Consider the following 72,089-nt stretch of genomic DNA (forward strand, 5'->3'; position numbering starts at 1 on the left):
ATGAAACTCAGAGAAGGATCAAGCCACACCCCCAAGTTTTTTATCTCTGCCGCTGGGAGGGGAGTCACACCCAACTTCGAAGGCCACCATTTGTCATCCCACAAAGCCACCTGTTTACCAACCACCATAATCTCCGTCTTCTTGGTGTTTAACTGGAGACAGTTGGAATTCATCCAGTTAGCCACTTCCCGCAGACCATCACAGAACCTGGGAGCCTCCAGGTCTGAGTCCCCACTCAGTGTGACCGCCAGCTGCGTGTCATCTGCTTAAGAGACCATGGTCAGGCCCCACCGCTTGACGACCGCAGCCAGCGGTCTCACATACAGATTGAAAAGGGTGGGACTCAGTGAAGACCCCTGTGGGACTCCCTGGTCTAGCGGGTAGGATGACGACTTACCGGGCGGGATCGCCACCTGGAATGACCTATCCGTAAGGAAGCAACGAAACCAGTGCAAGGCGGAGCCAGAAACGCCCACCTCCTCAAGACGCCGAATCAGAATCCCGTGCGAGACCGTGTCGAAGGCGGCACTAAGATCTAATAACAGTAGTGCCGCTGTCCGACCGGAATGTATAAATGTATAAAAAGGTTATAAAAAGAATACAAAATACCATAATGCCAACCGTTAAATGAATCAAATCGAGCACAGTTCAGGATACCAGGGCCCTAGATGCTCAACATATCAGTTAAAAGTTTGATTGTCATACAGTGGAGGTTCCTGTCTGAGACCACCATTATATGGCAGTCAAGTGCAGGGATATCATATAATTAACTCCATCATGCTGGGAGTAAAATCCCTGCACATAAGGGCTTTTGCTTGTGTTTTAGAAAACAAATAGACATGTTGGGAGTTTGTTTTTTTAAAGCAAAAAAAGTTTGCTGATGTTGGCTAAAACAACATGGTGCTTACAAATAGGGGGACGGCTGGAGTAGGTGTATAAGAGGCCACGCCGGAGCTAAACTCACATGAAGGTGTGTACGCTTGTCCCCTAGTCTATGGAGCATCATTCTCCCCATTTTTAGGCCTTTATCCAGGAGCGACCTTTACTCTGACACAGAGAGCAGGGCCATTTTTACCTGCACGCCCGGATACAGACTGTGGGTAGTACCCCCCAGTTCACATTCACAGTTCACAACCTTTAGTCGGTCCTGAGGAAGCGCCACGGATCCGTTTTGGACCAGTGGGGCGCGAAACATGTCGACCACATTTTGCCTTCTTGCACAAAAATAATCCTGCTAAAAATGCAGTCATCCTTGCACCATGTTGCACCGTGTTGCAAGAATCCTAGTGTTGGCGCTAGGCAGCACGCTGTGCCCCAGTGCTGGGAAAAGGCAGAAATGCACAGTAACAATATTAGTTATGGTACATTCCTGCCCTTTCCCTATCACGCAGCACAACAAACTGACTTGCTGTGCTGCATGATATTGTGATAAATATGGCCATTAATGTCATCTGGGGTATGTCTGGAGGGAGCATTTGACCTGGTGGGGGTGCATTTACTCCTCCTTGTTTCCTGAATTATGATACACTGAGGGCCTCAGGTGGCTCAGGTAATTAGCATAGCCCCATATCTGTACCCCTCCTTTTTACCCAATGGCTCATTAGATTTAAAGCGTTACTGAATGATGTCCCCCAATCCCTGCTTTTAATGCATTGCATGCATGCTTTTAATCTGAAGAGATTGTATTTAGAGGTCTGACTGTGAGAGGATTACTTCTTTAGAAGAGAAAGACTTTGGGCAAGGTGACTAATGCCTGTCGCGGCCGGCATGATTTGCGGGTGTGAGGTGGGGAGTTGAATGGGAGGTGAGGGTTAACTTTTTTAAAAAAAAGTAAAACTTACCTTTGCCTCCGGTCCCGTATTGCGCCTCCCTCGCTCTCTGCTCTGCATCCCAGGAAGCAGGCAGCCTCCCTCTCCTCCCCTAAGCCAATCACAATGCTGCTATGACAGTGTTGTGATTGGCTGGGACGCGGACCGCACAGGCGTCTATGGGGGGAGAGTGCGAATGACTTGTTTGGCTGACCAAACAGTCAGCGCCCACAACAGTGGGCAAGCCACTCCTCCCCTGCCCAGCAGCATGACCGCCCCCAACCAAACCCTTATTTCTGCTTTCTCACAGTGCGAGAAGCAGAAACATAAAATGGTATTCATAATACCATTTTATGTTTCTGCTTCTCGCACTGCAAGAAAGCAGTGGGGCGACGCTCCTCCGCCCACATGGAGGAGCCGCCCCTGGCTACTGGATGAGATGTGTTTGTATACTGGGTTTAATGCCTTGAGAGGTTCTCCTGATTATTGGCTGCATTAGTTTCCGCCTCAGCACTGGGTTTAGTGGCTCATACTCAGGTAAAATCATATTATATGTTTATTAGTCTATATGTTAGAGCTCCCTTTTTAGAGATTTAGTCAGACTTTGTAGCATTTTACCTAGTATTCTTTTTATTTCAGCCCATCTTGGTTCGATTGTGTTTCCCTTCAAGAGTGGGATGTCACGTGCCAGGTTTGAATTCCCTATCTTTAGGTCAGGGCTTAGGGATTTTATTCATTATTCTGGCCTTAAATGCTCTAAACAGACACATGTACAATTAGCTACCAACGACGGTGGAGTGTGCATATAATTTAAATAAGGTGTAGTTTTTATTTTGCATCATTTTAATGTGAGTGCCTTGGATAGTTCACTCAGCTATCGACAGCCAGAACCACACCATTCAAACCACAGAGCACTCAGCACTACTCATTACATTTAAACTCTTATCTCATCCTAATTTATTCTCCTTCTGTATGCCACAAATGATCCAATTATAGAAGGCATTTTAGATTTCTTTGAACCCTGTGGAGTTCCCCAACCTCTAATATCCTAGATCAGGTTATCTTCCCCAGATAATACATATTTTTTTGCAGATTTATGTAGTGCGAGCTTGACCCGAAGATATTGGAGCGCTTTACAAAAGCACCAGTTATGGTAGGCGCGGGGAGAGTAAGTGATTTTCACAAAATCACAGGATGCTGAGTCCACACAGAGGCTCGAACCTGGTTCCCCAGCTCCAAAGTTGGCATCTCTGGCCCTGAGGCCAGAGGTGCCAACTCACCGGTGAGCGTTATCATGCCCGGTGACTTTGAGGACGCCTTATAATAGTTAATGATATGGATGCATCATTATCGTGTTGTATACCTTTTTGACCCTATTTTTGGTCACGTAATAGTTCGACGTGGAATATTACCCTGACTTTAGCCATTTACATGGTGTGGACTTTCAACTTTATATGTACTTAGTTTTCTAAACTTGTCATTGGACTCCATCATTAATACTTTTAATCGATAGCCTTGAGAAAGTCTATAGTACTGACAAGTACTGACGAAACACGTGTTGGCTGTGCTCTAGCTTGGATATTGATTTCGCTAAGAAATAAAAAGAACATCTTCTACTGACATCTCGTGGACTCTTCATCACATTTTGTTGGATCTTGGACTGCAATATAGGACTTTTTGATGTGTGAAAATGCTTATTTGACTTTGAATGACGAAAGGTCCCCCTTACTGGTCATTCAGCTGGACCTTCTTACATGATTTGTGGATGTGCTGCATTAGCTTGTGTTTTTTATTTCTAATTGGCAGGTTGTTTTCTATATCTGCCCAATAAGTACTCTTGGGTGGTGGGTGCTTTCAGCTAGCCAAGCACCCCGCTATATACATAACAACTTTCTAGTTTATTGTTTCACGCCGTTGACTTTTCCTGTTGTACTTATTCTTATATTGATATGCAGGTGCTTTCCCATTTGGGAACACTACCACCCTCTCTTATAAATTCTCCATTTGTTTCACCACTGGAAACCAGTGCAGAATCTCTAAGTGAGGGGAGATGGACTGCATCATGGGAGATTCAGAACCATCCTTGCAACTGTGTTTTGAACCAATTGCAGTCTGCAGATAAGGTTCACTGGTAATCCAAGATAAAGTGCATTCAAATAATCAAATGTAATTGTTCCCAGCAAATGCAGTATTGTTTATTGAGTGTGGGAGTAATTTGTGAACTTTTTAAAGCATTTTAATAAAGCACCGTAAGAAACTGAGATTGATCGGATCTGAGATCTAAAAGATAGCTTCCTATGAAATATGATATGATACCCAGGTTTCTTATTGTAGAGACTAAAGTGCATGGTTCACCCAATTCCTTGGACCACCAATGAAATACCTCCGTTGATCTATGATATCCTAGGAACAGAAAATCATGATTCTCTCAGTTCAATTTTAAGCAGCTATGATGTATACAAATTGCCACTGCTTTGAGACATCCTTGAACACTTTCTAAGATGTTATGTGTAGCCTGCTGAAAGGAGAGCATTAATTGGGTGTCATTACTATATAGCACCACTTTTAGGCTCCAAGATTTCACAATTTCCGCCAGGAAAGCCATATGGATATGTTGAACAGTGTTAGCCAAACCCAGAGGAACAGCGTGTCTCAAAGCCTTGTAGGGGGATCTCAATAGAGGGAGATGTACCGCCTGTGATAAATTCAATAGAAAGGATTGCAGCCTATGTTTAGCTGGTCCTTGGATGCCTACTTGTTCCAAGTGTATCATCTTACATGGTATCAAAAGCTGTGAACCAGAGGATCTCTTGAAATCAAACAATGTACAAAAATAGAACTGTTAGATATTGTTGCAGAAATGTCCTCTACCCCTTCTTCATCTCCATTCATAACTTTCTTCTCTAGTAATGTGTTTTGCTGTTGTGTTTGCCAGCTGATTGTTGTAGTTCTTAACCATATTAAGTAAGTAGTGATTTTGGTGTTCTCTCTGAGTCCTTCCATGATGCTTGACATGCAATGTGGTAGCTAGTCTTTTCTAGGTTGATGCTTTGGAATGTGCTGTGCAATACCTTGCTTGCACTATGGTCAATTTGTCTTTAGTCTGTGATGGTTTGTTACTTCATTGTTAGCTGCAGAAAGCATGCAATACACAATGGCTAGAGAGGTTTTCTCTTTTTTTAGTGCTTGTATGCTGAGGTGTAACTTGTGTGTTTCTATTCAGTTAGTTCTGAGCACTTGATTTCTGCAGCACCTCTAACGTGTGTCTTTCCTTTGCAGGGCTGCTGTTCCTGGAGTACTAATCCTGCTGGTAGACATCAGGACCATTCTGGAGATCTCAAATGAGAAGGACTACTTGGCTGGACAGATTCTCGTGTATGCTGGGCAAAAAGCTCAACTGTGGGAAACAACCAGAGTGTTTTTCTTTTAGCTCAATCATCCCTGAAACGACCAAGAGTCTCTGGTGAGCCAGAATTTTGCCACAATACCTTCCTTCTGCCAGTCAGTCTCTTGGCCAACCACATCACTAACAATAGCACAACTGAATCCTGACAGGAGTGGAGATGGGGGAATGTATGTACATGCATGGGAAGTTTTTGTATGAGAAATAGCGAGGGGGTGTATGGGACAATAAGGGCTGATGTATTTGGTTTGAGAATAGTCAATTACTGGACCTTTACCTTGGCTTACAGGGAATATCTTGTACGGGAGGAGAAGATCTGTGACAGAGGAATATATGGTAATCATGAAACTCGAGATACACATTATGTAATTGAGGGACATACCCTATTCATGAACATGGGATTGATTCTGTTCATGAGAGACATGCACTGTGCATGAAACAGTTCGATATCACTATTCTGGAACCAGTGAGGAGCCATGTTCATTAAACTAAGGACATATTTGTATTAAGAAACTGATAAGCATGCCACGAGTCAGGAATCTGGAGGAATGCAATGATCACCTGTTTGGGGCATGTTCATTGACTCAACAATTTGGTGATGTCACAAATAAAAAATGTAATTATTCTGAAAATTGCAAGTATCACCTGTTTACTTAAAAGATTATGAAACACGTCATCATTAATGAAGAGGATGACATGGCATTTGAAATTTAGAAGCAGGACATGATTCTGAAATTGGTGGCATGGTTCTGAACATTTGGGACATGACACTCAGAAACTGTGGAGCACATCATGATGCTGACACTAGTGGACAAGAACTGATTTTTGAAAATTGGGAATATTAAATGAATCTGAGAGCTGGTGACATGCCTAGTTCTGGAACTGTTAGTGATCTTGATGCCAAGGCTTACAAAGGTGATGTTACACTGACATTGCCTCAATTAAGATATACATTGGTGGTATTGGTGCAGATTGTAACTGAGTTACTGAGGTTTGAGCTGCACTACTGGTATCAATAGTGACAAGGTTTTAAATTTGGCGGTATTATGACTTTGTGCTGATTGAGGTACTTAGTCGCTTACTTTTGTTTCTGAGCATTGACCGCAGGGCTTGCTTTGAATTGTTTCACAAGTTAAGACCTACTCGATGGTTTGGATTGCAGAAGGCAAAGAGTTTTAGTATAGTGCTAAGTCAAGAAGGATCTGCAATGAACAATATATATTTCATTTGTAGAGGTTAAAAGAACAACCATTGTATTTGCTCTGAGGAACACTGTATATTCATTTCAATCAAACAGAAAAAAATATGTCTATTTTAATAATTTTTGCTGTAATCTTTAATGTCTAACAACATTGAACAATACAAATCACAATTAAAGCAAAAGTAAGTTTTGCTTCTCCCACATGTCAATGACATAATCCTGATGATTACCCTCTACAAGTCACCCTTTGGGTTGAAACACTGTAATTGTTCTTGAGTTTGACTTCCTTTTGTCTCCTTAACGTTGACCCATAAGACACAGCATTAGGATTATCCCATGTCTCTTGATCTATTATAATATTCATTCTATTTGTTATTCATGCTTTTAGTTTTTGACACCTTCACTGAAGGTTTTCAATGCACGTTTGATACACGTCACCACACCTTTTGTTGATGTAGCACCTGCCATGTACAGTGCAATATTCCTATAAGTGTCATATTTAGATAATGTAAACATTTACTCATAGGATTCCTGAAATTACCTCTGACATGTTGTCCATTAAAGTGAGAATTGATTTGCCTGAACTAACCCGTAAGGATCCACTGCTTCCTTTGCATATCCATCAGCGTGAGGTCATGGGAGCCTTGGGCAGCCAGGAACATCTAGGTGAGGAGGTAGCAGTGGCAGCAATTTTGCTGCCGGGATGCCGCTAGCGTCAGTACCGTTACAGGGGCAGAAATATAGCCAGTGTGTCATGGACAAGGCAAGGAGGGAAATGGGACCTCTGTCATTTGCTTGAATTAAAACATAAGCAATAATTGAATTAGTGTTCAGTGGGTCCCTCGGGTCTCACGGGCCAGAACCACTGCACCAGTGCTGTAACAAAAGCCCTATCAGCCCCCGCGGTGTTGAGGGCCCCCATCCGGCACAGCAGGTCGCTGGCCTGAGAGCACCGGGCTGGGTCTGGAGCGTTGGGGGCCCCTGCATGTACATTGCATGAGGCCGACCCTCTAGTTTCATTACGCCACTGTACTGCACTTGCTGCAGCAATAGTAGAAGTGGCCCCATTCAGGGGCTGGAGTACTGCAGGAAAACTTGTTGCAGCTTTAATAGTAGTATCAGACCCTGTTTGGGGCTCATAACAGATGCCATGAAACTGCATAGGCAGCTAGACTAACTAAGAGAGGTGGGGCAGTTATGGACAATGCACGGATGTGGTCAGCAGCATGTGACGGAAGACTTCCTTCGTGCAGTGCCAAGTCCAGCTAGGGACCTTTGCATCTCTTTGTTGCAGCAGAAAACATTTCCTGCTGGAGCAACAGGTCACTAAAGCTGCACTTTTCTTAGCTTTTCAAGTTTCACTTTTTCGTACATCATGCTGGTTAAGCTTACAACCCAAAGACAAAGTTGTCAGGTGCCATACTTTGCAGCTTCACACAACTGTAAACTTAAAACAAAATCTTTCAGACCTAAAAATTGTATTTGTATCTTGATCGGTGTTCACTTTGTGATGAGCAAATAGCTCTGGGTACCGCCATTTTTTCTAAAAAAAAATTCTGTCGTGATGGTTTACCATGGCATCCCATCTTGCTATTGGAGCCAAAAAGCGACTGAAGCACAGAATTACTAAAATGTCTTACAAAGCAGCAAGACAACTTGCTGTGCTGCAGTGCGTGAGAGGGGAATATCTACTAAGATATGGTGCATTCCTGTTTTCTCCCTGTACTGGCACACTGAGCCATATTTACCATTATTTCATGTAACGCAACACAGCAAAACACCTTGCTACACTGCTCTGTGTGAATTTAAGAGGGCAGAAACGGACAACATCTATCAAGATATGGTTCATTATGTCTCTCTGGCTGCTCTGGTGCACAAACTGCTGCCTTGCGCCAACAAAGGCACCCTTGTACCCTGATGCAAGATGCCTGTGTTACAAGCAGGCCTGTTTTGTGCAGGAAGGGGCGCCTTCCTGCTAAAAAAAAATCCTTTGAGGTGTTTTCCTCTTTCTACATGTGGTGCATTCTGCAGCACACTTAGGGGAAAAGAAAGAAGAGAAAAAAAATATTTCTCCCCGCTACGCCTACCCTGGGAAGGCGTGGCATTCTGACGCTTTCCCAGGTCCACTAGTATTGGTAAATCAGGGTATGCTTCAACAATCCCTAGTTGAATGCGTGGGGACACCCTCTCTCCAACCATAGAATGTCTCCCTGGGGCAGAGTAACCGGGGTACGCAAGGTGGCCTTGCATCGCTTGATAAAGCACAGTATAGGTTTGTGCCACCCTACACCCCCTTGAGTGGTGCAAAGGCGACGCATAACTCTTGATAAATATGCACCTGTGGGCTGCCTAGCGCCAATGCAGGCATCCCTGCATCAGGGTGCAAGGGTGCCTGCATTACAGGTAGGGTTGTTTTTGTGCAGGAATGCATTCCTTCTTCACAAAAACAATCCTTAGAGTGATATTCCTCTTTGTATCTGTGCTGCAGAATGCAACACGCAAACAAAGAGGACGTAACAAGGAGAAATAAAGATATTTCTCCTTGTTACTCCTCTGTTGGGAAGACGCACCATTTAGACACATTCCCAGGTTTACAAGACTTTGTAAATCTGGGAATGCGCCAAAATCCATTTGTGGATGCATGGGAACACCCATTCTCTGCCCATGGAACTCCTTCCATAGTAAAGCAAGGCAACGATGTGTACTGCCTTGTATTTCTCTGGCTTACTAAACCAGGCAAGGTTGGCTTTGTGTTGCCTAGTAAATCCCACTAAAGGGCTTGTGCTGCTATGTGTCACCTTGAGTGACGCAAGGGCAATGCTTTTTGTAAATCTGGTCTTACATTTGTTGGCGTGATTCTCCAAACTGGATTATCCCATATACCTTCGCTGCGGAGCTGGAGAAATCCAGGCAAATGTTCATTCTAATGAACTTTTCGATCTGTGTCAGGAAACTGTCATTATTGAGATCCAGAAATATTACTATCCTGGCCCCACCAGAATATGAATGGCAGACTCCCTTTCACAAATGACGCCTGTTTCACTCTGATTCCTGATTATTTTTCTGTCAGTGCGACGTCTGGCGATTTTCGCGTAGGATGATCCACTCATGTCCCTGTCACAGCAATTTAGGAGGAGGTGATCCATTTGCGGGATATTGTGATGTGTTGCCTGCTGTTTGTGGGTATCTTGATGAATATTTATGTTCCATGTCCTCGGTCATCGCCTTGCTGCCGACAGCTTGCAATGCCGGGTTTCAAGTGATAGGAAAAATGTCACAACCGCGCACAGGGACAACACTTCTTGCGGCGCTGTAAGCGCTGTAAAATATCAGGAGCCGATTTGACCCAATTTTATGGTATTTTAATGTAACCTTGCTGGCTTTAGAATTAATGTAATGCTCACCATAAACACGAAAGACAATGCAAACTGAATTGTTTATTGTTGCAGAAATTGTGTTTATTAAAATTGTTCAAATCAGTGAAAGAAGTATTGGTTCTGGTAAGTTTCTTTGGAGGAGATGTAGTCCTGCGACCAGAGCTGGTGCCCTTTAACTTAGGGAACCAGGATCGAATCCCCTCCGTGACTTAACATCCTGTGACTACGAAAAATCACTAAACCTCCCTGTGCCTAATATAACAAGCATTGTCAAAGCCAGTAGGTCTGGCGTTTAGAGCCGGACCGGCCATAGCGGCCACCGGGCGTTTTCTCAGCGGGCCGCCAGGGTGGGGGTCAGTTTTGGGCCCCTGGGGGGACGTTTTTGTTACCAGGGGCCGGTAGTATTGGCCCCTGTAACAAAATTGGCCAACACCGGCCCCAGCAAATAGCTCAACTGCACCCCTCCTGCCCCACAAGGGGGCCGGCCGAGCAGCTTGCCAGGGCCGGTTCCGGTTCCCAGACCAGCCCTGCTGGCATTGTCTGCCATGCTCTTGGCAATTCTTGTTTTGTTTTGGCATGGTTTTTACAAAACTTTATTGGTTGGGAAACTGCATGGCACTGGTCAATCTAAAAAAAAAAACGTTGACTAAACGAAAAATGTTTTTGGTCTCAACAAAGTACACATTACATTGGAATCCCTTGCACTGAAGGTAACTTATTTGTGTTTAAATGTGTTCATTTTTAAAGGGCAGCATGCCATAACTCATATTGTAATTTGGTCAGTCTACAAGCATGTATACTTTAGACCTTAGGTCCTGATTTAGACTTCGACTGACGGGTTACTCCATCACAAGGGTGACAGATAGCCCAACTGCCAAAACATGAATCCCATAATATCCTGTGGGAATTCTATTTCGCCGAAATATAAATCTCATGTGGCCGGGCACACACTTGACCACATTTTTACTTCAACTTCCCTCAATGCTGACCCGCCTTTTCCTCGGGTCTGGTCTGACCATTACATGCTCAGGTTTATATGGCCTAATCTTTGTAGCATCCCCCTCAAGGAGAGCATCTTTCCCCGCACAGTTAGGGCCCTTAGTAAAATCAAATCCAATGCACTTAATGACATGCTTAATGCCTCTAGAACCTGTTTAACTGGCACAATTAGCGAGGATGTGGACCGAATTGAAGGTTGGATTGAGTCCACCTGTCTGGCGATGGCCCCGGAATATAGTATTCAACAGCAGCGATCCAAAGTGCCTAGCCCATGGTTCACATTGTCACTGAAAGCATCTAAATTAGCATGCAAACAGAAAGAGAGAGTATGGAGGATGAACTACTGTCCAGTGGCCAAAATTGACCATAAATCTTTGGTTAGATGCTACCACAAAGAGATTAAGCTAGCTAAAAAATCCTACTTTGAGGACAAAATTTTAAAGGCAGGTAATCATTCAAAAGAATTTTTTTAAATTGTAAAATCTTTCTCTGTGCCAGAAGCGGTCTCCATCGAGATATTGCCTTCTGAGGAACAACGCAGCAGTGACAAATCTGGGGTTCTTAATGGACAGTCAACTGCTTTTCTGCACCCAAGTCAATGCGGTGGTGAGCACCTGTTTTACCAGTTATGTCTCTCACGGAAATTTTTATTTTTTCTATCAAGAGTGGCTAGACAACAGGTGACCCAAGCTCTGATCATATCCTGGTTGGACTACGGGAACGGTCTTTATCTGGGCATGCCTAGCTATTTGCTGGACAGACTTCCGCTTGTCCAGAATGTAGCTGCCCGCACCATCTTTGAGCTTCCCCTGAATGCACATGTGTCCCACCTTCTGAAGAGCCTTCATTAGCTCCCAGTAAGGAAAAGAGTAATTTTTAAGACTTTACTCATTACCCAGAAAGCCCTGTATGGGACCGGACAAGAGTACCTCAAACAGAAAATCGCATTCTATACCCCACGTAGGACTCTCCGTTCATCTGACCTGCTGCTAGCAAACATGCCCCAAGTTAGAAAGTCGAGGACTCGGGGCAGGGCTCTCTCTTACCTTGGTGTTGTCCTCTGGAACAAAATGCCCTTCCACTTAAGAAACATTGAATCAACTCCTCTGTTTCGAAAGAAATTGAAAACCTGGCTTTATTCTTGTTAATAATTTCCTCCTCCCCACTGCTCTCTTTTCAACCTTTAGCGCCAGGACACTCTTGGGACTAACAGCGCTCTCTACAAATAACCATACCTAGACATAGACATATAAATCAGGCCCATAGTCTTTAGAAGCTTCCAATTTACATGCAAAGATAAATAAACATTAAGATTGAACAGTATCACATTATCTAAAAAATTATTATCTCCCTATTACACATTATTGGACCTGGAACTTTTTGCAAGGTTATCCCCATTGAGTCATTGAGTTAATAGCTTAGAGGACCAGTCAATTGAAGCAGTTTAAAAATTAGATATCTCTTTAGAGCGCATATTACATCTAGGTACCTCATATCTTGTAAGAACACAGACCATTGTCTATGATCTAAAATTTCTTATTTCATTACTTGCCTTAGTAATGCTTTACAAGCTGCTAAAAACCATAAACAATCTAATCAAAATTCAAACCACAGCCTATATTATATATCAGATGTATATATATGTTCATGTTTGTGTCACAGTGCACCTTTAAACAGGTTCACCAGTAGGAAAAACGAACAGTGTGCTGGATTACAATGAATATGCTGTCTTAATGGTAGTCATGAACTCGAGGCTGTCCTGGGGGCAGTGCATTCGGTGAACTGAGTGTCTGCTTTGATCATCTGCTCTGTATGTCACCATGCAGGTGGCCCTCGCCTGCACTTTAGAGAGGGGACACATATCCCCTTGCAGGTGAGTGCAGTGAGGGACTGAACCCCCTTGCAGGGGGATAGCAGGGGATTTATTGGACCCCATTTGTCCTTTCCAGAGGGCTACCCTAATGGGAAACACTGACAGTGCGCCACCTTTTTGTAGCACAGTCAGTGCAACTGCTGACAGCTTCTTTGCCTTTGCGCTCACGTCCTTAATATGGTGCAGGAACAAAGAAAACTAAATTTCCTATTTGCATGAAGCCACACCCCAATGCAAATGAGGAGATGCCCTCTTGAGAGAGCACTGGCTCTACATGTGCACCAAAGCTATCAGTATTATAGAAAGGGTCGCACAAGCGTCTGCGGCCCCTTCTGTAAACCGAAGTGCCTTGGGGGCATACAAAGCGGGCTCACACACCCGTTGCGCTCCCAGGGCACTTCTGTAATATAGCCCATGAAGTGCAATCCCCATTACTGTCTTTAAATACAACTCTCCGAGGTCTAAGTGGTTAAAACCATTATGCCAACAACTGGGCACGCATGATCTTCGGGTTGCCCTGCGCATCCTCAGGTCGGATTCTGGACCGCTTTTTGCGTGTGGGGTGGCCAAATTTATCACTAATGCATAATTAGACAAAAGGCTTTGCCAAGAGAGGCCTAACACCGCACCGCCTGAAGCTGAGACGAATGTGTTGCAGCGAACGAAGGCCATTTAGCTATCCACTGAGATCGCAGCTTATGCACATGCACTTTACATTTGATTCTCCCTGTTATCACTCTAATATGGGCTCAATCTACTTTTATAGGTGTGCATTGGGGCTCCATTTTGGGCCCATTACCAGGCCCATTTTAGGAAGGATTGCTATGCTGCTATCTTTTTATCACTTTTATTGCAACCTATTTATGTTTCCAGCAAAAACATTACCCATTGAGGGTGCAATAGTGTACTCTTATGGATTGCCTGTGTATACCACTTTTATCATGTTGCTGTATCACACGTTTATTCTGTATTCTTTTTTTTTTACAATATTTTCTATAACTTTTATGACACTAGTTTTCGAAATAAAGCATATACAACAACAACAACAATTACACTTCTTGCAGCAGAACACATTAAAACTGGGATGACAAATTTAAACATTGAAAACGTATAGCTCATGTTGGAATGGCATCTATATATGGGAATGCCTCACTATTTTGCCAGGATTTCCTTTAAAGAGTCAGTATTTTACAATTCAGATACCTCTTTTTTTAACAGATTTGTATTGTCATAGACATTCAATAGAACAACCTTTGCATTGGCAATTAAATAAAATCAGTAGTTCAGGTCTGACCATCCAGTGCAAAAAAATGCAATCCAGATTATCCACTATAGCAAAACAAGGAAAATCAATGCTCAAAATAACATGTCATGGGATCTCTAAATACAATCACTCAAGGTAAAGCTAGTCCGCTAGTTAGCAGGTCGACTGTAAAGGCGCATGAGACAGAACTGGGGCTTGGGGTTCAGGGCATAGCCTCTCACCTCCCCAAGGAGGTGCATGACCTCAGTGCAATAAGGGGTGAAGCGAGGACAACCCCAGAACACGTGGAGAAGATCTCAAGTGGCAACATGACAGTGCAGACAATCAGATGGAGCCAGTGGAAAATAGACGCTAAGTTTCAGGGGTGTAAGGTATGCTTGATGTAAAATGTGCACATGTATGAACAAGAAATTCTTGGCGCAACATCCCACACCTTAGTTCAGTCCCCATCCATCATGGGGGCCCTAGGTCTGCTTCCCAGCAGCCACATAGTACCGTGAGGGAGGAGGAGGCATCTTCTATCAGCACATTGTACAATCCTGAGACCAGTTGGGGGGTATTAGTGGCGTTGCACAAGAAATTACAGCTATGGAGTGGCTGGGGCTCTGTACTTCACCACCCCCCCAGACCGTATGCAATGCCACAGCAAGGGTACCATATAGCAGGAATTGCCTTGCCAGGAGGTCAAAGTCCACACATAAATCTGAAAAATGACTGCAGCACACTACTGCGTATAGGGTGCCCACCGTCTCCAGAGCTGCCGCCTCTCAAACCTGCAGGTGTCCCTCTTCTACTCCAGCACAAGGGCCCACAGCTGTGTCAAGCCAGGGGGCTCTGACAATCTCATAATTCCTAGTGTATTCCTCCCCAAGGACCAGCCCGTACACCACTGTAGTTGCGCTGCCAAATAGTAATAGTAAGAATACAAATCAAGGGGCATTCATCCTACCATCAGTGGTCACGCGCTGCAGTTTAGTCAGAGCAACCCGCTGCTGTCCCGTATTCAATATGAGATCAATTAGGATGGAGTTTAGCTCCTGAAACGTAGCATGCAGTATCACCAGCAGGAGTACCATGAAATAATGCAACAGGCAAGGCAGAGCCATCACAGCTCTATGGTCCACCACTAAGAGGGGCAAGGTCTTCCAAATCCCAACACCCATCTGCAAAGCGTTCACTGCTGCCTCTTGGTTGACCTCTAAGAGGTCAGACAGAGTTTGGTAAATCTGGATCCCAAGATATTGTGCCATGGTCGACTCTCACCACTTCCACCCAAGTCCAGGGGGTCCTCCCTGTCTCCACAAATCTTGTATAGGGTGGCCTTAAGCCAATTTACGCGGAGGACAGAGGCCACCCCAAAGTCCATGAGGAAACGTGCCACCTTCTCAGTCTCCATGTGCATGTTACACAGGCAAAGCACCATGTCATCCACAAAGAGGGAAATACAATAGGAAACCCCATGGATCTGAATGCCGGCACACTACTGGCTCTACAACAAGGGTAAAAAGCAGTGGGGACAACGGGCATCCCTGAGGAGTGCCTTACCTCACAATCCATTGCCCCAATTTTGTGAGTCCAGTACAGATCCTTGCCACATGGCCTGCATAATACAAAAATGTCCAGTTTACAAGGCGGCGGCCCAATCCCACCCAGAGCATGACGGTACGGAGAAAGCCTAAGCCCAGACTATAGAATGCTTTCTCGATATCCACAAACATGCATCCAGCCTATTCTGTTAGCTGTGGACCATCATCCAAGATCGCTAGTAGGCGCCTGATATTGAGAGCCATACAATAGGCTGGGATAGACGCCAACTGGTGGGTATGAATTATACCAGTTATATGGAGGAGCAAACATTGCGGCAGCACCCACCTGAAGAGTTTATAGTCAACGTTCAACAATGACAGAGGCCTGTACACAGCAAAATCAGTAGCCGTTTTCCCTGGCTTGAGCACAGTGGGATAATAAGAGCTTCCAGCAAAGTGGAGGACAACACCTTAGCTGGGAGTGCCAGTTGGTATAAGGCCGTCAAGTTGGGGACAAGGAGGTCAAGCAGCATAAAAACAGCTAGGAGGCCATCTGTCCTGGAACTTTCCCACTGGCCGTTCGTTGAACCTCAGTCTGGATTTCCTCTTCTGAAACACCTTCCCCTAGCACTTCCATCACCTCTGGTGTCAACCCACCAGGTGGTAGATCAGTTAACCATTCATGAATGTTGTAGTCATGTGGTGTATCCCTGACCACATACAATCTGGAGTAAAAGTCAACAAAGGATTGGTTTATCTCCCCCTGTGTGCACATGTGGGCACCGTCTGGTGTCACCACCTCCAGAGTCTGTGAACCGCATCAAGAGGGGTTAGTCAACTAAGCGAACAAGGGACCAGACCTGTCGCCTTCAGCATGCACCCTAAACATGTAGGGGCAGATTTACAAGGACTGGCGCATCCCTGCATTTCAGCAGGGATACACAAGTAATGATGCGACACGCAATTCTGCCCTTGAGCCAACACAGATGCGTCGCATTTACAATGTGGTGCACCGTGGCGCAGGGATAGACAGATGCATGTTGCATCTGATGGCGTAAGGGCGGCGCATTGTTGGAGTCGTGTCGTAAGCGCAACACAACTCCAGCAATTCTCAGGGGCACCCTATGCCTAACATGCTGCATCACTCCTTACGCCTGCTTCAAGCAGGCGCAGGGTTTTGGCTCAGCATGGACGTAAAAGTGACTCAGAGACATCTTGTAGATTTCACTGCGTCACTTTTACGGGGCTTCCTTGCGATGGAACGCCCACCCTGCATACATTAAACCTGACGCAGGTTTAATGTGGCGCAGCGCTTTACAACGTGACGCATCTCCCTAGATGCGTCACGTTCTAAATAGGTCGCAACGTGGCGCATGGCTTACGCCGCCGCTGCATCACAGAAGTGAAGCAACGGCAGCATAAATGTGTCGCAAGGGGCTTGTAAATCTGCCCCACGGGCTTTAAGGTAGAAGCAGCGGAGATGCTCCACATGTTCTAATACCATCTCTTTTGTCTCCAGCACTGTCTGTTGTAAGTCCCGTCTCTCTGGTCGCAGGCGCTGAAGATCCCTAAGGGTCCATTCATGCGTGACAGTGTCCCTCAGTAGGGTCCTCCATACACTCACAGATTCTGACAGGCATTGTCCTCGAATTACAACTTTGAAGATTTCCCATTCCACAAGTGGAGTAGAAAGAGAGCAGGCGATCTCAACAAAATAATGCTGGATTCCCTCCCTAATTGTCTCATGGAATGCAGGGTCCTCAAGGTTAGCTGCCTTCAGGCGCAAACTAGAAAATGAGATTACAGGTGGACATCCCAACCCATTTTATCAGCAACAACAGGGCATTATGGTTGGACATAGTCCAGGCCAAGTATTCAATAGATGTGACAGCCCCAATTACGTCAGGTGAGCATAAAAAGGTTTTGAGGCGCACATGGAGTGCATGCAGTGGAAGGTGTAAACCCGGTCCTGTGGGTGAGGATGACGCCAATCAGCCACCAGACCCCAGTCTCATTGTCAAGTGGTGAATTTCTTGGCCAAATGGACGGTAGGTGAGTCCTGGAGTGGGGGGTGAGAGCGATCTAAGTCAGTGTTGGCTACACAGCTAAAATTGCCACCAATAATAAGTGCCTGCTGCAACAAAGCGGCCAACTCGTGGGGAAACTTGTCAAAAAAACATAAATTGCTCAACATTGGTGCATAGACATTAACAAAGGTGATATCCTGACCATCTAACCAGCCCACTAGGACAGTGTAACACCCTTTCATGTCTGTCGCGGAACTGGTAAGTTGAAATGGGACATCAGGTTTACACATATTAAAGTCCCCATTGCAAAGGTTGAGTATGTGGTGTAAACCCCCTAGCCCCCCCATCGCTAAGCATTCAAGTGGGCTTCCCGCAATAGCGCCACATGGGCTCCCCTCCGTTTTAAATATGTCAGCACCTTATAATGCTTGACCATGCTATTCAGGCCCGAGCCATTCAAGAAGATGATTTTTTATGCATGTGTAACATCCCCCCTCAATCAACATCACAACCCAAGCCCACCTCCTTGGCATTGGGGCAGCAGAAGAGGGCTGTATACCTATGCACAGGTGAGAGAGCAGTATCAGTTCAACTATCCAGGAATCTTCCCTTTTAAAATATTCTTTGAAATTCCAGTTCGAACTGCCAGTCCACAAATCTACATTTGTTTTAGTTATAATTGCTGGTAGATTGTCAGAACCATCCACTCTCATTAATTTTAAAGCTGTAGATGGCTCCTTTTTAACCACCATGGAAAACCGTGTGCTTATCTCCTCTTTCACTGAAAAGGGTTTAACACGCAGTGTGTCAGAGAACCCATTGAAGTAATTTTCCTGCACTGCTTAATTTGATCCGGTGGTTACTGGTGGGGGTCACCCGCACTTATTTTTGAAGCTCAACGCTAATTTTTCCTCCTCAGATATTTACTGAGTACAAGAGAGGAAAAATGCAGTTGGAAAAACTGAAAAGAGAAAGACTGCAAAACTACACAGGGAGAAAGCAGGAACACAGAAGTGTGAGAAAAAGGGGCGGGGGAATGTGTGGTAGTGGATTAAAGACTATCAGCCTTGGTATTTGGCTTACTGATGTTTAATTGCACCGGCTCCAGAGCAGAGCACTCTTTCTCTCACAAATTAAGTAGTGGTTTCCTCAAGGTATGCAAGCCACGTTTGTTCTTCAACTAAACATTGCAGCTTTCCCAACTCCTTACTCGTCCCATATTGGCAGAGGGTCCAACATTTTTTATCATTTTCAGAGGCATCCACATTAGGCATAGTTTTCCAACATTTAGCATGGAAAACATGTTTCTTTTTGAATATTTAAACTTTTATAGTCTCTTCTTGCTATGCAGGGTTGGGCTATTATCCCACAGTAATACCTTGTACTTCTTTACCTTTCACTTATCTTAAATATCAAGCGTCTGTATTCTTCAACAAACCAAATATTCTTCTACTTTTCTAGCTTTTTTCCATTTTCTCTCCATTTATCCTTTTTTAATTGTTCCTTCAGACAGGAAACGGCCTGTTCATTCAGTTCATTATGCTAATTTAAGAAATCAGCTGGAGCTTCTTTCTTTTGTATTACACTTTGTTGTTGCTAAAAATTCAATAAAAAAAGGACAGATGCTTCTCCGGAATCTTTGTTGTGAAACACTTTGGAAAGGTCATTTGTAGGGTAAAACATTTTTTTCAACATGATAGTACCCTGTGTTGACCACTAAATGTAGGGGACGGTCATTACTCCTTTCCATTTGCAAGATTTCATGATGCTGAACCCAGTTGAAAATACAATCCTGCAATAACACATCATCTATTGGGTAGCATAGCAGGCCACTTATAAAAGTTTTTTTAGAGGGTCTGTCTGAAGCCACCCGACCATTTATACTGACTAAAGCTTTGGAGGCCAAGAAGTTCAATAATATTGAGTTTCTAGCAGCGGTGGCCAGCTCAAGTAAGCGCGGTGGGCCAGGGCAGGGTGCGGCGGGGGTGGAGTCAACAGACTACGGAATAGTATAATTAAAGAAATGAATAATATCTATTCCGTTGTCTGTAGGCTTCCCCCCGCAGCGCCCTGCCCAGCCCAACCGCGCTTACTTGAGCTGGCCGCCGCTGGTTTCTAGTAGTCACTGAGTTACATGAGAAACTTGCGGGGCCAATATAATATACATATAAGATTTCCTCACATAGATTTCCGCTCTTACAGGGACCAACCTAAGGTTAAAATCACCAAGCGATACAATCAAATACAGTGAATATGTATTAAAAATCCTATTAAGATCTTCCATAAATATTTCTAATTCAGCCTCATAATCCTTTATCTTAGCAGTGTATAGATAAACATTTCCAACAATTATAAAATCTGAATTCATAATAGTATTATTCAGTAGTACTTGACAAAGCAAAAATCCATTTATCTTGACCGGGATCACATACACGATGGCAGCAAACTTTGTAGATATCATAGTCAGTATGCCTCCAGACTACCGACCTGAAGTGTTTGTTATTCCACTTTGGTACACCTGTAGGAATCCATGTATCAAAGGGGTTCGTCACACAGCTAACTCTCCTGGAAACATAATATCCTGTACAAATATGTTATATAGTTGGAAACTTCAATATTCCTTAGTTTCCTTAGACCGTGTACGTTCAAGGAGAGCATTGCAAAATCATCTTCCATATCCCCATAGGGTCTCAATCAAGCATGCTGATTTCCATGATGGACATTTTGTCTGTCCCTACTAGAATCGTCTCGAGGAACTGTAGATCTAACAGGATCCTTATTTCCAAAGTCTGCCCACCTTATAGAGTCTCAATCAAGCATGCTGATTTCCATGATGGACATTTTGTCTGTCCCTACTAGAATCATCTCGAGGAACTGTAACTCTAATAGGACCCTTATTTCCAAAGTCTGCCCAACTTTTAAACTGCTATGCTACATATTCCCAGCAAGGCAACTTTACCTGTGTTTTCCTAGCCTGCAGTAACATTGAAAGATAGTTATATCACCTCAGCGGATTCTTTATTCAGGGTCTCAGATTCATATGCAAATTTAACACCTTGCTTTAGTATCTCCCCTTATGCCTGTAGCAGGCCTTGTTTTGCTAACTCTGAGAATAACAAACTCTTTGTAACCTAATTTTCTTCTTTGCTCCCCACAAAGCTTCATAGAAGAAGAAAGAACTTTAAAACTTGGGCATCTCGAAAAGGCGAAAAGTAGCTGGGGCCTATTTAACCATTTAAAGTTTCTCATCCTTTTGTCATTCTTTCCCTTATGAGGGGATCTACAAAGACCCATAACATTTTGTCATCCTGGTCGCCTGTTTCGGTTTTTAATATATTACCAGTAGCCCCTATTCACTGTCCTAGGCTCCCTAGGGTCTACCTTATTTTCTGTGAAGACAGAAGGTATGTCTCTTCTTTGGGGATTATGAGATTTAGAGAGATTTTGTTATCTTTTTTTGGTGTACTCAGAACTTGCGACATACCCACTCCTTTAGCAGCCCCTCTTGGGTAAAATAGGCTTTTCTTCTCCAATTCCCTCTATCTATTTCGCTTTATTACTATATTTGCAGCTATGTGATATAGCTTTTATATGTTGTGCGTAGAGATGAAAACTGAGATGTCTGCATTCCTTTGTGCTTGCTCTACACATTCCCAAACTAACTCTTCCTACTGTATTTTCTCATTTGTTCTTTCAACAGGTCTTACCAATGTAGGTGTACAGTTGTTGATTCATTTCAATTCGGAGGCGATTATCTGTGCATGGGATATTTGAAATTTTAGATTGTCTTTAATATAACTTCAAAAAAAGAAAAAAGGAAGGAGAGAAGGAAGGAAGGAAAGAAAGAAAAATTAATGAAAGAGACACAGAAGGAAAGAAAGAAAACAGAAATGAAAGAATGAAAAAAGAAATGAAAGAAAACAAGAACAAAAGAAAGAAAACAAGAAATAAGGAAAAAATGAAAGCAAGAAAGAAAAATAAAGAAAGAAAGAAAGTAATGAAGGAAGAAAGGAAGGATGGAAAGAAGGAAGAAGATGAAAAGAAGGAAGGGAAGAAGGAGCAAAAGAAGGCAAGAGGGAAAGAAACAAACAAACAAGGAAGAAGGAAAGAAGGAAATACATGTAAAAAAAAAGGTGTTACAAGTGCTGCAGATTAAGCACAATAAAGGGCAGTTTTTTTCCTGGGCAAAGTTTATGAAAGAACCAGTGGGGAAATTGAGTCGTGAATAAACGCATTCTGAAGAACTGTCTGCTTGTGAATTCACATGTGCAATATTTAAGCTTTTGGCTTCTGTACTGCAGGCATAGTAAAACAGGATAACCTAATACAGAACAAATTCAACTGGACACAATCTGCTATGCTGCAAAATGTCAGCAGTCAGATAAAAAACACTCCAAAAGGAATTTGCTAAAGCATTGGAGTGAGTCAGGAACTAGTAAAGCAACTAATGTGGTCTGCGCTAACATCTGGTATAAAGCACCCTGCTTTCACCACAGGCTTTAAACACAAAGAATTGTTGCATGTTACATCATTGTAGATTGTATATTTTTTTAACGTTTATTTAGTTTTATTGTAGTTATTGTTTTTTTTTAAATTGTGGAATTTTTTAGTAATAAATTATGAAGTGGGATTTTTTGGTTTCATAGGGTACTGGATGGAGAGTATTTTCGAATTTGTAATTATTTAACATTGTCATCAATAAAGTTGCTGTTGTAACTTTTCTTTTGCTTTTTTAAGTTTTTATGAAATTATACATAAATGTTTTAATGTATGTAAAAATCTGATTTGTACATGAAATGTTTTTATTATTTAATGGTTAGTTTCAATATTGTAATTGTTGGACTTGGTCCTCTCTGCAGGGACCCCCAAAGAATTTACCTTCACTCCTCCTGTTTTCTGAACCCTTTTATGTTGGCTTTTAGGACTCTGTACACTTTACCAGTACTAAAGAATGTTAAAATGCTTGTGCTAACTCCTTTAAATATGTTGAATTGGCTTACTCCCAATTGGCATGTTCATATACTTGTAGGTCCCTAGTAAAGTGGTACTAAAGATACCCAGTGCTGGATAATGAAATGCTACAAGTCTCAGGCCTGCTTTGCAGCCTTTCTGTGCAGTTGTAAACTGCCATTTAGACCTGACAAAGTAATCCCCTGGCAGGCCTAAAACTTCCTTTTAAATATGTATGTCACCCCTAAGTTAGGCCCTAAAGAGCCCATAGGGCAGGATGCATTTTACTTTTTAGTTTTAACATGTCCTGGTATGAAAAACTCCTACATTCGTTTTTCACTACTGCAAGGCCCACCTCTCCCATAGGATAGCATTGGGGTTCTTATCCCATTTATTAAATGATAACGTTTGTGTGGGAGCAGGTAGGGAATATCATGTTTGGTGTCTGAAGAATTGTGATTTAAAACCCTCTTCTGAAAATTGCACTTTAATAAAGTTAGCATTTTCTTGTCATAATCATTTGATTCCTGAAGCCTGTTCCTGGGTCACATGACTAGGTGTTGTCCTACACAAAGGCAGTTGGCCTTTGTGTATTTCTACCTAACAGCATCACAATAGAGGGTCTGGTAGTTGGCATACTGGTCATCCTGGCTTAATGAGGGGCAGAGCTGACACCTATTATACTTGCAGTTCAAAGGTACTGGCCCTGCTCACACACAAAGGACATCCTGCTAGCCTATTGTGCCCGAAGACAGACTGGAACAAGGGCATGGAGGCAGGAAATTCCAGCTAGTTCTGTAGAGGGAAACTCCATAAAAGCCCTACACTTCAAAGTGGGCACCAGGTATAAAAAGGGGACATACAAACCGACTCTTCGATACACTCTTGGACCTGTGGATACTACAGAAGAAGAACACCCTGCTACCCTGCTGCTTGTGTCCTGCCCTCCTTGCTGAGAATCAAGACTGAACCTTCACCGCTCCAGAAGCCTTCCTGCCTCATCCCAGCTGACCTACTGCCTGTACCTGCATCTGGACCTGGAACTGCCTGAGACCTGCTGGCCTCTGATAAAGTGAGTTCCTCATCTCCAAGAGGTGCCTCAGGCCCTGGACCCTTGTTGTGTCCTCCGTTGAGCTCCTCCTAAAACAAAAGGAGAAATACTCACATTTTGGGCTCTTTGCGACTGCGAGCAAGTCGATTTTTGGCAAGATTCTGCCGCCCGCACTGACCGCCAACACGCAGTTTCGGGGAACCTGACTCTTCGTGCTACAGTGACTGCCAGCAATGACCTTCAATGCGAGATCTACACTTCATGCTAAAGAGTCTGCAGCCCACGGTGACCATCAATGACAACTTTCCATGACACTCAACAGGATCTTTTTCACTACATCCACAACCATGCGCAATGCCCGGCCTGCCCTCAATACTTCAGCGATGATCATTCGTGATGCTCTACCTGTTCCTTTCTGCCTCTTCCACCATAAACTGGACTCTTCATGCTAGACTTCAGAAAATAACTCTTTCAGCAAGACTAACCTGATCCTTGAATCTGGCCCATACTCCATCACAGCCAAACTGAATTTGTAATTTTCACTCGCTCTCGAATTACCCGATAACCGCGAATGACGTTTTGAACTCTAGGGTTGTATAACTAACTTAAACCTTTAAAAACAGAATATTTCCGGTTCTACTGTCATTTTGGTGTCCAATAATTAAAAAGATTTTTACTCTATTTTTCGAAATTGGTGTGGAATTGTTTGTGTTGTGTTTTCACTTCATTACTGTTTGTTGGCTGCATAAATACTTTACACATTGCCTCTAAGTTAAGGCTAACTGCTTTTGTGCCGAGCTACCAGAGGGTCAAGCTCAGGTTTTTCAGTAACTTTAGGGGTGTACTCTGACAAGGATTGTGGCAGTTGCTTGAGAAGAGCTCCCACCTCTTGAACCAACAACCCAATTTCCTCACAGCAATATTTTTAAAATGTTATATATTTTTATAATTTGATTAAAGGTTTTGTTTTACTGATAATTTAACCCCTTCAGTGCCCCGCCCTTTCCCCGCCCTGTGCCGGCCGTTACATTAGCGGGCGGGGTTTATGACGAGCTGGACTCGTCATGGGCACAGCGCAACCGCGGCCCATGACGAGTCCAGCTCGTCATGGGCACTGAAGAGGTTAAAATACATTCTATTAATTTTTCCAATTGAAATTAATTATTTCTATTATTTGTATTGGTTTTACTCTCTTAATGTTTGCATTTGTTTTAGCACGGGGATTTGAAAATGTATGTTATTAGATTTTATATTTGAAAGTTTATTTCATTTTGACACATTTTTGGGGATTTTTTTTTTAAATTAAGTTTAGTTATCCATGTTAAAAAGTAAATATGTGTTTTTTATTTTAAGTCTTTTGGTAGTAATCTCAATGTATGTCGTTTTATGTAGTGTTTTATTTTTTAGAAAGGGGGAAGGGAGCACACACAATTTTCTCCCCTTTTGTGATTTTCTCTTTTGAGTTATTGGGGTGTTGTGGTCATAGGGGTGAGCCTGTACTCTATGAGTGATGTAGAAATCCGAATAAACTGTGGGCAGCATTGTCAGCAACCCCCAAATGTTAAGTGTTACTCTCTGCTGAAGAAGGACAATATCCTGAAACACTTTTCTAGACATACCAGCAATGGCTGCACTGACAATGGCGAATACTAAAGAATTTAACTAAAGTGAGTATTTCTATGCACTGCATTTACCACAATGCATCTGGGTGAATTGTGTGCTGGTATGCAAGGCAATGTGCTCCCTAGCCCTTTTTGTCATTGATTTTATTTTTAGGTATAATTAAAATGTATTGATACATTAGCTGATTTAGAAATGTAACATTACAGCATTTTCCCTAATAACTTTACGTTTGGTTAGGGGAATAGTAAAATTGACCCCTCTCCACCCCAAGTTCAACAGGTTCCAAATGTGATCACCTATGGAGTTTGAATAGTACATTTGTAGCCCTCCACCCTCAACGCCCAATATTTCCGTTATGTGGTTTATCTTTGCAGCTGGAATAGTAAGTCTGATCCCCCTGAAGTCGAACACTTTCTTCAGTGTGTTTTCATTTGGAATTTGAATACCAAATCTGAACTCTTCAAAGTCCAAAACTCTCTTCAATATATTTGAGTCTGGAATTGGGATAGTAAATATGAACTCTTCAAAGTCCAACACTTACCCCAATTGGGTTAAGTTTGGAGTGGGAATAATAAACATAGTCCAACACTTACCGCAAAGTGGTCATGGTTGGAGATGGAGTAGTAAATCTAAACTTTTCAAAGTCCAACACTTTCCCTAGTGTGGTTAAGTTTGGGGAGGAAGTAGTAAACCTGATCACCTCAGTCCGTTACTTTCTTCAAAGTAACTAAGTTTAGAATGGAAATAGTACAACTGAACCACCTCATAGTCCTGCACTTCCCCCAATATTAAGTTTGGAGTTGAATTAGTAAATCTAGACACCTAAAAGTTTAACATTTTCCAAAATTGGTTTAGGTTTTTGTTAGAATAGTAAATCTGAACCCTTCAAAGTCCAACACTTTCACCAATGTTTTTAGATTTGGAGTGGGAATAGTAAATCTGACCCCCTCAAAGCTCAACACTTTACTCAGTGTGGTTAAGCTCAGAATTGAGATAGTAAATCTGAAACCCCCTCCAAAAGTCCAACACTTTCTACAATGTGGTTCAGTTTGAAGTGGCAATAGTGACTAGTGAGCTGGAAATGCTGAAAAAGGCCCCTTCATGTTTGTTGTGTCCCTGCAGCACCAACAAAAGGTCAGCGTTATAAACCTTGGTGTCTACGTCTTTATCCTGGATACACGAGGAAGAGTGGGTTCAGCAATCAAGGCTCTCCTCAGGCCTCAGACAACAGATGCATTCTTCTTCTGTTCTTCCACAGGTCCAGAAGTAATCGGAGGAGGGTACTGTTGGTGCTATATTTGTGCACAGTGCCAGCCCCACTTTTGCAGTATGTCCTGTGTGTTGTAGTGTAATCTATCTGACATTGCCCTTCTCTGACCAAAGCTAAATTTGCAGACAGTTTCAGTGAAATGAAGACCCCTTTCTCTATGGTCTCTCAAAACTGGTTCTGGGGGCAGCTCCTCTCTCACTGGGCCTGGTGCTTGACTGGTTATGTTCAAAATAGGCCAATCGGGCCAAGAGATATTGAATTAATTTTAAATGAACATAATTTCAGTTTCTTATTTCATACGGCAATCTTTTAGCAAATATAGGGCGGGACACATATAAACATTGTAAGTCAAAAGATTTATTTTACAATACTTGAAAAAATTTAGATAGATTCGGTGCTCACAGGTAACTGAAGAACGGGGGTGCTGTGGTGGATAAAAGAGGAAACTGTAAAAGCATACATCGCATTGACAATATAATAACAATTTCTTATATACGATTTATATTGGTTAGGAGTTTTGTTGGAAGGGCATCGACAACATTTCAAACTCAATTATTCAAGATCATCATCAGGACTGATATATGAGCACCTGATATCTAAAAAAGGAAATAGTATAGATTCAGAAAAAGACTGTTGCGAGAAAAATTGCCATTTCGAAGTTAGTGACATAATAATTTATACAATGTTGTATTGACTTGTAGGATGCAAGCTGTAATTTCCAAGGAGTAAAGAAAGAGTTGAGAGATTTTGGAGGTTCGAAATGAACCAATCAACCACATTCTCTCCGTGCCGCTGCTCAGCACCGAGCATGACGGGGCCACATTCAATTCATTCAAACTCCAGATATGGACAGCCTTGAGGGAGATATTCACTGACCCACCAGACGTAGGAGGATTGATGGCAGAGAACATGAAGCCTGGGGAAACTGTGACTGATTTCCTAAATAGAATGACGGAGCGATGTGGACAAGAGACAAGACAGCCCTGTACTGACATGATTCCCCAGGCCCACTGAGATACACACAGGACTAGATGATGTAGTAGGTCTAGACACCAAATGTTAGTGAGAAATACAGGCCCACACACTACACTATTATAGGAAAAGATACAAGAAGGACAGGGAGAAGCAGGAGCAAGCCAACTGGTGAATTGGTCCAACTAAAATATTTAAAGACTGTCCTCGAGGGCGTCCGCATTGGTTGGGAATGTACAAATAGCACCAGTCTTCAAGGGAGCTCCACCTCTTGACCCAACAGGGTATCCACCAAGTCCTAGTGTTAGAGGTCAGGGATGCTGGCTACAGCCAGGCCTCATAGAGCGCAATTATTTTCACACAATGGTCTACATGGCAAACCGATACCACCTAAAAACATTTCACAGGCAAAAAGGAATAGTCCCAGGACATCCCCCACAGAATTCCCATCCCCAAAACCAAGCCCAGAGCAAAACAACTGCATCGTAAAATCAGCCTCAAGGAAATCGTGGAACACCCACTCCACCGTAGCAGGGGCTGGGTGGCTGACCGAGCACATTGCAACTGCTGCAGCAAAGAAGGAGCCCAGCTGAGCAAGGACCGGGGCCATAGTCATGGCAGGGAGGGTTGACTGTTCGTGATGGCAATGCCCTTGCACAGTCACAGAAAACAAACACACAGTAAATCCCAAACCACCCCCAACATGACTTATCACCTTTATTCCACACCCAGATACATTTCCTTACTTGCCTTCAAAACCAATCTTTGGGGCTGCAGTACTTTATTGTTCTGGAATTCATGCAAAAGTTCACCATCCTGGTACCCACAAGTGGCTGGGCCTCCCTCTACTATTATTTCACTGGGCTGGGGTTGGCAGACACCCCCCCCGGGGGAAAGACTGTCTGACAAGGGAGCAAGGTGGCCCCCAACTGGTGCATAAAGACCTGCACCCAGGTCCAGTCATCGAGCTATGTAAGTCTCACCAGCGCCAGGGTTTCCACAAGATAGAGGTCCCCTTAACATTCCAAAAAGAGGCAAACGCTCCAATGTCGGAAGTCAGGTTTCCCACTCACCAAGGACAAGGATGTTCTCAAAACTCCGAAGCAAGCAACTACATGACACCCAGATCGTAAGAAAAAATCCATCAAATCCATTAGCATTTCAAGCATTGTGCCGATCAAGTCCCAACTGCACACCTGACTCTCATTGAAACACAGTAAACAAGCACAATTCCAGTCACTACCTTGCAGAGCGATACTGTGGCCACGAACAAATCCCTGACTACCTCCAGTATGCTATGTTAGAAGCTGCATCGCCCAAACCATAGGTAAATGCCCAACGGAACCCGCAAAAAGAAGCCCAAAAGTAGCCCAAAACTCCAACCTTTCATAAAGAGGGCGTCACCTAATCACCCAACTCACTTATGGAGATGACACGTGCAGAGACCAGAGGGACATGCACGTGACAGCAGAAACATTGCTATTACCCACAAAACCCCTCAAATTATAATACATTCACTTACCCCTCACATTGCACGCAGCACACAGATACATTTCTCGAAAGCAGCCAACAGAGAAAAGTACTCCCCCTGCCATAGTGAGGAGAGGAGGAACCAAAGTATGCACAAAATAATGCTAAAACAACTTAAACTCACCATTCCCTAAAAAGTGCTACCCCCGCCTTCCAATATCACACTAGAAAGTTTCACGCACAGTGAAGCTATAGAGTGTACCCCTAAAATGAATGCATGGGAATTTTCTGAAAACTGTCTAACAATGGGTTTTCTCCAAGCTAACCTACACACCCACGGCTCTTATTCAAGAGGTCTGCAATCGAGCAATATGTGCACCATCGTTACTGCGGGCAGCTGCCCCTTCAACTGAAGCTCCCAAAAGGATTTTAACAAGGCCACCCGCTCAAGAACACAGACTGCAAATTGAATTACAGAAATATTTAGATAGAAAGACTCTTTTTTGCAATGCAGCATAACAAGACACCCCAGGGTGCCCAGATGACAGACATCTCACCTGAAGGCCATCCCAAGACCTACAAATGTTTCCCAAAATACTTATTTATGTATTCTTGTACACTCTCTGATTAGCATGGATGCTTTTGCGCCCCTCCAAAGCCAGAAATCTGGCTAGTTTCATGGAACCTACTTCAATATTCTTGAAACACTTGCATAGGGACCTCTCCCACCTCACTTACACTTATGCTGAACCAAACAATAGCACTCCTTATGCAGGTAACCACGGCTGGAAGGGAATGGGCAACCCCTAATTCTATGAAAGCTTACATGGTGTTCTTTGTGTTTCAGAGGCAAAGGAACCATGCTACTTGGTTCAAATGAGAACTGTGAAGCAATACTGTATTACCCTCTGCAGACCCCTTAATGGTGTCAAACTATAGGCCAATATCACTACTACCTTTTTTCTCCAAAGTCCTTGAGAAGTATGTGAATTTAGTAACCATAGAATACGTGGAAACCAACCATTTGCTCCATCACAACCTGTCTGGTTTCCGAACTAATTTTAGCACAGATATGGCCTTGCTTGAAGTCTCTGAGGTTATTAAAGAGAACTTAGATAAAGGAGGCAAAGCAGTGCTGATTTTCCTGGACCTCTCCGAGACTTTTGACACCGTGACTTCAGGAGTGCGGCCTTGGTGGCACGGTACTCAGGTGGTTCTTCTCCTTTCTGGAGGACAGGCAACAAGTGATTTGGTCTCCGCCTTTTGTGGCCCCCATTCCCCCATGAAGGTGGGTGTCCCTCAGGGCTTGAGTCTGAGCCCAACGCTTTTTAATTTATACATGGCTCCCCTTGCTCCCTCGGCTGAGTCATACGGGTGACAATTATTTCGTACGCTTATGATACTCAACTCCTGTTTACATGCAACAAGGGCGAGGAGTTCAGGGGTGAGGAGATTAACAAGTGCTTATCAGGGATGTTCACCTGGCTAAGGCTGAAACATTTAAAGTGCAATCCTAAAATATCAGAGATAATCTCCGTTGGTTCATCATCCTGGATGTATGGCGTTAATGGAGGCCTGTAGACATGTCATCCCCTGTAACATCAGTAAATACAGTTAAGAATTTGAGGGTCAAGCTGGATGACACTCTGTCCATGAAAACTCAGATTCAGACAGTTGCCAGATCCTGCTTTGGCCTCCTAAGAGTGCTAAAGAATGTTCTACTCTTACTATCGATTACTCACAGGAAGACAGTAGTCCAGGCTCTAATTGTCCCTAGGCTGGATTACGTGAACATCTTGTACCTAGGCCTCCTGGAATACCTATTGAATAGGCTTCAGGTGATCCAGAATGCGGCGGCCAGGGCGATTCTCATGTTGAGACATAGAGCGCGGGTCTCTCCTCACATAAAAGCTTTGCAGTGGCTTTCTGTTCGAAAGAGAATTCGTTTCAAAGCCCTTGTCTTGGCTTTTAAAGCTCTACATGATACTGGCGCCCCCTATATCAGAAAGAGAGTTCAGTACTATATCCCTGGTAGAATATTGAGGTCTTCCTTTCAGCAGCAGGCACATGGCCCCATTTTCTCCCACGTCTGCATAGGCAGACGCTCTTTCCAGGTCCAGGCTGCTTGCCTGTGGAACGGTCTGCCTATGTCACTCAGATGGGTGCATGATTTGCTTACCTTTAGGAAGCAGCTGAAAACCTGGATATTTCAGCAATAAACCAATAGCCCTCTCTCGCTTTTAGTAACAGTGGCAGCTCTGCCCTGAGGTCATTTAGCGCCAGGACACCCTTCCTGAGTAACTGCGCGTCCTACAGGTACTTATTTACCATAACATAACATACCATATACCAGCCTTTCAATGGAGCACCTTCACATTGATGGATATGTATTTGCAGTGTGGCAAGCTTACCTACACCCACCTCATCCCAGGTACCAGTATACGCCATAATTGATGCACGAATAGCAATGTCAATATCAGTAAAAACAATGTTGATGTACGCTATGACAAATGTACGCGTAATAATGAGAATGTCAGCAAATATTATATCAATGGCCGCCATGCTATATTTACAGGGAATAACCAACTTGTATCATTGCTGTCAAATTAACTCGAGATGACCTCTCCATCAACCTCGAGTCAGAGATACATGGCCAAGTCTACCAATTGATAGGTCACAGGTGAGGCTACACTTAGACCGAAGACAAGTGCACAGAAAAACCCTGATTGATCCAACAGATAGTCAGTTACACCACGAACAGGTCTGAGGAGATTGGCCCCAATAAAAATCTTTTGGCCAAAGGAGCACTTTCCCAAATACCACAAAGTCAGATGGCACATGTAGTTAGGAATACTCAGCCAATCAGAACACAGAATGCACATCTCATGCAGTGATCATGTGCTCCCCATGCCAGACATCTAGACAGATACACATCGGCCCATACTAGCTCTCCATGAGGTTGAGAGTCACCTGTGTCCCCCTTATCAGATGGGTGTATTTATGGATCATGACTAGGCCCAGATCTACATGCTTTGCAAGACTTTGTAATCGTTTTATTGTACTTCAAGAACTGTATATATTATCAGCCAAACTTTTGTACTTTGAGACTGTCTTCAAACACAACTCTGTTGATGCTCTCCCAGCCGCTGCGTCTCATTGAATCAACTTTTTCCTGTTTTGCCAAACGCTTCTTATCTTTTCATTTTTTCAAGGTGACTTCATATCCAAGTAACAAGAACATGGTCTGTAGGGATGCATGAACATGTGTGCGTATGAATGGGATACATGTGTATGGGTGACTGAGAGCACGCGTTATGTGTACTTGTGCCACAGGACAATACATTTCACCAAATGTAGCATCCTTACATTTATAACACAAACGCACAACCATTTTTTTAAATGGTAAACATTTACAGTGTAGAAAAATGTTCCCACAAAAATGTTCATAATATGGAAACTTTTACTTCACGTTATATTTCTACCATATAAAAAGAATGACTGTATTTTTCACTTATAAATATGGCAGTGTCTACTGGCCACTGGGAGTAAGAGGTCGGCTGTTTGTAAATGTGACACTTTGAAATGTGAGAAAATTAAAATTAAACTGAAGAGTCAAGTTAATTATTAAGTTAACTCTTCAGTTTAATGTTCTCCTGTTTACACACATTTAGAAAAATCATTTTGTTCTCGCACCCCAATATTTAGTTTACAAGAATTTGTATTTAAGAGTTAAATACTTCATTGCTTCAGTTTTTCACATTTGTGCCTCACCATGGGTTATAAATCTGAGTACAACACTGCTCATTATCAGGCCCTGCTTTCTGAAGACTGATGTAATAATTTAAAATAAACACAGCTTTCCATTACCTTTAAAAGGAAAATGTGAACTACTCTGAAGGTGTCTGCGAGCAATCGACTGGCTGGAGACACCTGATTTAGGTTTTACGGGCCTTAGCACTCTTGCAAAAAATATATATCTTTTTTTTAGGAAATGTAGCAGTCCTTAAACATATCATTGTCTTGGGTTTCGGAGAAAAAAAATATGGGATAAATAGCTGGTGCAGAATTAGAGCAAGTATAACACCCAATTAAGCTGTGATGTTTTCAATAGTCACCCAAAAAATCCATTTTGAAAAAGTAAGCAAGCAGTATATAAGGACAGGCTCTCCAATTTTTTCATTAAGAAATTAGCTCAGTAGTAATCATGTCTATATCATCCATTATAGTAGAAGATTGTGTTGAATGATAATATTCCAGACTTCTTGATCAGAGATCTGATGAAAAAGATAGTTCAACTAGAGGAATGGACAGACTCACAGTCAGTAGGCCAATTGTGCTTCTTCGTTCCTCAAGAAACATTTTTGCAAAGTTCGTTTTGTTTTAACTTGAAACCTGTGTCAAAAAAACCCACAGGGCCCAGTTCACAGAGGTAAACTTAGACCTGACATTTAAGTTTACCTTTGTGTATTGGGCCATTAGACTTCAGGTCTAAACTTAGAATTCAGATCTAATATTACCTTTGTGAATGAGGCCCACAGTGACTAGCCACCAAGCCAGGGTTTGCTCTGGATTCAGGAATATGGTTAGTGCTTTGTTCAGAATTACATGGCCCATAAGAACCAAGAGTAGACAGCTGTATTTCTGCTGTAGATTTTTGGGCTTCATTCAGTCTGTGGGTCAGCAAATCTATTGCTAAAGTTGACTCCCCTAATGTGTACCTCGGTCACCTTGCAGTACTTGGTTCATGTTGCACTAATCAAAGAGAGTGGCTCACCTTAAAGAGTAGTACACTGACAGAATTAGTAAAAGTACTCAGCCCGAGGCAAGTTTGTTGCTGGCTCTCCTAATTTAAAATCTACATCTATCTGATTTACCATTTATGCTTGTGAAATCAAACAGCTTTCCTCAGGGTAGATCCAAACAGAAGTTATTGCTGGATGCATGGTAATGACTCTGTTGTGATGGGAAGGGCCATTGTTGGGCTGCAGCACCTTAATACAGCCTCTAGAGAAAAACTGTGAAGGCAAGAAATATCAAGTTAACCTAATAAAGTTTGTGGGGCTTATTTACAAGCCCCTTGAGCCACTTTTGGATCATTCTTAACATGGGAAAAGTGACATACGGGTGGCGCAAGAGGCTTGTAAATAAGCACCTCTGTGTTTTTGAGTGAAAAGAAGAGGTGCTTTATGGCTTGGGGGCTCCCAAGTAGAGATTGTCTCCCAATTTATTTACCTGAAGATAACACCTGGTAGAACACATGGCTGGGCCTAGCACTTGGAGGTCCTGAAATTAAAGCTGAAAGAAGTAGGAGCTTAGAAGTTCAAGCCACTTTTAAAAAGATGAGTTTTTGAAGCAGAGGACTATTGTAAAATGTCCTGGTCACTCAAAAAAATCCCAGACAGAAATTGGAATTCAATAAATGTAATCTAGGTATTTCCTATGATTTTTTGACTTGTGTTGTGTGGAATGGAATTAAGAATGCACTCAGATTATGTTCATGTCATATGGGCCAGGTGAACATGGTGAAAAATATGCAGTTTTTACTGCACGCACTCCAGGACCAGAGCAAACAAGAATCAACTAAAATAAGCCACTGTAAACACTATTCCAGACGTTATGGGCTATGCATGCAAGGTGGAAATTTAAATGGTCTAGGTAAATGTCTTTATAGCACAAAACATCTGGGATAGGGAAATAACATACAGAATAATTATTAATTACTAGACTGAATGGCGGATCAAATTACTGAACACACCAGTCACAAAATGACAGCTTCTCTAAACTAAACAGATATTATGTAACCATTAAGAGTCTTAGTTTGATCAGAACTTACTGGTTGGCTTTAAGAGTTGTATTTAAAAATAGGTAATTTTTAATTTGTGACAATTCGCTTTATGAGAGGTTTTAGGCTTTGAAGATTTTGGGCCTAGACCCATTTGCCCTAAATCAGCTTGCTTGATTCACACGTTTGCTATTAAGTACTTTCTGATATGGATGCAATTAGAACTTGCTACTATTTGGTTTTGTTAAAAAGTAGCCAGATCAGATACCCATAATCCACAGAAAAAACATGGGAGGGTGTATTGTATGTTAGCAACGGATGAGAACTCAAACATCACATTTTGAATGTTGAATTAGGGTGGCAAAAGCTCTGAAAAGTGTCATGTATCTGCTGACCAGAGAGTTATCACTTTCTCATATTACTATCAGGGTATGTTTCAAAATCGTGTTTTATATCGTAAGAATTCTGCACTGTAAATTGGGCTTAACAATTCAAACACACTTTTATTAGATGCACACAATACACATTTCCTAAAATCAAATTATTATATGACAAGCATCTCATTTTTTGTGTTCTGCAATAGGGATTTATTCAAATATTTGTGTTACAATACATTTGGTATTACAAAATACACCAGAAAGGGAAAAGTATATATCAACAAGGTCTATGAACACTTGTCAAAATGGAAACTATGCAGAGAAGGCAGAACATTAGGAAGTAGGCAACTAGCGAATGATTAGGATGCATACTGAAAAACAGCAATGGCCAATGGAAAAGAAACGCACCTACTGTGAAAAAAATACAAGTAATTGCTACTTTTTTTAACAACTGCTCTTACAAATACATAAGCAACACTAATGGAAGACTTAAGCCACATTTTGTTTGGACCTGTCCTCATGTTATACATGTATATTATACTAAGACGTAGTCAGAAAATACAACCAATGCATACAAAGATGCTACAGAGGACCTAATCAAGAACTAGTTCTAGACTTGAAGACACACAACATGTGTCATTTACCGTAGATGAAACTATTAACATTGGCATCACTCCATTACTAATAGAAAGTGTACAGAATATTTCCAAATACGTTACACCAATGTCCAAGCAACTTGTGCTGTGAAGCTCTCTAGCATTACTTTCTGTGCTAGACTACATTATACTCACCAATGATGTGCTAGTGTGTCACGTGGCTAAGTTAGACCCGGGAATACACATTGCCACTTTCCATGTGCACGTTTCTCAAGTTGCCTTCTTTTTCTACACACTGACTTTTGCCACACATTTGGTTACGTGACAATGCAGGATTAGTTTCTCTGACTCCACATTGCTTACAATTACACTTCGTAAGTACACTATCACAACGCCTTGAACATTCGGTTCAAGGTCTGGACATACATTGTGCAAATGTTGTAATTTATTATTCGTTCATAAGGTGATGGCGCTATCACAAAGACAATAAACTATGTCAGCTTGGCTGTAGCTTTGGAACGGACGTATGAATGCTGTTGTTATTAATACATGTGCATTTCCATACTCTAATTTGAGGAGCACTCTTCCATCATTATGAGGTCATCGCTATCGTCTGCATTTCAGTACAGCGGATTCCTGTTTACCCTCCACTAGGGGGGGTGTCCAACCTGTGACCAAGATGGGGACTTACATACCTTGCCTTTACTTCATCTAGTAAGGGATTTTTGGCAGAACACCTGCCTTAAGCGTCTAGGCTAGGGAATGCATAACTAAGAGTGCACTATACAAAGTACTTATATGCCAGCATGTATAAACTGTTTAGCATGATGGTGGAATCATTCATTCTTTTCAATGTCCTTATATTGCTAATCTCATTTGTCTGCTTCTGTCTTCTAATCATTGCAGGGCATATATTGAATACAAGAATCACAATGGTTCAGTAAATATTAAAAACACCCTTTTGTGTATTTCTTATATTTCTCTCTGAGATAGCACGAGTGACTGAGCAAAAAGGTTCTAGATCTGTTACAAGTCCTTGGCGGTCAGAGTTGTAATTTTTTGAGGTTGCCCAAACCATTTGTCACCTTACTAGGTTCAGGAATACTCATGATGGCACTGTGAGCTAGCAGGACTATAGACCAACATATCCTGAGTGGGTGCATGGAATCAGTCTGGCACCATTCCAACATTTATGTTGTCCATCAAACGAACAGTTCCTACTGAAAAGTGGAAACCATGCAACATAGAGCTCAACGTGGCAGATTGGGTCCTAATGGATCGCCTTAGGAGTTCTCGCATGCATACTTAGAGACCCCTACACACCTCATAAACTAAGATGTACATGGTGGTAGGGGCTTAATCCTAAGCAGAGTAGTGCACACCTTTGTGTTAGATGCAGGTTGTTGCAGCTTAAACACTTCAAAGGATTCATTCCCATTGTGTTACCCTCTCTATAATCCATACACAATTCAATTATGTCAGTAGAAGACAACACTGACATACTTAACATTGCTGAGAACTGCAGACATGCGGTTACGCAGAAAGTGTTATATCATGGTCTTACACTCACGGGTGGAGATGTTACCTTCATGTTTGATATTAAACAGTTAGAGTGCTAATACTGCCCTAGAATTAAAGATTCCCTATTATTCTGGAAAACACATTTTGAAAAGGTGAAACAAAAAGTGTCACAAAAAATAAATGTATTCTTTTGTTTGAGTTAATCAATATTTTAGTAATCTAATTTATAGATTTATTTAGCCTTCCTGTTGCCAGAGCGGCTGGATTTAGAAAAAGTGATTAATACAATATTTACATTACAACAATTAGACATTAACTTCTGCCATTTCAAAAACAAGTCTCATACATTCAAATCCATTCATACAATCACACAGGCTTGTTCATTGGCATACAACAAGAAACGGTTTTTACAATCATAGGACCACAGAGTAAATTGTTAAAGCAGCAAGTTTAGCTCTAAACAATTCTTAATTTTCAGTGTTTTAACTTCTTGTGGTCGCAATATAAGGTCTACGCGTTTCGAGACCCCTAGATCACTGGGTCTCTCGTCAGGACCTGTAAAGTAATAAGAGACCTGTATAAGTTTATGTACTGCCCCTATACCTCTCCCTGTAAACTTTTTAAAGAACTCAGAGATTTTACCTTGTATCAGATGGAGACGAACGAAATTAATCTAAAAAGGAAAGAATATGACAAGAAAGTGTGTAAGGACATCCATACCATTCTAGATGCATTTAAGATGACTCTAATTTGGGCAATTACTTACTATAGTATGGAGCGTGAATCACTCAACCAAAAGAGATTGCTTAATGCTTTGGAGAAACAGGAAGGGAACGTGTTGAGTTGATCCTCGTTGGAAGGCTGGGGAGAGAACATGCATACATTGCATCAAATGTTGCCTTATATTTTCATTAAAAAACGTGAGTTCACAGTGTGTGAACGAAGATGTTACCTTTAATAAAAAGCCTCTTGATGTTATTTTGGGTCTGTACGTTCAGTTTGTGGATGTTGCTTGTAGTCAGAAAAATGTTTTTAGCCGAAACTGTGAAGAATCGACACAGGAGTTAAGGGGGGGTAGAAATAGTGCCAGTCATGTCGAAATCTAGGTCCGCCGGCGCTGCATACCTGTATAATTCAAAGGATTTGTCCGAGCGGACGATCCAATCGTGTCCGTGCTGGTTAGCCGATTTCTTCCGCGATAGTGTCCCGTTGTCGATGACGTTTTATGCGTCTCGTTGCCGATTGGTTAACAGATTAAGCATAGAAAGAGGATCAAGTGTCATTGAATGAGATTTGGTGTGCGTGTCTGTGGACTTAGATTCAATTCGAACAACAAAAGAGGACTTAAGTAAGGGGGATAGAGGCCGATGAATCTGTTTCAGTAGTCACATGAGTTTAGGTTACATTGAAGCACTGATGTCACTAGCGTACTAAATTCATTCAAAAATCTAACATAGTATCGAGTAGACTTCTCGGTATATAATTCTCAATAGTCCCATTCAATCATAAGTAGATGTAAAATAGTAGTCCTCGTTTGGAATGATTTATTAAAGTGCTGTAATTGAACACAACGTGAGTGTAATTTCAGAAGGTTTTATCTACCTCGTTGTGCAATTTGGTTTGAGGATAAACAACCCGACAGAGCTGGAATGTGGCGCAGATGAGCCAATTTTAGTGACCGCGTCTATTGTAGTTCCAAAGAGACGTGGTGGATCACTGATGTCCTTTAAGGACTAGGTTAATTCAAGAATCTAACATAGTATCATGTGGTTCACAGTTGTCCCATTGAATGTTATTAAGTTCACGATGATTGTACTCGGTTGGCTTGATTTATTGAGGGAGGATGGTTTGAGGTGGTGAGGCATTGGTTAAGCGGGAATGAAGTTTTTGCAGTCTCCAAGTGGTACACCGTAGGGCTCAATCATTTTACTAAGTTAAGTTGTACAGTTCAGAAAGTTCATTCAAACCTTTGGTAGCAGAGTTAAATTTGAGAATTAACATGGCTTCTGTTCTTGAAAGTTTTTGTTCGAGATCGCCACCTCTTGTATCTCTACTTACTTTGGCAATCACTGTCCATTTTAGGTCTTTGATTTGGTGGTTGTTGATTCGCCAATGGTTGACCAGAGGAGCTGTTGTAACATTATTGTTGATCCTAGACTTATGTTGTGACATTCGGATTCGTATTTCTTGACTAGTCTTGCCTATGTAGACCAGGTCACACGGACATCTTATGGCATAAACCACTGATTTACTTCGGCAGTTGGTAAAGGATACATGTTTCCAATAAATCCGATTATATTCAAAAAGATCGCCTTCTATAGTCGAGTCACAACAGGCGCATGAGCCACATTTATGATGGCCTTGGATTGGTTGTAGTCCTACGTAATCCCGGACCGTCGGTGGTTTATTTTGTGGCATTGCTGCTCGAATGATTTGATTGGCAATATTGTGATCCTTTTTGAATGCGAATAGAGGATTTTGTTTAAATGATGTATCTAGATTTTTTATTAGATGCCAATTCTGTACGATACATTTTTTCACTAGATTTGAGTTAGGACAAAATGTCGAGACACAGACAATCCTTTCAAGTGGATGACTTTCTTTCTTTTTTAATAGATCTTCTCTGGGAGACCACCAAGCTCTTTTCATTGATCTTTTTAACAGTTTCTTGGGGTATCCTCTTTTCTTTAGATTGTCGCATAATATGGTTGCATGGGCCATGTATTCATCCTTGAATTGACAGTTTCTTCGGATACGTAAAAATTGACCGAAAGGTAAATTATCACGTAAATTTCTCGGGTGGTAACTTGAGTAGTGAAGGGTCTTGTTCCTGTCTGTTGTCTTTTTGTACAAGGTAGTGGCCAAGCTGTTATCTGAAGGATAGATTTCTACATCCAGAAATGCAATTTTGATTTGAGAATGATTTAAGGTGAATTGAATATCGACAGTGCGATTGTTCAACCATTCATGGAAATTCCTTAGATTTTCAAGAGACCCTGTCCAAGTCATGAAGACATCGTCGATGTACCGAGTCCATTTGCCGATGTATTGAGAAAAAGGGTTGTCATTATAAATGAATTTCTCTTCATATTTGGCCATAAAGAGTATCGCTAGTTCCGGTGCAAATGGAAAACCCATAGCCACTCCTTTGACTTGGAAATAAAATTCTCCATTAAAGTTGAAATAGTTCTTTTTTAGTGCAAAGCTGGCTAGTTTCATGATAAATTCTGTTGGTACTTTAGGGTTATCTCTTGTTTCTAGGTATGATTGAATGACAGAGAGACCATCGTCCTGAGGTATTTGTGTATATAATGAGACTACGTCCAAAGTTACTAGATGGTATGAATCTGGAATGTAGTGTATAGATGATAATTTATTGATAAAATCTGTGGTATCTGCTAGAAAAGATGGTACTCCAGCAATGAAAGGTTTGAGGAAGTAGTCGACAAATTTTGAGATTGGTTCCATCAGAGAGTCGCAGCCCGATATAATCGGTCTGCCGGGGGGTGATGCTTCATTTTTATGAATTTTTGGGAGGACGTAAAATAGAGGTGTCCTAGGGTTCTTATTTTGCAGAAATTCCAATTCTTTTTTGGAGAGATAACCTTCTTCGAAACCTTTTAACAAAATCGGAAAAAGTATATGCTGAAGGTCAGAAGTAGGATCTTTGTTCACTTTTTTGTAACATTGAATGTCATCTAACTGTCTGGTCACTTCCTTTACATAGTCCTCTTTGTCTAGAATGACTATGGATCCACCCTTATCGGCCTGTTTTATTACAATAGAAGTGGACGTAGTCTCATTATATACACAAATACCTCAGGACGATGGTCTCTCTGTCATTCAATCATACCTAGAAACAAGAGATAACCCTAAAGTACCAACAGAATTCATCATGAAACTAGCCAGCTTTGCACTAAAAAAGAACTATTTCAACTTTAATGGAGAATTTTATTTCCAAGTCAAAGGAGTGGCTATGGGTTGTCCATTTGCACCGGAACTAGCGATACTCTTTATGGCCAAATATGAAGAGAAATTCATTTATAATGACAACCCTTTTTCTCAATACATCGGCAAATGGGCTCGGTACATCGACGATGTCTTCATGACTTGGACAGGGTCTCTTGAAAATCTACGGAATTTCCATGAATGGTTGAACAATCGCACTGTCGATATTCAATTCACCTTAAATCATTCTCAAATCAAATTTGCGTTTCTGGATGTAGAAATCTATCCTTCAGATAACAGCTTGGCCACTACCTTGTACAAAAAGACAACAGACAGGAACAAGACCCTTCACTACTCAAGTTACCACCCGAGAAATTTACGTGATAATTTACCTTTCGGTCAATTTTTACGTATCCGAAGAAACTGTCAATTCAAGGATGAATACATGGCCCATGCAACCATATTATGCGACAATCTAAAGAAAAGAGGATACCCCAAGAAACTGTTAAAAAGATCAATGAAAAGAGCTTGGTGGTCTCCCAGAGAAGATCTATGAAAAAAGAAAGAAAGTCATCCACTTGAAAGGATTGTCTGTGTCTCGACATTTTGTCCTAACTCAAATCTAGTGAAAAAATGTATCGTACAGAATTGGCATCTAATAAAAAATCTAGATACATCATTTAAACAAAATCCTCTATTCGCATTCAAAAAGGATCACAATATTGCCAATCAAATCATTCGAGCAGTAATGCCACAAAATAAACCACCGACGGTCCGGGATTACGTAGGACTACAACCAATCCAAGGCCATCATAAATGTGGCTCATGTGCCTGTTGTGACTCGACTATAGAAGGCGATCTTTTTGAATATAATCGGATTTATTGGAAACATGTATCCTTTACCAACTGCCGAAGTAAATCAGTGGTTTATGCCATAAGATGTCCGTGTGACCTGGTCTACATAGGCAAGACTAGTCAAGAAATACGAATCCGAATGTCACAACATAAGTCTAGGATCAACAATAATGTTACAACAGCTCCTCTGGTCAACCATTGGCGAATCAACAACCACCAAATCAAAGACCTAAAATGGACAGTGATTGCCAAAGTAAGTAGAGATACAAGAGGTGGCGATCTCGAACAAAAACTTTCAAGAACAGAAGCCATGGTAATTCTCAAATTTAACTCTGCTACCAAAGGTTTGAATGAACTTTCTGAACTGTACAACTTAATTTAGTAAAATGATTGAGCCCTACGGTGTACCACTTGGAGACTGCAAAAACATCATTCCCGCTTAACCAATGCCTCACCACCTCATACCATCCTCCCTCAATAAATCAAGCCAACCGAGTACAATCATTGTGAACTTAATAACATTCAATGGGACAACTGTGAACCACATGATACTATGTTAGATTCTTGAATTAACCTAGTCCTTAAAGGACATCAGTGATCCACCACGTCTCTTTGGAACTACAATAGACGCGGTCACTAAAATTGGCTCATCTGCGCCACATTCCAGCTCTGTCGGGTTGTTTATCCTCAAACCAAATTGCACAACGAGGTAGATAAAACCTTCTGAAATGACACTCACGTTGTGTTCAATTACAGCACTTTAATAAATCATTCCAAACGAGGACTACTATTTAACATCTACTTATGATTGAATGGGACTATTGAGAATTATATACCGAGAAGTCTACTCGATACTATGTTAGATTTTTGAATGAATTTAGTACGCTAGTGACATCAGTGCTTCAATGTAACCTAAACTCATGTGACTACTGAAACAGATTCATCGGCCTCTATCCCCCTTACTTAAGTCCTCTTTTGTTGTTCGAATTGAATCTAAGTCCACAGACACGCACACCAAATCTCATTCAATGACACTTGATCCTCTTTCTATGCTTAATCTGTTAACCAATCGGCAACGCGACGCATAAAACGTCATCGACAACGGGACACTATCGCGGAAGAAATCGGCTAACAAGCACGGACACGATTGGATCGTTCGCTCGGACAAATCCTTTGAATTATACAGGTATGCAGCGCCAGCTGACCTAGATTCCGACATGACTGGCACTATTTCTACCCCCCTTAACTCCTGTGTCGATTCTTCACAGTTTCGGCTAAAAACATTTTCCTGACTACAAGCAACATCCACAAACTGAACGTACAGACCCAAAATAACATCAAGAGGCTTTTTATTAAAGGTAACATCTTCGTTCACACACTGTGAACTCATGTTTTTTTATGAAAATATAAGGCAACATTTGATGCAATGTATGCATGTTCTCTCCCCAGCCTTCCATCGAGGATCAACTCAACACGCTCCCTTCCTGTTTCTCCAAAGCATTAAGCAATCTCTTTTGGTTGAGTGATTCACGCTCCATACTATAGTAAGTAATTGCCCAAATTAGAGTCATCTTAAATGCATCTAGAATGGTATGGATGTCCTTACACACTTTCTTGTCATATTCTTTCCTTTTTAGATTAATTTCGTTCGTCTCCATCTGATACAAGGTAAAATCTCTGAGTTCTTTAAAAAGTTTGCAGGGAGAGGTATAGGGGCAGTACATAAACTTATACAGGTCTCTTATTACTTTACAGGTCCTGACGAGAGACCCAGTGATCTAGGGGTCTCGAAACGCGTAGACCTTATATTGCGACCACAAGAAGTTAAAACACTGAAAATTAAGAATTGTTTAGAGCTAAACTTGCTGCTTTAACAATTTACTCTGTGGTCCTATGATTGTAAAAACCGTTTCTTGTTGTATGCCAATGAACAAGCCTGTGTGATTGTATGAATGGATTTGAATGTATGAGACTTGTTTTTGAAATGGCAGAAGTTAATGTCTAATTGTTGTAATGTAAATATTGTATTAATCACTTTTTCTAAATCCAGCCGCTCTGGCAACAGGAAGGCTAAAAAAATCTATAAATTAGATTACTAAAATATTGATTAACTCAAACAAATAAAAAAATTTATTTTTTGTGACACTTTTTGTTTCACCTTTTCAAAATGTGTTTTCCAGAATAATAGGGAATCTTTAATTCTAGGGCAGTATTAGCACTCTAACTGTTTAATATATTACAGGCTCAGCTTAACTGCTCTCAGCCTACCTCCAATAGTGTTCATGTCTTTGTAGCAGAAAAATTTCTGCGAGAGGTTACTCTGTGAAAAGCTCAGAGTTCATTCTCTTTTTTCATCTCTTCCATTCTTTGCCTTCCTTATTAATCACCTCGACTTTACTTTACTTTGTACACTATTTGTATGAAAGCATGACTGAAAGTGACACGTTTGCATATACGGAAAACACATTAAGAAACTCTTAGACGCCCCTCCCCTCTTTGCATCAGCCTCACTTAGTCTAACAGCTCAACAACAAAATGAATCAGATAAATTACTAAGACTCAGAAAGAAACAAATCCGGACTGACTTGCATGGACATTTTTTGATTCAACATCTGAAAACTGGCACTATACCAGGAGGACTTCAAATTAAAAATATTCCGGTAATTTTCACCGAAGATCCAATTTATAAAAAAGGCTATAGCCTCATTGAGACCAAATGTAGTAGAGACCTCATGGTCCTGACAGTGGAAACTGCTCAACGTATCTCCAAGAAACAACTGGAAGAGATTGAAATCTTAGAAACACAGATAAAGACAAATCACATCATTACTGACTCAAAAACATTACTTGAGAAAATTGAGAAAGAGATCCTTGAATTCAAGGACTACACTATCAATCAGAAAACATTCAACTTTGAGAAAGATAAACGCAATTTCTCGCTATCAAAGATCTACCCATACCTCCAAACAGATTTCTACTCACAACCGGAATCTCGCAGATATCTATCATCGTATCAGGGGAGATCGTCAAAAAACTTTATCACGTTTTCTGAAACATCTTCGTCATCAAGTGGCAGCGAAGGAGAACTAGAAGACAGGCAACGAAATAGTAACCAACGTGGCAATTTTCAAAGACCTCAACAACAAACTCCTTTTTTAGGGAGAGGCCAGCAACGGTCAAGAGGAAGAGTACGGTTCAATACACAACCGTGGGAGATGACAACCAGACAACAGAATTACAAAAATTAGATCCATCACTGGTTTTCAACTTATCCAGAAGAATTTTAACAAAGGACGAACAAAGTATCCTGGAGAAAGGATTATCCTTCGTCCCAGCCAAACACACTGATTTTGTACGACTGAAAATGGAAGCCATGGAATTTTGCAGAAAAATAAGACTAAAAACATTCTTTTCACTCAATCCTCCTCTGGAGATTTCAAATGACACTGGTTTAAAGAAAAAATCTACTTTCTGCCCACCTATCAACAAAATTCCCAAAGAAGTTGCCATTTTTGAAGAAACTTTACTTTCAGCCATAACAGAAATGGAAAACAATAAACACGGGGTAAAATTCAATTCGACAAAAAATCAAATTCAAGCCCTCTCGACACTTCAAAAAGACACTTCTTTTGTAATAAAACAGGCCGATAAGGGTGGATCCATTGTCATTCTAGACAAAGAGGACTATGTAAAGGAAGTGACCAGACAGTTAGATGACATTCAATGTTACAAAAAAGTGAACAAAGATCCTACTTCTGACCTTCAGCATATACTTTTTCTGATTTTGTTAAAAGGTTTCGAAGAAGGTTATCTCTCCAAAAAAGAATTGGAATTTCTGCAAAATAAGAACCCTAGGACACCTCTATTTTACTCCTCCCAAAAATTCATAAAAATGAAACATCACCCCCCGGCAGACCGATTATATCGGGCTGCGACTCTCTGATGGAACCAATCTCAAAATTTGTCGACTACTTCCTCAAACCTTTCATTGCTGGAGTACCATCTTTTCTAGCAGATACCACAGATTTTATCAATAAATTATCATCTATACACTACATTCCAGATTCATACCATCTAGTAACTTTGGACGTAGTCTCATTATATACACAAATACCTCAGGACGATGGTCTCTCTGTCATTCAATCATACCTAGAAACAAGAGATAACCCTAAAGTACCAACAGAATTCATCATGAAACTAGCCAGCTTTGCACTAAAAAAGAACTATTTCAACTTTAATGGAGAATTTTATTTCCAAGTCAAAGGAGTGTCTATGGGTTGTCCATTTGCACCGGAACTAGCGATACTCTTTATGGCCAAATATGAAGAGAAATTCATTTATAATGACAACCCTTTTTCTCAATACCTCGGCAAATGGACTCGGTACATCGACGATGTCTTCATGACTTGGACAGGGTCTCTTGAAAATCTAAGGAATTTCCATGAATGGTTGAACAATCGCACTGTCGATATTCAATTCACCTTAAATCATTCTCAAATCAAAATTGCATTTCTGGATGTAGAAATCTATCCTTCAGATAACAGCTTGGCCACTACCTTGTACAAAAAGACAACAGACAGGAACAAGACCCTTCACTACTCAAGTTACCACCCGAGAAATTTACGTGATAATTTACCTTTGGGTCAATTTTTACGTATCCGAAGAAACTGTCAATTCAAGGATGAATACATGGCCCATGCAACCATATTATGCGACAATCTAAAGAAAAGAGGATACCCCAAGAAACTGTTAAAAAGATCAATGAAAAGAGCTTGGTGGTCTCCCAGAGAAGATCTATTAAAAAAGAAAGAAAGTCATCCACTTGAAAGGATTGTCTGTGTCTCGACATTTTGTCCTAACTCAAATCTAGTGAAAAAATGTATCGTACAGAATTGGCATCTAATAAAAAATCTAGATGCATCATTTAAACAAAATCCTCTATTCGCATTCAAAAAGGATCACAATATTGCCAATCAAATCATTCGAGCAGCAATGCCACAAAATAAACCACCGACGGTCCGGGATTACGTAGGACTACAACCAATCCAAGGCCATCATAAATGTGGCTCATGCGCCTGTTGTGACTCGACTATAGAAGGCGATCTTTTTTAATATAATCGGATTTATTGGAAACATGTATCCTTTACCAACTGCCGAAGTAAATCAGTGGTTTATGCCATAAGATGTCCGTGTGACCTGGTCTACATAGGCAAGACTAGTCAAGAAATACGAATCCGAATGTCACAACATAAGTCTAGGATCAACAATAATGTTACAACAGCTCCTCTGGTCAACCATTGGCGAATCAACAACCACCAAATCAAAGACCTAAAATGGACAGTGATTGCCAAAGTAAGTAGAGATACAAGAGGTGGCGATCTCGAACAAAAACTTTCAAGAACAGAAGCCATGTTAATTCTCAAATTTAACTCTGCTACCAAAGGTTTGAATGAACTTTCTGAACTGTACAACTTAACTTAGTAAAATGATTGAGCCCTACGGTGTACCACTTGGAGACTGCAAAAACCTCATTCCCGCTTAACCAATGCCTCACCACCTCATACCATCCTCCCTCAATAAATCAAGCCAACCGAGTACAATCATCGTGAACTTAATAACATTCAATGGGACAACTGTGAACCACATGATACTATGTTAGATTCTGGAATTAACCTAGTCCTTAAAGGACATCAGTGATCCACCACGTCTCTTTGGAACTACAATAGACGCGGTCACTAAAATTGGCTCATCTGCGCACATTCCAGCTCTGTCGGGTTGTTTATCCTCAAACCAAATTGCACAACGAGGTAGATAAAACCTTCTGAAATGACACTCACGTTGTGTTCAATTACAGCACTTTAATAAATCATTCCAAACGAGGACTACTATTTTACATCTACTTATGATTGAATGGGACTATTGAGAATTATATACCGAGAAGTCTACTCGATACTATGTTAGATTTTTGAATGAATTTAGTACGCTAGTGACATCAGTGCTTCAATGTAACCTAAACTCATGTGACTACTGAAACAGATTCATCGGCCTCTATCCCCCTTACTTAAGTCCTCTTTTGTTGTTCGAATTGAATCTAAGTCCACAGACACGCACACCAAATCTCATTCAATGACACTTGATCCTCTTTCTATGCTTAATCTGTTAACCAATCGGCAACGAGACGCATAAAACGTCATCGACAACGGGACACTATCGCGGAAGAAATCAGCTAACCAGCACGGACACGATTGGATCGTTCGCTCGGACAAATCCTTTGAATTATACAGGTAAGCAGCGCCGGCTGACCTAGATTCCGACATGACTGGCACTATTTCTACCCCCCTTAACTCCTGTGTCGATTCTTCACAGTTTCGGCTAAAAACATTTTCCTGACTACAAGCAACATCCACAAACTGAACGTACAGACCCAAAATAACATCAAGAGGCTTTTTATTAAAGGTAACATCTTCGTTCACACACTGTGAACTCACGTTTTTTTATGAAAATATAAGGCAACATTTGATGCAATGTATGCATGTTCTCTCCCCAGCCTTCCAACGAGGATCAACTCAACACGCTCCCTTCCTGTTTCTCCAAAGCATTAAGCAATCTCTTTTGGTTGAGTGATTCACGCTCCATACTATAGTAAGTAATTGCCCAAATTAGAGTCATCTTAAATGCATCTAGAATGGTATGGATGTCCTTACACACTTTCTTGTCATATTCTTTCCTTTTTAGATTAATTTCATTCGTCTCCATCTGATACAAGGTAAAATCTCTGAGTTCTTTAAAAAGTTTGCAGGGAGAGGTATAGGGGCAGTACATAAACTTATACAGGTCTCTTATTACTTTACAGGTCCTGACGAGAGACCCAGTGATCTAGGGGTCTCGAAACGCGTAGACCTTATATTGCGACCACAAGAAGTTAAAACACTGAAAATTAAGAATTGTTTAGAGCTAAACTTGCTGCTTTAACAATTTACTCTGTGGTCCTATGATTGTAAAAACCGTTTCTTGTTGTATGCCAATGAACAAGCCTGTGTGATTGTATGAATGGATTTGAATGTATGAGACTTGTTTTTGAAATGGCAGAAGTTAATGTCTAATTGTTGTAATGTTAATATTGTATTAATCACTTTTTCTAAATCCAGCCGCTCTGGCAACAGGAAGGCTCAAAAAATCTATAAATTAGATTACTAAAATATTGATTAACTCAAACAAAAGAATAAATTTATTTTTTGTGACACTTTTTGTTTCACCTTTTCAAAATGTGTTTTCCAGAATAATAGGGAATCTTTAATTCTAGGGCAGTATTAGCACTCTAACTGTTTAATATATTACAGGCTCAGCTTAACTGCTCTCTGCCTACCTCCAATAGTGTTCATACCTTCATGTTTGAGGCTCATGAAGCATATAGCAGACCCTCCCAGATTTTGCAATTTGTTAAAATATCCCAAAATCGACAGTTTTGTAAAAAGGCTGCGCTTTTTACAGAGATGCCCGTGAAATTTGGAGAATGCTATCTAATATATTTTTCTTTTAGTTCAGAGGCTGAGAAACGGTTATGAAAACATAATTCAAAGGGTTGTGAAAAGATAATTTACCGATATTTTCGCCTCTCATTCCCATTTTGGGGGAAATGAGGATATGGAAAGTGATTTCTCCATTATAAAGTTAAAAGGTGAAAAGTAGATTGTACTTTTAAATAGGAAGGAATCAGAATTAAAATAAAGGAAAAGTGAAACGAGTGCAAGTCTAAGGAAGAGAGTTCAGATGCTAGATGTGATGAAGCAGAGATTGAAGGCTCAAGTAGGGATTTTTGGAGCCCTATGGACAACCCACAGTCCTCATTTAGTGGGCATGCTGGGTGAGTTTGATTTGGTTGACCACCACTTCCTGAGCTGACTTTTAATCAGCATTTAGTATTGTGGCATATGCATTAACCTGCGTGGAGTAATTTCTCCAAGAGATCAATTTTTGTAGTTTGGGTGTCAAAAGTGTACTCATACATTCATTCATTCTCTCCCACAGACAGGACGTAACACAGGCCCCTACTGCCCATTCTGAGCAGGGCGCCCCAGTCGTTCTGCCCCCCCCTGATCCTTCATCCTTTCCCCATTTAGCCAAAGGCAAATTAATATCAGTGAGATATGGGAGACTCAGGGGCCCTTCATCACATTCTGCGAGGGGGCACCTCATTTTACGTTACACCACTGACAGGGTATGGCAAGGTCCAGTTAGTTGAATCTTTCTCATAGGCTCAGGCATTGGAAAGAGGAGAGCAATAAGTTCCACCCTCTCCCTGCTAAACATATATATGATTCCAATGGACGTCACCTGCTCACGAAATCTAGTATTCAAGACTGATTGAACTGGTTTATCGGTGAATTACTATGGATAATTTTTAATGTGTGGATGTTTTATAAATCAGAGCAACAGCGGTGCATACATTTCATCACTTCATTATACCCATTTAAAGAAATATTGTCTTATTTGTGTAAAAAGAGAAACAAGTTAAATGAACACATTAACTCTTGTATATCTTTATTTCTCAAGAGAGTCCCTAACACCATCTGCAATGCATTATAGTACTTTGTTTTCCCGAAAATATTCATTTTGCAAAAATAAGGAATTGCCTTTTTCACTAGTCTTATTAAAGCATTAAATGTTGGTGATAAGCAAATATGTTTAGTGCTTTGAAGCTATACTAATATGACAGCATGCCTCAAATCTCCTAAATAAATACATAAAATACATTGTTTTCCTTATTAGCACATCTAAAATGGCGCAGAATTCAGTATTTACTGATTACAATTAGGGCCTGTCACCCATGGGGCACGCGGCAAGCCCAGGGGTGCGTTATTTTATGCAGGGTAGCAAAGTAAAGTGCCGCAAAAATGCCGCATAATTCCCAAATTTGTGTCGCAAAATTTCCATATTTGTACTTCAAAATACGGTAATCCAAGCTACAATATCCTCCGGGGTCTGATATTGGACAGAGGTGATCTATTCATGGGTTACATTCCAGGTAGCAGATAGCACAACAGGACTACTTCCCAAATACAAACAAAATGAAGTTCCAAATAACTACATACCATTTGAAGAAATAGAGATACCTTTAACTTACCAAGGACACAGAAATTGGTTTTATGGCACCCTAACACATGTAACAGAAGACGCTAGACTAGGTCCCCTCAGTAATGAGGGAGCAACATGGCCAGTCTTAGCCCCTACACACCGCATCCTAATGTTGATAACTTGTCAGCAGTACAATTGAGTAGATTATGCTAACACGTAATAACAATATACAGATGTTTGGCACAACTTGTTATGCAAACATTGAAACTTAACCCTGCGCGGACTGATCAAGCTACACAACCACAATTGGCTACCCGGGCATCAGCCCACAAACACTCAATGCAGTAGTGGGTAAGGTTCCCACCAAATGAGAGGAGACCCTATTTTGGATTACACAAATAACAAGTCAGCTTGAAGGAGTGTTTCCCCAAAAGGGACATCAGGAGAAATACAGAATATTAACAATTTGCTTGCTAATGGGGATGGGTCCCTCTATTGAAGACTGCATCACATTGGGTACAGTCTTTGCTTTGCTATATACCAGAACACATGGTACCCCTTCATTAGCTGTTTTGCTAAAAGTGCTTAAACAGATTCAAGATGAGTGTGGGGCAGCACTTGTCCTGGAGTTGGGGATGAAACTAATGGGCAGTTTTGCCACTGTATCCACCATTATGTTAAGTAATATAAAGGGGGAGGCAGCAGCGTTGGCTATATGCCAGGGCCTAAGGGATTTAGCTCTAGGGCAACAGCAGCACAAATTACCTAAAATTATCAAAGAAACCTATGCTACGTTGGGTAGAGATAATTTGGGAGCCAGACCTGGTAAACCACAACTAAAGAGTAATTCTGAAAAGGATAACTCTAAGCAAGCAATTGAATCTTCCACAAAGAAGAAGTGGGGTAGTAAGAAAAACAAAGACAAAACTAAATCATGTTGCGGGTGTTCCCCACAGGAAGCCACTGAGAAATGATATAATCTGCGTTACCTTGATAATATTAGACCGCCTGACAGGTATCAGGATACTGATACACGATCAATTTGTTCTTTTCAGGAATCATCCGATACATGCAAACTACCCTTTCACCTATACCGTGTACTAGAGGGCCCTTTCTCATGCCGAGCTTGTAGATTTCAAAGCACTGCATGTCTCTGTCCCTCTTTGATAACTATTCGACAGCTTAATTTTAAAGAATCGTTTGATTCTTTAAATAATACCTCTCCCAATTCACCACCTCTCCCAGGGAAAAACATTAAGTGGAATTGTTTCTTGGCTAATGTTAGGTCCCTTCCCAAGCATGCTACAGAAATATGGGATATCCTGACTGACCTAAAACCCGAGATGGGCTTCATTACTGAGACCTGGATTAAACCATCCTCCACTCCTGCCATTGCTTCGGCCATTCCGGAGGTTTATTGTCTCTCGAGATTGGATAGAATAGGCAGAGTGGGCGGGGGTATAGCTATAATTCATAAAGAAGCCCTAGCAATCACCATTTTAGATCAAATGGGCACAGAGGCGTTTGAATGCCTCGTATTTAGATTAGATCTTTCTACACGCTGTAGCTGGAAAGGTGTATTGGTATATAGACCACCTGACCCGACACTGGATTTTACCAGTCAACTGCAAGATTTTATCTCTCCTCATATAATTGCCACTCGCAAATTTCTTCTGCTAGGAGATTTTAATATCCATAGTGAAGATGTCCTGAACCAGGATGCTAGGCTATGTCTGCAAGACCTAGCTGCCTCTGGATTAGTTAAAATTAACTCAGCTCCTACTCATATAGCTGGCCATACTTTGGATCTCATTCTGACAAATTCTCAGGATATCAAATGTGGTGACACCTACCCGCTTACTTGGACTGATCATTCACTAATACATTTTCAACTTATTAGCCCTACCAATTGCACTTTTGCTGAATCCACAACTCCAGCCACTCGTCAGTATAGACCATGGCATAAATTGACCCCTGATCATCTCTCTTCTCTATTTCTTTCCTGGGACAGGGAAACCATGTTCTATAATGTTGATCAACAAATCGACCTTTTTAATTCTCTTATCTCAAATGTGCTTGATAAGATAGCCCCTATGAAGCTTCTCACTCATCTGCCGAAAGGTACCCCCACTGATTGGTACTCCTCTGCTTTAGGAGAGGAAAAAAGTTCTTGTAAAAAGCTAGAACGCTCATGGCGACTCTCGCACAACGAGCAAGATAAAACTAATTACAAGATTGCAATATCTAACTATCATAATAACATTAAAAAGGCTAGGAAATTGCGTCCGCACTAGATCAAGCAGGAAATAACTCTAGAACGCTCTTTCAAATCGTGAAGGATTTTACTAATCATAAATCTTGTGAGACCAGAGACATCTCCTCCCAAACTCTATGTGACAATGTTTCTTCCTTCTTTATCCAGAAAATTGAAAATATCTACCAAAAAATTATTTCATCCAACATCTCCTTTCCCGTCTCTATTGCAGATCTATCAAATTATACTAGTGAAGATTCTCAATTATGCACCTTTCCTAATGTTACTACCACAGAAGTATCATCTTTATTGGATTGCACTAAATCTGGCTCTCCTCTTGACATTATTCCAGCTAAAGTCTCATCTAAACTTTCGGCTCAACTTGCTGTACCCATATGTTCTATTATCATTAGCTCTCTAAATTTTGGTAGTCTCCCACCAGAATGGAAACATGCCCAAATTATTCCCATTCGCAAAAATCTAAAAATTAATCCGTCTGAGTTGACCAATTACCGCCCCATTTCTCTGCTTCCTCTACAGAGCAAGCTCATAGAAAAACATATTAATAGACACCTATCGGCATTTATTGAGTCCACTCATGCACTTGATATCTCTCAATCAGGTTTTCGAGCTAAGCATAGCACGGAGACTGCCTTAGTGGAGGTAACGGATAATATCAGGATGGCTCTGGATAACGGTCAAGCAGCACTTTTGGTGCTGCTTGACCTTTCAGCAGCGTTCAATACCATTTCACACCAAATTCTGCTGTCTAGACTGCAGGGGCTTGGAATTAAAGGACTTGCTCTGAAGTGGTTGTCAGATTTCTTGACAAACAGAACTCAGGCAGTCACTATGGGCTCTTATAAATCTGCTCCCTCTCAAGTTACCAGGGGTGTCCCCCAGGGCTCATGTTTGAGCCCTACTCTTTTTAACATCTATGTGGCCCCTCTGGCGAAACTTATGAGAAATCTGCGTTTCAGCCCTATCTCTTATGCGGATGATACCCAACTCCTCCTCACCTTTGATAAAAAAAGAACTGACACACAACATATCTTCTCCCAGGGCATGGTGGCTATTGCCTCTTGGATGCACAGCAATTTCCTCCAATTAAACTCCGAAAAATCTGAGATTATGTTGTTTGGAGGTGCTGCCATCTGCTGGTCGCCAAATTGGTGGACTGAGGAGTTGGGTAAAGCCCTGATTACTAAAGAGGAGATAAAAAATCTACCTTAGATGCCCATGTCAATTCTACAGTTGGCACTTGCTATCATGTTCTAAGCCTACTTAGGAGAATCTTTCCTCTGCTTCCTATTTCTACCAGGAAGACTTTGATTCAGGCCCTGATTATGAGCAGAATCGATTATTGCAATGCTCTGCTTCTTTCTACACATGTAGCCTCCTTAGGAAAACTGCAGGTCAGGCAGCCCGCCTAGTGACGGGTTTACCGCCTAGGACTCCCTCTTTGCCTTTGCTAATAAAGCTTCATTGGCTTCCAGTGAAAAAAAGAGTGGAATTTAAGATAGGATGTATGATCTTTAAGGCCTTAAATAAGCTTAGTCCTTCCTATCTTGCTAGGAAATTTAATATCTATACTCCTATATGCTCTCTTAGATCTGGATCCAAAAGATTACTATCTATCCCCAGAATTAAGAAGTCGCGCACCGGAGGCAAAGCCTTTTCCTACCTTGCCCCGAGTTTCTGGAATAGCCTTCCACAATATCTTCGCACTGATATGACCATTTTCCAGTTCAGAAAGTTTTTGAAAACTTATCTCTTCTAACTCATTTGCCATGGTTATATATTTGTTACAAGCGCAGAGATACCCCTCTGGGTGATTCAGCGCTATATCAAATTATAAAAATAAATAAATAAATAAAAGAGAGGAGGACTGTCCGAGTGCCAATCAGAGGAGCACATGAAACTGAAGAAGGACTCACAACACTCATCTGACTACATCACTAAACAGGAAGATAAACCTGAAACATCCAAACCTTAATTCAAAAGAGAAGAAGGTAGCTGGATTTAAGATCAGGCATGCAGTGGATTTTGAAGACACTGCTTCTGAACGGGGAGTGGGCATTGACCATGCTGGACATCGTGGCAGAAGTCTCAATAGTTTGCCAGAACCTGATGAATTGTCTGGGGGGAGTAGCGCGAGTGAATACATCCAGGGTGGGACACCGGATACTAGGGTAAGTGTTCCACGTCGTTTATTCAAAATACAACTCCAATTGGAGGGGAACGTATCTAGGAATAATAAGGAGTTTTCTATAGCGCTGACCAGACCTGAGGGTATCGGAGCGCTTTACAACAGTTTTAATGCAAGAGTCACACAATGAGGCAGAGGTATACATATTGGTTCGGAAGTCCCAGCGTGCTGTGCAACATTGAGGTAAGGAAGTCCTGAGATTACCTGGATGAGTGCACATTGTCTTCGGCTGAACCTCTTTCGGGGATGATGGAACGAGGAAGGGGTCGGGGAGCGGGGAAGAGGTAGGTCTTAATGACTGTGTATGGGTGCTGCAGAGAGTAGGGTTGTGCGTTTTGGCATCGGCTATCGGTTCGGGAAGGCATGGTTGAGGAAGAGGACTTTTAGGATTTTTTTTTAATTTGACAAAGGAAGGGATAGTCTTGATGTCAGCTGGAATGGAGTTCCAGAGTTTGGGGGTGTTTCTAGTGAAGGATCATGCAGCAGTTTTTTGTTTGCGTGTTTTCATAGGGATGAGTAGTAGGGTGTGGGAGCTCCGGAGGTTCCTTGTCTGACCGGCCTTCTTGAGTATGGAGGCCAGGTAGTCAGGTTTCCTTGTGTGCAGGGCTTTGTTCATGAGGCAGGCAGTTCTGAAACTTGCACGCATTTCGACTGGGAGCCATTTTAGTTCTGTGAGTGCGGGTGAGATGTGATCATATTTCCTAACTCTGGTGACCATTCTGGCTGCTGCATTGAGAGTTGTTTTGAGGAGAGCTAGGTGGGATTTTGCTGTACCGGTGAGGACTACATTCCCATAGTCGAGTCTAGATAGCATCAGTGATTGAGTGGCTTATTTGAGGTCCTTGGACGGGATGAAGGGTTTTATTTTGTTGAGTAGCTTCAGATTGAGGAAGGCACTCTTTGCAGAGTTCTTAATGTGTTTGGCCATATCAAGTTTTGAGTCTAGGGTGATTCCTAATGATTTTACAGAGTTAGCCAGAGTGAGATTGCTGTTGAGAACATCGATTGCTTTTAGCCATTCTATGATTTGAGGGTTTTCTTCTTTGTTGAAGATGAGGAGGATTTCTGTTTTATCTTGGTTGAGTTTTAGGTGGTTTATTGATAGCCAGTGTTGGACTTCAATTAGAGTGTAATTGAGTCTCTGAATGTCATCAATGGAGGAGGTTTCCAGATAGATCTGGGTGTCATCAGCATAAAGGTGGAAGTGGATGTTGGCTTTTTTGAGTAGGTTGGTGAGGGGTTCCATGTATATGTGGAACAGTTGAGGGGAGAGCACTGAGCCTTGGGGGACACCTCTGCTGACAGGGTGTAGGTCGGACGTAAAGGTTTGGATTTTTATCCTTTGAGAGCAGTTGTGTAGGAAGGAGGGAAACCAGTGTAGGACCACCTCATCTGCACCTACCCTTTCTTGGAGAGCCTTGATGAGTAGATTGTGATCAACCTTGAATGAGTAGGCAGCATTGGTCAGTATCTAGACTTGGGAGATTGGAAAAGGGTCTGTAGTTGTTCAGATTGTTGGTGTCAAGGCCTGGTTATTTCAGTAGTGGCGTGACTTGGCCGACTTTGAGGCAGTCTGGTATGACGCCGGTTCTCAGGGAGCAGTTTATGATCTTGCACCAGAGCGGGGCTAGGGAGAGTTTCAGCTTTTTGGTCAATTGGGTGGAGATAGGATCTAGCACGTGAGATGCGGGTTTGGAGGGGAAGATCAGTTTGAGAATCTCAGCTTCAGAGATGAGGTTGAAGGATTTCCAGGCTTTCGTGGGGTGCTTGCATGTGCTGACTTCGGTCTCTGTGGCTGGGCTTTTGCAGGAGGGATTGAGGTTGATGTCAAATGAGAGCTCAATCTTGGTGATTTTGCCGTTGAAGAAGTTGGCGAAGTTGTCGGACAGGTCTTTGGAGGCCTGAACTGAGGTTGCAGAGGGCTTGGAAGTTTGTTGCCTGATGATGTTAAAGAGTTCTTTGGGTCTGTTTTTCACGTTGTCCAGAGGGGTGCAGAAAAAGGTGTTTTTTTCCGTTGTTGATGTGTTTTTTGTATTTCCTTCAGGGGCCTTGAGTTGTTCATGTAGGCTTCTGGAGGAGTTGTTCCTTTATGGTCGTTCTGTAGCTCTTAAATGTCTTCTTTCGGCGTTGATGTCCGTGTTGAACCAGGATCTGGATGGAATGTTCCTTTTTTTTTATTTCAGGGGGGCTAATTGGTCTAGGATGGATGTCATAGTTGTGTTATAGTGAGAGGTGAGGTCCGTTGTGGAGAGATCATCTATGGAGATAGGAAGGAGCGAGCTTACCATTTCATCTAGGTCGACCATGGTGATCTGAGTTAGATTTCTCATCCATTTGGCGAGTCTTGGGTGGGAGGTTGATATGTGACTGGTTGAATGATTTGGAATAGGATTAGGTGGTGGTCGGCCAGTCAACGGGCAGGATGTGGTTGATTGTGACTGTGTCACGTTGGGAGATAATGGCATCTAGGAATGCTCCTTTGTTATGGGTTTCATCTGAGCAGGTTGTTGCTGTGTAGCAGCTGATTCAGGTTTTGGATTAGCGAGGTTTTTTCATTCCAGTGTAGGTTGAGGGCGCCCAGAATTAGGTTGTTGGCATCTCGGAGTGAACAATGCGCAAGGGGGGCCATGGGGATGTTTGTGAGGGAGGCTGCGGTTCTTGGGGATTTTGGAGGGGAGTGGTCTCTTCTGAATCTGGTGATCACCTGAATCTTGGATTGAGGGGTGGCAGTAGATGGGGTGTTGGACAAGGAGGCAAGATCTGCCGCTTCACTCAAGTACATAACCTCTCTTTTACTTTGGGAAGCCTTTGGTATGTGGAGTTGGAGAAGGTGGGAGTACGGTGGGGATTTTGGGAAGGCTTTCGGAGTGTGGCGAGGTCAGTTAGGATTTCGTTAAAGCCCTGGTTTTATAGTTGCCAGCTGGCTTTCGAGCATGGTGAGACTCTGCCCCATCTCTTCAGAGGTGGGGGTGGAGGGGGTTCCGGTCATTCCAAGAGGGAGATGGCCTGATGATGCTATGTTGCCGTCTGGTTTATTGTGCTGTCTGTGTAGGCTTTGAGCAGGGCCGTGGGCGCGGGGTGTGGAGGGTCATGTAGTGTCTTCCACGTTCTTTTGCATGTGGGTATAGAGAGGTAGTTGGGAGTCTTTGATTGTGTGTTGAGGTCAATTGTTGTTATTTGGGGGAGTTATAAGTGGGGGTGGTCGAGGTGACGGTCGGAGGGGGAAGGGATCCTTGTTCTTGGTGACAGAGGAGAGGGTGGTGTCTCGTGGCAGAAAGCTGGTGTTGTTGATAGAGGGCACAGGAATGGTAGGTGTGCTCTGCTGGTGGGTCCGTCTGTCCGGGGAGAAAGGGTGGGTTGGGCGGGGGAGATGAGCGTGAGAGGGGGCAGTCTGAAGTAAGGGGAAGAGTGAGTCAAATGTCTCTAGGTTATCGTTGTTGGCTTGGATCAGGACTGTGCTGTTGGAGTAGATGGTCACAGAGGTGTTCCCACTCCGCATCATGCGGTTGGAGATTGAGATCCTCAGTTTGCATCTATGAGGAGCGTTAGTAGTTTTGTGGAGTTGTGATCTGAGGATGGAGCTCCACTATTCGGGTCTTTCAGTGTGGAAAATGAGATCCACTTTTATCTGGTCTTTGGAGGAGCAGTGCTATATGTCCGCAAATAGGGATTCTGGGTGTTGTCTAATCAGTTTGTGTTTGAAGTTTTTTTTATGATATTCTCTTGCCCAAAAATGGTTGGCCATCTGAGTTCATAGTGGATTACCCAAATGGAGAAACAGTAATTTTACCTTTCCGACCTCGTTCCAGAATCATTTAAACATTCATACCCTAAGGAGTGAGTGTTACACTGAGACTAGGCGTAAAACTCTGCTCTGTTCGTGCGGTTTGCAGAATATAGCAACTCCGCTTTCCGCATAGAAAAACTAAGTTCCCATTAAACTCCACACTCTGCAGTGGAGTAAAGTTTTTGGGAGGGTTAGAATATTTAAAATGTCCTTTCGCCCACATGGGAGCGACTTGCTGGGCATTCGCGATTACCAATGAAATTTTCTGAGCTGTTTTTTGGGCGCAAAGAGATTTGTTAGCCTGTCGCATGATCCAGCCAGAGTTTGGGGTCGTCAACACATAATTCGGGTGCCCCAGCGACTTCGGGTGGAAGTTTTTTGCCATGTGCAATCACTATCGCACAAGGTCTACCGTGGCTGCAATCTGGGGAAGATTCTCTCCTCAAGATGCATCAAAATCTTCCCAAAATTATGGTTTGGAGTTAAGCACCTCCTTAAATTGACATTTGGCATTTTTTTTGTGCAAAGAGTTTAGAAAAAATACTTTTTTTCAACTGGAAGGAAGTGCCTCAAACTTCCTATTCCTGTCCAGCAGGCTCCTCCCAGTGCTCTGTCCATCTCCTAGTCACTTTTCATTTGGATTTGGAGCTGGAAGGATCCCTCTTTGTGTCTGCTGCTTATCCCATTGGATTTAAGGCCTTTCTATTCGAGATGTTACAAGTAAGTTGAAAAACTGGTGTTGCTTGCTCGATTGAGGCCATGCACCTGGACTTATTTGTACTTTTAATGGATTTTTAAACTTTACTGTGATGTGTGGCCTGTTGTTTCATTAGGGGCCTAGTGATTTCTTTTCTTTTCATTTCATTTTTCTTCTTTTGTGAAGGAAAAAAGTTGCATAGTTTACTACATTTTCTTCATGTTTTTTAGTTTGCCAATTGGCCTTCCGGCCAGTAGGCCAAGAGCTAGTCATGGGAGCGTGAAACAACTGTTTCTGTGGTGTCTGTTGAATTTGGAACAGCATTTAGGCCATGGCTAGATGTTTTATTTTTCCTGCAAATAGTGTATAGGACTAGGAGGGGTAATGCCTTTAAAGGATGTGTGTTGTAAAAATATTTTCAGCCCTGCTAATGTTGGTTTTTGGCATTGCTGAATTAATGCTGTGTTCTCTGTTTTACCATGCTTCATTTGTCGTGCAAGTGTGTTTGCCATAGGCCACCATTTGCCTTTTTTCAACATGCCATGTGGCCACTGGCCAGGGACCATTTTGTATAATTCGTGGACTGTCCATAGGCCTGCATGTGGTTTTTGTTTTACAGGTCTCCTGACTCTTGTGAGTGACCATGTGGCTGGCGGCCATTTTGTGTATCCAGCCAGTGTGGTTTACCCATAGGTCTGCATGTTTTATTTGTTGTGGCCATTCCTTCCTGCTGGTTGTTGTTGTGCCAATGTGGCTGGCTGACATTTTGTGTAGGCAGACAGTGTGCTTTTGCCATAGGCCTCCAAGTATTCTTGGTTTTCTAGGCCTCCCGATTCTTGTTGTGACCGTGTGGTTGGTTGTCATTTTTCGTAGGCAGTCAATGTGCGTTTGTCATAGCCTTGCATTTGTTCTTTGTTTGCGGCCATGTGACCCTGCTGGTTGCTGTTGTTGTTATGCATGTCATTTTCCTTATTTGTACAGGAAAAATGTTGCACAGTTTAGTACATTTTCTCCATGCTTGCTAATACACGTGCAATATTCTTGTAGTTCGATTCACTATGTGGCCTAGTCTGCCGATGGGCTTTCCAGCCAGTAGGCCCAATACTAGTCATCATGCATGTAACAACTGTTTCTGTGTTGTCTGTTGGTTGAAACAGCTTTTTTAGGCACTGGATAGGTTTGTATTGAAATACAAAATGTGTTCTTTCTGTGGTATTTTACATTTCTTTTTCATGCACACAGTATATAGGTTAGGTAATGCCTTTGGAGGATGTGTGTTGTTGTAAACTCTTTTAGCCCCGTTAATTTTCGTTTTTGGCATTGCTGAATTAATGCTGTTTTCTATGTTTTACATTGCCTCCTTTGTCTTGCCAGTGTGTGTGTGTTTGACATAGGCCACCATTTGCCTTTGTCCCACATGCCATGTGGTCAGTGGCCATTTTGTGTAGGCAGCCAGTGTGCTTTCCATATAGGCCTGCATGTCTTCTCTTTGTTCCCAATGCCTTCCTGCTCATTGTTGTTGTTGGCGACAATGTGGCACTGCCTGGCAGCCATTTTGTGTGTTCAGCCAGTGCGGCTCTTTGCCATAGGCTGAATGGATGGCTGCGCAATGAGGTAGAAGTTTGATAACTTAATATTATATCTTTTAGGATAACTTCACGCATGTTTAATTTGTTTAATTTATTTAATTTAATTTTTTCCACTTTTTCTTAATTGGTAAATTATATATACTTGTTTTTGAATTTCTTACATTTTCATTTTTTTTGCTTCATACCATTTTCCACTACATCTGGCATCAATCAACCCTATGTCTGCTATAGGTACACAACAGCATTAATTGTCTAGGGATTGTTCCTTCCATTGTCATTTGTCAGCTGCACCTCCCTGAGTGCCACATCACACATGAGTGATAACAAGTGACGCACATAAAGCAAACAATTTCATCTGTATTTTGTTGTTGTTTTGCTCTCTCTGATCCTTCCTGAGTGTACTATCAGTCACCATGAAAGTTTATGTTGTTGTAGTTTTCCGTTTTATGCATAGATACACTGTATTACTAATTATTTATAATAGGGAGTAACCAGTGACCACACTAAATGATAATGTGTTTGTACTACTAATTGAACTGCAACAATGCTATCTTTCACTGATGTCCTTCTTGCTTCTTTTCTTTTAGGTGCACAAGAGACAACCTCAACCACAGTACTGCCAAAAGAAGGCCTGTGCATGGCGTCAGGCATGAGTGACCCACACATCACAATATCTCTTCAACTTGTGAAGCTAAGTGCCACTGCTAACTTACAGCTTCAAGTTGGCCCCAATCGAAAGTGCTACCAAGAAAGTGGCCAGTGAGAAGAAAAAGGTGTTTACCACCACCACCACTGGGAAGGCAACCACCAATAGTAGTTCTTACCATAGTAGGAGCAGTTCAAGAGATTGAACTTCATGCTGAGGAAGTAGAGCAATCTACTCTTTCACAAGATCTATTGTTTTCCATATCTCCAGCTATAAAAAGGAGGGTTAATGGTGCATCATCACCTTCTTCAAGCCCCCTTCTGATGATTTATTTATGTTATTTATTTATTTAATGCGTTTTTATATAGCGCGGACTTTACCCGAAGGTGTCAGAGCGCTTCACAATAGGAACAGTAATGATACATAAGTAGAAAAATTAGAAGTGAGCATGTTACAAAATAAAACGTTACGTTACATGAGGCAATAGTGACAATTGTGCAAGAGCAAGAGTATCAAGAGCAAACAAAATACAAGAGGTAGCAAACGATACGTTACAAAAGGAAAAAGTGACGTGTGCAGGTTACAAGAGCATACAAAGTACACGTAGAGGTAAAAAATTTCAATAAATTGCAGACACTCAAAACACTAAAACAAAGGTTACGTTACATGAGGCAGTGGTGGCCGTTGTGCATGTATCACAAGCAAAAAAAATACAAGAGGTAGAAAACGCTACGTTACAAAAGGAAAGGTGACATATGTGCATGTTACAAAAGAGTAAAAAGTACAAGTAGGGGTATAATACTGCACTAAATGGCAGACACTCAAAACACAAAAACACACTGGGAAGGCACTTCTATAGGCATGGAGAGCAGAATTTCCTATAATGGAAGGACTTCCTTCAGAAAATAGAGGGCGTCAATTAAATTTGGAAGTGTCTTTGAAGGAGGAGAGCTTTGAGGTCAGTTTTGAAGGCCTGGGAAGAGGTGGTGGTCCGGAGCTGAGGTGGAAGTGAGTTCCAGATTCTCACCGCGTTGCCTGAAAAGGATTGGGCCATCGATCTTTCCTTCTTGAAAGTGGGAGGTTCAAGCAATACATTTTCTGCATTACGTGATGGTCTGGAGCATCCAGAGAGTTTCAGTTTATTCGCCAGGTAGCGAGGGGCGGAGGAGTGCAAGGCTTTGTGGGTGATACAGGCAGTCCTGTAGATAGATCTTGCCTCTATGGGAAGCCAACGGAGGGTGGATAAAATGGGTGTGATGTGGTCGCTTCTTTTGGCCCCATATATGAAACGAGCTGCTGAATGGAGAACAGACTTCAGGGGGGACAGGTGGGATTTGGGGAGGCCAGTAAGAAGAGAATTGCAGTAGTCCAATCTGGAGAGAACCAGCGATTGGACCAGGGTTTTAAGGTCGTGCTCTGGGAAGAAGCGACAAATCCTCCAAAGAAGGCGCAGTTGGTATCGAGCAGACTTTGCAATGGAATCAATGTGGGAGAGTAGATTGAGTTTTTTGTCGAGTATGACACCAAGGGATTTTGCGCTCTCGACAATGATGGGTTTATTGTTCAGTAGATTAATCTGATCCATCCATGATTTCACTGGGGGAGGAGAAAGTGAGGAGGAGAGGAGGAGGAATTCAGTTTTGGAGGGATTCAGGATCAGTTGATGAGTTAACATCCAGTTTTGAATGGAGTCGAGAGTAGAGCTTAGGAAGGAGAGATCGTGAGAGGAGGCCACCTTAAGGTAGATTTGAGTGTCATCTGCATATAGATGATAGTGGTTCCCGGATTTACTCAGGAGATTTCCCAACGGTTCTAAATAGAGATTGAACAGTGTGGGTGCAAGTATAGAGCCTTGAGGAACACCTTGACCGACCGCTAAAGGAGATGAAAGACTGTTCGCTATTTTGATCATTTGGGATCTATCAGAGAGGAAGGAGGCAAACCATTTAAGCACAGTGCCCTCCAGTTTTGAAGGAAACAGGAAGGGAGCCTTGACTGAGGAAGAGGTTGACCAGAGTGGTCCAATAGGAAAGAGAATGGGTATAGAAGTCAATGGCAATGGCACTAGGGATGGGGTCAAGAGAATGGTTAGAGGGCTTTGTTTTGAGGATGCATTTAAGGAGGGCATCATCAGACATGGGGTCAAAGTTTTGTCAAATGTTTAAGGATTTGCGCGCCTCTGTAGGGGTAGCCAACACTAACCTACCCTTTCTTGCGAAAATCACAGAGGACAGGCTATGCTTAGCTATTATGGGGTGTGGGGGCAAGGTGCATCTCGTGGGAGGGTGAGTGATTTCCAAAGGAATTGAGGTGTATGGAAAAGTTGAGATCTTGGAGCTTAAAACTAAAATGGTAGCTTCAAGTTGGGAGATGGAGGTGATTTGAGAGCCTAGCTTATTTTCCAGAGAGAGTAAGGCAGAGCACGGCATGTTGTGTGGATCGATGGAAACAGGAGTGGGTGCACTTGGCGGTGGAAGGCAGGGAGAGGTAAGGGAACGGGAGGGGAGTAGGGGTATAGGGTTCAGAGGTGGGGAAAGGTTTTGAATGAGAGCAGGAGTTGGTGCAGCAGGGGTGGGAGGAGAATTGTCTTTGTTGGCATTGCAAGAAGGATAGGAATTAAGGACAAAATTAGGGGGCGATAGGAGAGGAGCGAGGCGGTGGGGCGGAAGGAGAGGGGAGGAGTGTGTGGAGTCATAGGGATGAAGGAGGTTTGGGAGGAAGAGAGGGGAAGGGGTTGGAGAGGTCCTGGCAGCTAGGTGAGGTGGCTGTGAGCGAGCGGGTATCAGGCAGAGTGGGGGGGATTGGGAGATAGGGAAGTTGAAGAAAGGAAGTGGTTCTGCTCGGTCCGAGGGAGGGAAAGGGTTACCAGGGGGGAAAGGGGGTAGCACAGCATTGCTGGAGGAGTGTGGGGAAGGAGAGAGATGGAATGTATTTGTGGGGAAATCGGGGTACATAGTGAGGGGAGGAGGGGGAGGAAAAGCAGAGAGGAGGAGGGAATAAGGGGAACGTAAGGAAAGTTAACTAGGGGAGAAGGCTGGAGGAGAGGTGGTCTAAAGAGGGGGGTGGCCGGAAGGGATAGGGGGAGGAGATGAGAATGGAGTGCCGGGACGGTGCAGAATGGACGAGGAGCGTGTTAGTTAGAGGTAAGGCTGAAGTGAAGAGGAGGGGCATACTGTGAGGGGGGGCTGAGGGGAGAGAAGAGGGTCGACCTGTGCCTCCCAAGGGTGCAGCCTATTGGAGAGTGGGGGGGTCCGGGGAGGAGAAAGGGAGTAATTGGTGGAACTAGATGAAGAGTCAAGGGATAGCCCGGTTGCAGGGGAGGGGAGTAGGGAAGGGAAGAGGTGGTCAAAGAGAGAGAGACAGGTGTCTTTGGCTTGGATCATGACAGTACCGTTGTTATAGAGTGAGATAGTGAGGGAGCCGTTGAAACACGCAGAGGGGGAAATTTTTAGCTGTTTCCCATGAGGGATAGAGGAGGAGGAGGTGCCGTTAAGGGAGTTGTAAAAGCTGGTAGACCAAGAGGGAATGTCGTGCGTGAAAAAAATTAGATAGTTTTTGAGCCTCCCATAGCGACCATTGTAAAACTGATCAACAAAAAGGGAATCAGGGAAACATTCAATGGTGTTATGCTTGAAACGTTTTGCTGCAGCTTTAGTCAGGTTAGAAGGGTAAATGATTTTGTAGCAATTAATTCCAGACTTAATTCGAATGGTGGCCATGTTAGGAAATTGTGGAGGAGGAGGGTGGTGGGGATATGAGAAGGGTGTTACTAGGAAAGCGGTGGTGAGGAGAAGTATGAGGACAAGAAGGGGGCACATAATCCAGACGTCGGGTGAAGAGATCTGAGCTATTGTGGAGTCAGGAAAGTGAGGCGATTAGGAACATGTTGTTACTTCAGAACAGGACTGATTCAACAAGATAGGTCTGAAGATGGAGTGGTGTAAGAGGAAAATCACTGTACTTATCATCATCCTGTGACATAAACAATATTATGCACAGCATCACAATAGGCCCTAAACGCATTGTACGCCCAAAATCTCAACAGTCTAATATTAGACACTTACCTCCTAAGTATCTCCAACATTAGAGGCATAAAGCACAGGGTGGAACATAATCGCACTAGCATAAACCAAAGTATGCAAGACAACCTCAAAATCATAAAAACACATTTAGAGGTAGCCAGAACAGTGTCTGAAAATCAAACTACATGAAATACATTTCCTTGCACCACAAATACACATAAGGGCCTGGCGCCCTACAAACCTCCTGGTCCCCCTGGTCAACTGGCCATCTCAAAGGGGCTCAAATGCCCTGTGTCCAGAATGTCGGGGCTGCTGCCAATGCAGCGAAAGACCCGGGTGCGTACTTGCGCACATCTAAACGTTGCAGCTGGCACTAAGTGCTACACAGCTGTGAAGAAAAGGGGCAAGGAGTGCATCTCCCTCCTAACTCAGACAAAACTACCCCCAAATACCCTAAGAGTCTAGAGGAGGACAACTTTTGTCGGTTCGGAGAGGACTTATCTGCCCTTATTGTCCCTTCAGGGCCCCAGACTTGTGGTTGCTCCTTCCCTACTGCACATTAATTACCTTGCACGCCGTCTCTGTCACCTGTGAACATGTGGAGGGTAGATCGATAAGCAGCAGTGGTTGCCACTGCTGCTTAACTCCCTTACTGCCTCCCCGATCACTGTACACTTTGTCCTGCCACTCCCAGGTGTGTGTGCAAGCACTTGCAGATGCTAGGAGAGACGCTTGGCTACAGATTAGGTTAGACCTGAATCCACGACGTCGTCCACCGGCTGGATGGGGGGAGGGAAGCACCGTTGGCCAATAGGGATGGGAGGGCCGCGGGCAGTAATGCGGAGGGCGTCGGTAGTCGATGTGGGCCAACACCGCCCCCGGGCGCTCACCTCTGGGGGCTGCAGCCCACCCCCTGCTCCACCTGATGCGGCGCTCGCAGAGAGCCAATTTCTGCCTGTATTCAGCTAGGTCGTGCACCACATGTGGCTTGCCCACGGATCCAGTGGCCAGGGGTCCACAAGGCAATGGCAGCCGCAACAGCCCAGCAACTCTGGGCCCCAGCAACGCAGCTCCGCAGGTAGGCCCCAACCGCACCGTCCGGCAGGCGTGAGCGGCAGATGTTGGGGGGAGGGGCAGGTTCTGTCCGCCGCTGGGTCCAAGCTCCCTCCGGCCACCCACGGGAAAAAGCGCTGGGTGTCAGGCCGCTCTGCTCCCCACCGCTACACTCACAGCGGGGCCGGGACCCGACCTCGGGCCCCACCTCGATGGCTTCGGAGTGCAGCCGGCGCGCCGAGGGGGAGATCCAGCCGGTGACTCTCCAGTGCCTGCTCGCCCCATAACTCTCCCTCCGGAGCGCAGCAGCCGCCAGTAACCTGGTAAGGTGTCAGAGGGGCACAGACAGTGATGAGCCCTCAGTACCGACAAACTATATCAAGCCGATCTCACCTCCATGGTACCTCGTGGGCGGCTCTTAACTGGGATCTTGTGATTACCGGCTGAATAAAAGCGAGTAAGTGATTGGAGAGAGGAGCCTGGAAGATCATTAAAACCTCTCCCTGCTGGGCACTGTGGCACTTACTGCGCTCAGGTGGATAATTCCCTGCTGCCGTCTGACTACTTCGACATTCCAGAAGTTCACGATATTAATAATTTTTCTCTGCGAGCCAATGAAATCGTCCGCACAGGAGCTGCGATGATAAACCCTGGGGTTTACGTGTTTTCTTGGCGCGCGGCGTGCGTTTCTAAACACCACTTGGATCCCGGCTCAGTCTGAGAGTGAGACACGCCACAAGACGAGGCTAGTAAAAAGGAGGGTTCCAGAAAGCCTTAGAGTTATGGGGGCAGATGTAGAAGAGGAAGAATACGACAAACCAGTCATCATGGATGTTAGCCCAGCCCCATTGGAGGCCAAAGTTACCCCATCCCAACTTCCCGTGGATGATGTGGTAGTGGCACCACAGTTCCAATCACCACTAGCTGCCATGTTTGCAAAGTCCCGGCAGTGACCTACATCCACAACCACCTCAGTGGAAGTAGGTACTGAAGAGAGTCAAACATCAAAACGCCCACCTACTTCCAGTTCATCCAACATTGGCAGTAGCACCAGCATCAGAAAGATGAGCTCTCCAGTTTGGGACTTCTTTTCGGTTAGCCAGAAGGTGGTGAAGATTGCCATAAGCTCCCTTTGAGGAGCAAGTGTTAATCAGGTTAAGCTTGGTACAAACTTTGGTACCCAGGGCCAGACAACCCATTTGAGAAAGCAACATATGATCTGTTGAGAGGTGCACCTTAGCGGCTAAAAAACGTCAAATGTTGTTGGTGAAGAAGGGTGAAAGCCAGCTGAGCAGTGAATCCTAATCCGATTCAATCACGTTGGAAGGTAAAGAAGAGGAAGACATCTTTGTTACGCAAAGCGGCTCTCTCCCCAGCAATGCAGTAGTATTGCCCCCATCAGCAACATCGCAATGCACAAGTCTCAGGTTGAGATGCCAAGGCAACAGAGGACAGTGACTGCCCTGTTGAAAAGCACATTGAGCCTACCACCGGCTGCTCTCAAGAAGTCACCTGCATCTGTAGCATCAGGAAAAAATTCAGGCTACTATTCTTGCCATGTTTAGGCCGGAGGGGCAGTATGAACTCAACCACCCAATGGCACGTTTGTATAACGTGAAGGTGGCTAAAATGTTATTGCTGGACCTCCTCCCTTTTTCTTTTGTGGAAGGTGTGGGTTTTCTTGAATTTGTGGCAGCCATCTGCCGGAAATGGACGGTTCCTAGCTAGTCCTATTTCACCAGAGTTGCTGTTCCAGACCTACATCGCGATGTGCTGGAATTGCATGGACAAGCTTTGCAGCAGAGTGCTGTTCAGAGTATCCACCTGACAACTGACATGTGGACCAGTTGCCAAGCCACTGATCACATGTGCATCACTGCACACTGGATCTCTTTTGTAGGGGCAAGAGAAAAAATATCTGCAGGTGTTGACACTGCTGAGATTTTTAATGCTGCTCGGAAGTATGCAACAGTAGCCATGTGCACCATGGAGCAATCCCATTCAGCTGCAAACATTTTGGAAGACTTTAACAACAAGGTCGAATGCCTGCGACCAAGAGGGTCTTAAGATTGGATTTAGTGCCATGGACAATGGCAGTAATATAGTTAAGTTCTTGGCTGATGGTTATTTCAAGGTCCTGTGTTTGGTGCACTGCAGCAACATCATTGTAGAGGACTTTATCAGAAAGGAAGACCAAGTAAGCAACTTACTGCCCACCTACAGAAGAATCTGCACTCATTTCAGGCATTCATTTAAATCCCGGAAACAGCTGAGGGTCATTCAGCGTGGTAATAGAATGCCAGTTAAAGCACTCATATGGGAGGTGCCAACACGTTGGAACTCAACTTATTACATGCTTGAACGCCTATTTGAGCAGTACACACCTATAAATTAACATGCCATGCAAAGAGGGGATACAACTGTGAAAGGCATGATCATTGAGATGGACTAATTGGGCCTAGTCAATTGCCTGTTAGAGATGCTGCTTCCATTTGAGGTGTTCACAGTCAGCCAAGCTATCCCTTTGTTTCACATGCTACAGGAATAGCTAAAAGAGGTGTCTGCAATGTAGAGGAGTGGAGGATTTGGTGGAGAGCTTAACCCTTCACTTGTCTGCTCAGACAAGGGTGCAAAGAGACATTGTGTCCTCCAAACATTACTTCTGTGCCACACTTCTTGATCCACGGTACAAACCATTACTGTCCACTTTCATTCCTTTTTCAGACGGGGATGTTAGAAAACACAAAACATGGATACCTCATCAATACATTGAGCTAGAAAAAGAACGGCAGGGAATTAGAGGCCCACTCCTCCAGGGCACAAGTTCTGCGGGGCAGCCTTCAAGTTCAGAGCCTCAGGGCAGTGCTGTTGGCTCACAGCAGCTAAAACCAACAGCAAGAACACCATCAACAACAAGACCATGAACAATAGCCCCAAAATATGCAACTGAGTGGTTCTACTGGCAGGGCTTAAGACCAGTGCAGAGGCAAATGCAAAAGAGGTCGACCAAGGTGGAGCACCAGCAATGAACATTGAGCGAATGGTCCAGGCCTATCTGGATAATGTAATAGAGTTCGACCTTGATCAAAACTCATTGGTGTATTGGTATGGGAAGAGGCGCCAATGGCCAGTGCTCAGCAGTCTGGCAATAAGCTATCTGACTTGCCCGGTAGCCAGTGTCTCTGCAGATCGCATTTTTGGTGCTGCTGGTACCGTTGTCACAGTGAGAAGGACCAGTCTCCCGCCTCAAAACATGGAGAGATTAACCATGAATAAGCAATTTATACCACCGGATTACTCCATACCTGAAGTACCACATAAGGAAGATGAGGGAGATTCAGGTCATGGAAGTAGTGTGTTAAATGACCTACTTCTGGGCGAACTACCAGAGTTTGAGGATGAGCTCTACTTTCCTGACTACTAGGCCTTGGCCAACAACAACTATGGAAATTTCTCTCTCAGTCTCCAGTCTATTGCTGATCTGCTTTCTTTCTTTCTTTGATGCCCCCCTCAAAAAAATATAAATATATAGCTATTAGGGAACAATAATATTTACTTTATTATTTGTATGTGTCTGGTTGACTAATTCATCCCCACCATCTTACTCTTAGACACATTTTATTGCTGGATTGGAGTTGCAACTGTGTGCAGTAAAGAAGTCCCGCCCCCCCACCCACACCCATTTCCCTCAAAGGCATTGAATTGAGAATACAAACAAATGTATGCCTGTCTCCAACACTGGGCCATGACTATCTATCCTTTCCTACCCTAGGTTACTGCCCAAACATGTAACATTATAATTCGATTCACACTGGCCATTCTCTGCTTTGTGAACAAATGGATCTGCATTCTGCAATTTGCCACAAATCGATCATGGGGAGCACACCGGAAGAACAGGTAAATGGCATGCATTGCTGCCATTTACCTGGAAGCAATGCCAGGTAAATGGCATTGCTGCCAGTGATTGCTGCTGATTGATTGTTGTTTGTTGTGAACTTGTGATGTGTGTTGAGAGGTGCATCATGTGGTGGCAGGCAGTGTGACACTGGCTGTTTGTTTACCTGTAACTATTACGCTTAAATTGTGTTTGTGATGATTTGCAATATATTTGGCCTATAAATGGCTGATAAATGTTACCCTGAAGGTTATTTGTTTTCATTCCCCTTTAAGAGATAGAGTGATTTCTTCTCCGGGTCCACTCCACAGTCCACCCTGCTCTGTTTTATTGTTTTCTTCTTTATACTTCTCAAAGAGTCAGACCCAACCAGTCCCTTAGATAATGCAAACACAAATCTAGTCTACACAAACTTGACTCAACCTTTCCCTTCTTGCTGTGCAACATCAAAATTGTACTACAGGCCAATCTATTGCATTTGAGTCAGGACTTGGGAGGCCCAGTTGGTCCGGTGTTGGACACCATCCTCGGAGTCAGACACAGGAGGATTAGAGATGATGGAATGACTCAGGGTGTGAGCGTGACTACTTCAAGAACTGCCACAAGAAGAAGATGGAAGTTTTCAAATTCATTGAAACCAACCCATTTGGTGAAGACTTTGAAGTGGCTTAAAGGTAAACAACAGACCTACACAACTATGTGTAGTGGTCGTGAGTTGTAAGTGATAGCGGTGCGTTGATTTTTACTTGATTGAGAAAATGCAATGTTGCTGTGTGTGTGCTCAGTGCCGTTTGGCTCAAATTTGAAGCAAGTGGTGGTTAGGTGGGAGGCCTGTTGTTGAAGGTAACTGGAAACAGACATTTAACCATGCTGCCTCTGAGTCTTCTCGGTGCACTCCTTATGCAGTTTAACTTATTTCTCCTTGATTCTTCGTTATTATTTTTGTTTTCAATCTACAGGCGCTCTTAT

The sequence above is a fragment of the Triturus cristatus genome, chromosome 6, assembly GCF_964204655.1.
Source record: "Triturus cristatus chromosome 6, aTriCri1.1, whole genome shotgun sequence".
NCBI classification, from domain to species: Eukaryota; Metazoa; Chordata; class Amphibia; order Caudata; family Salamandridae; genus Triturus; species Triturus cristatus.